The sequence below is a fragment of the Crinia signifera genome, chromosome 4 (genome assembly GCF_055691185.1).
Source record: "Crinia signifera chromosome 4, ASM5569118v1, whole genome shotgun sequence".
Lineage (NCBI taxonomy): Eukaryota > Metazoa > Chordata > Amphibia > Anura > Myobatrachidae > Crinia > Crinia signifera.
Window position 1 is genome coordinate 186,438,165 of NC_139220.1, and position 56,567 is coordinate 186,494,731.

At 44.0% G+C, this 56,567-nt stretch overlaps 3 protein-coding genes across 5 annotated transcripts; 1 reads left to right on the forward strand and 2 right to left on the reverse strand.

The window, feature by feature from the left end:
• Window positions 1-6,858: 6,858 nt before the first annotated feature.
• RABL2B (RAB, member of RAS oncogene family like 2B) lies at window positions 6,859-22,428 on the reverse strand. Of its 2 annotated transcripts, none has more exons than XM_083183206.1 (9): window positions 22,272-22,428; window positions 19,372-19,557; window positions 16,910-16,939; window positions 14,790-14,869; window positions 14,477-14,556; window positions 13,393-13,504; window positions 13,086-13,183; window positions 9,268-9,351; window positions 6,859-7,361 (listed from the first exon to the last, which is right to left on the reverse strand). In XM_083183206.1, exons 2-9 carry the CDS (start codon window positions 19,476-19,478, stop codon window positions 7,281-7,283), a joined length of 672 nt encoding a protein of 223 aa, XP_083039332.1. In that variant the 5' UTR covers window positions 19,479-19,557; window positions 22,272-22,428; the 3' UTR covers window positions 6,859-7,280. The 2 variants fall into 2 exon arrangements, with proteins under 2 accessions (XP_083039332.1, XP_083039333.1); XM_083183207.1 differs by having other exon boundaries at window positions 22,258-22,397.
• A 94-nt stretch (window positions 22,429-22,522) lies between these two features.
• NME6 (NME/NM23 nucleoside diphosphate kinase 6) lies at window positions 22,523-41,537 on the forward strand. 2 transcript variants are annotated; one of them, XM_083183208.1, is made up of 6 exons: window positions 22,523-22,627; window positions 26,113-26,226; window positions 28,665-28,767; window positions 30,967-31,006; window positions 31,491-31,651; window positions 34,423-41,537. In XM_083183208.1, exons 1-6 carry the CDS (start codon window positions 22,598-22,600, stop codon window positions 34,569-34,571), a joined length of 597 nt encoding a protein of 198 aa, XP_083039334.1. In that variant the 5' UTR covers window positions 22,523-22,597; the 3' UTR covers window positions 34,572-41,537. The 2 variants fall into 2 exon arrangements, with proteins under 2 accessions (XP_083039334.1, XP_083039336.1); XM_083183210.1 differs by having other exon boundaries at window positions 22,526-22,696; window positions 34,423-41,536.
• Window positions 35,096-52,174, reverse strand: CIMAP1B (ciliary microtubule associated protein 1B). Its single transcript, XM_083183205.1, has 7 exons — window positions 52,015-52,174; window positions 45,055-45,173; window positions 41,858-42,061; window positions 39,058-39,159; window positions 37,705-37,826; window positions 37,470-37,610; window positions 35,096-37,211 (listed from the first exon to the last, which is right to left on the reverse strand). The coding sequence occupies exons 2-7, from the start codon at window positions 45,161-45,163 to the stop codon at window positions 37,119-37,121; spliced, it is 771 nt and encodes a 256-aa protein (XP_083039331.1). The 5' UTR covers window positions 45,164-45,173; window positions 52,015-52,174; the 3' UTR covers window positions 35,096-37,118.
• Window positions 52,175-56,567: the final 4,393 nt, after the last annotated feature.

The following is a 56,567-nucleotide window of genomic DNA, read 5'->3' on the forward strand; positions in this document are numbered from 1 at the left end:
ATTGGAAATCTGCTGAGGAGATCCGCTGTTCTGAGTGTATGGGTTAGTGCCTCCTAACACCATGCTTGGCAATTCACTTTCCAGTTATTAAATGTATAAAGGGATTTTTGTAAGAACTTACCGTTCGAATCCCTTTCTCTGATATGGTCCTGGTGACACAGCTCAACACTGGGATGTAGGAGGGTCCGAAGGAGCCAGGCACCTATCCTAAAGCTTTAGAGGGTAGGCTCCTCCCCTACTGCATCCCTGGACTCCTCAGTTCAATCTTTCAAAGCCACTGGAATACATTAACTCAGTACAAACGCCTGCACATATTATATGCACATTTTATAACAGAAACTGTTAACTCTTAACCATTTTAACATGAACATCATGAAATTCTGGCATACTTACTGAGCGTAAGGGAGGGATCGCTGTGTCACCAGGACCATATCAGAGAAAGGGATTCGAACGGTAAGTTCTTACAAAAATCCCTTTTTCTCTTTCAATGGTCCTGGTGACACAGCTCAACACTGGGACGTTCCAGAGCCGGTCCTTTGGGAGGGTACGCTCAGGTCTGCAGCTCTCAGCACTGCTCGCCCGAATGATGCGTCCTCCGACGCGAACTCATGGAATCTATAGAATTTGGCAAATGTGTGAACAGATGACCAAGTGGCAGCTCTGCAAACCTGCTCAGCTGTGGCCCCATGTCGGACCGCCCAAGAGGTGGCAACTGACCTGGTGGTATGCGCATTTATTCTGGCCGGTACAGGCCTACCCACTTTGGTGTATGCAAAGGCTATCACAGAACGCAACCACCTAGCAATGGTCTGCTTAGATGCAGGCCAACCAATTTTATGTACGTCATACAGTACCAATAAAGTGTCAGTTTTCCTAACACTCTTCACTCTGTCCACATATATGCGTAAGGCACGCACAACATCCAAAGTCTTCAACTTGTCCCTTTTCTTGGAACCCTCTGGGGGTTGAAACACAGGTAGAACTATCTCCTGATTTAAATGGAAGGCAGAGACTACCTTCGGTAAAAATTGCGGCACTGTTCTCAGAACAGCCCTGTCATCGTGAAAAATTAAGAAGGGAGATTTGCATGACAAGGCTCCCAGCTCTGACACCCTTTTAGCAGATGCTACTGCTAACAAAAACACTAGCTTCCACGTGAGAAACTTAAAGTCAGCCGACCTTAAAGGCTCAAAAGGTGCCTTCTGAAGGCAATCCAAAACCAGTGACAGATCCCAAGGTGCTACTGGTTGCTTGTAAGGGGGTTTCAGTCTGGATACCCCTTGTAAAAAGGTTTGAATCTCCGGTAAAATGGCAATTCTTTTTTGAAAATAGATGGACAAGGCCGAAATCTGCACCTTCAACGACTGAAGGCTTAGGCCCGAAGAAAATCCATCTTGTAGAAAATCCAACATTTTTGATAATTTGAAGTGAGATGTGTGAGCTTTTTGCCTCTCACACCATCTAATATAAGTCTTCCAGACTCTATAATAATTTGCCGAAGAAACAGCTTTTCTGGCTTTTATCATAGTCTGCACTACTGCGTCAGAAAATCCTTTCTTTTTTTTAAAATGGCGGTTTCAATAACCAAGCCGTCAAAATCAATCGATCGGAATCCAGGTGATTGAATGGGCCTTGTCTTAACAGGTCTGGTCTCAGAGGTAGACGCCATGAATCCACTGATGACCTCTGAAGCCTCGAGTACCAAGACCTCCTTGGCCAATCTGGGGCCACAAGGATCACCGGAACCTTCTGGTCCTGTACCCTCTTCAACAGTCTCGCTAACATTGGAATTGGAGGGAATGCATAAAGAAGGTCTCCCTGCCAATGAGTAGTCATGGCATCCACTGCCTCTGCTAGCGGATCTCTCGTTCTGGCATAGAACCTGGGCACCTGATGGTTGAACCTGGATGCCATTAGGTCCAAATCCGGAGTTCCCCACATTGCCGTGATCTGGTGAAACACCTGAGGATGTAGGCTCCATTCTCCTTCCTTGAGCTCCTCCCTGCTCAGGAAGTCTGCTTCTATATTCTCCACTCTTGGAATGAATATAGCCGATATGGCAGGAACATTCTGTTCCGCCCATAGGAAGATTCTGGACACCTCCCACATGGCCAATCTGCTGCGTGTACCTCCCTGGTGATTCAGATACGCCACAGCTGTGGCATTGTCGGTCTGAATCCTCAAGGGGAGGTTCCTTAACCTGTCTTCCGCTAAGGAGATCACTTTCCAGACAGCTCTCAGCTCCAAGATGTTGATTGGTAACACTGATTCGTCTGCCGTCCACAGGCCCTGCAGCCTGAGATCCAGGGCTACTGCCCCCCAGCCCCTGAGACTGGCATCGGTAGTTACTACCAACCAGTCCCAGGTCTGTAATGACCGACCCCATTGAAGGGAATCTACCTCTGTCCACCATTTCAAGGAGTCCCGAGTGTCCGCGGACAGCACTATCAACTCCGTCTTCATGGACAAAGTGTTTCCTGACCAGGCTGACAAAATGTTCCATTGGAATACTCGTGAGTGGAACCTGGCAAATTGAAGCGTTTCGAATGACGCCACCATTTTCCCCAGGAGTTTGAGGCACCTCCATACTGACAAGCTCGGAGCTCTGAGAATCTCCTGAACTAGGGTGACCAAGTCCCTGGCCTTTATCTCCGGGAGAAATACCCGATGGAGATGGGTATCCAGTATGACTCCCAAGAACTGGATCCTCTGTGATGGTACCAACTGAGATTTTTGTAAGTTTAAAATCCAGCCGTGAGCCTGCAAAAAACTGATGGCCTCTTTCAAGTGACTTTGCAGCAGGGTTGCTGACTCCGCCTTGAACAGGAGATCGTCCAAATAGGGTATTACTGTGATTCCCCTGAGCCTCAGCACTGCCGCCATCACAGACATTATTTTTGTAAATACCCTTGGCGCGGTTGCTAGCCCAAAGGGTAACGCCCGGAACTGTAAATGCAGGTCTCCTATGGCAAATCTCAACAGCGTCTGATGTTCCGGGTGAATGGGAACGTGCAGATATGCGTCTTGGACATCCATGGACGCCAGAAATTCTCCCTGGTCCAGACTCAGGAGAACAGACCTCAAAGACTCCATTTTGAAATGGTCTACCCATAGGTGAACATTTAAGGACTTCAAATTTAGTATTGGTCTGAAAGACCCGTCTGGTTTGGGCACCAGGAACAGCGTGGAGTAAAATCCTTTCTTCCACTCTGCCCTGGGAACCGGAATTACCACCCCTTTTTCCAAAAGGGAATGAGCCGCTCTCATCAGAGCTGTGCGCAGGAGCGTCTGCTTTGGTATGGGTGTGGGGATGAACCTCTTCGGAGGGCGCCCTCTGAAAGGGATTTTGTAACCCTGGGTAATAATCTCTAAGACCCAGGTATCCTGGTCTAGAGAAGCCCAAGCGTCCCTGAAGTGTGTGAGACGCCCCCCCACCTTTATCCCTGCCGGGCTTATCCCCAGGCAGTCATGCGGAGGGTTTATCCTCTCCTTTAGAGGCAGGCTTCTTATGGAAAGAGCCAAACTTGGACCTTTGAGATTTGCCCCTGGAGGTCTGAAACCTTCCCCTGAACGACTGTCCCCGAAAGGACGCACCACCTCTAGGGGAGGGCCGAAAGGACGGCCTAAAAGCAGCGAATCTGGATGACTGCTTTGTTGAGGAGGCCGGCAGAAACGTACTCTTGCCGCCTGTGGCTTGTTTTATAATCTCCTCAAGCTCAGAACCAAAAAGTAACTTTCCCCTGAAAGCTAACAATTCTAGGGCCTTTTTGGACTCATTGTCCGCTTCCCAGGCCTTAAGCCAGAGTACTCTCCTGGCATTAATAGAGACTGTGGACACTCTGGTAGCCATTTTAAGAGCTTCCTCCTCTGCTTCCACCACATATTCTGCCGCGGCCTTAATCTTTTCTGCTACCAGCAAAGCACCAGGGTCAGCCTGCAGCATGGTGCATAACTCACCAGCCCACTCTATAATGGCCTTAGAGACCCAGGCTGAAGCAATAAGGGGGCGCAGGGTAAACCCCACCCCTTCAAAAATAGCTTTGAGGTTTCCCTCGAGCTTTTTATCCACAGAATCTTTAAAAGCTGCACCACCCTGTACAGGCAATACCGTAGCTTTTGATAAACGTGCCACAGAAGCATCCACAACAGGCACTTTTTCCCAGAGTTCAGAATGAGACTCCGGCATGGGGTACAGACTAAGGAATCTTTTAGGCATCTGTAGCCTCTTATCTGGGGTTTTCCAAGCCCCTTCCAATAGTTCCTGTAACCCCTCATCTGAGGGAAAAGTAACAGCCTCCTTCCGCTGTCGCTTAAAAACACCCTTAACAGGGGTCTTATCCTCAACAGACAGTTTTAACGCCTGTTTAACAGCTACAATGAGATCCTCTATACCAGCAGCAGAGGTCTCTTCAAAATCATCACCCTGGTCCCAGGGTGTGTCAGTATACTCTCCCTCCTCCTCTTCTAACACATTAGGCATAGCATAAGACCTTTTAGGGGTCCCTGCAACATCATCCATTTTGTCCAGTATTTCACTGAATCTGTTGATCCCTTTAGCAGTATCCTGCATCACTTGAATAAGCGCAGGATCTGCCTGGGTAAGAGGCAAGGAGCCAGACGACTGCTGAGATGATGGCATAGGTCTCTGTGATTCTACCAGCACATCACTCTGCCTGTCCAGAAGCTGCACCAAAGCGTTTACAGACCTGCCTAGGGCACTGGCCCACGCAGGTTCACTCTGCTCTGCCCTATGGTGTTCACTGCCCATGGGTCTCACATCAGCGCAAGTAATGCATAAGCCCCCCTTGGCCATCTGCTCAGGGACAAACTTTTGTGTGCAAACATTGCACGCGCTCAGTGCACTAAGGGCTCCCTCCCCCAAAACCACAGCCTGATGCTCAGACATGATGCAAGTGAAAAATATATATATCTCAATATACACAGTGCAAACAATTGTACAAGCGCTTATACAAAGTCAATGCACCCAGTCACTTAGCTGTCTGTAGGTTTCAACTGCGGGGAAGCGATGCCCAGGAAATCCAAGTCACTCTGCCAGGATCCGTAAGCCAGCTCAGCTCCGCTGCAAGCGTTCTGAAAGGCGCCAAAGTCAGAGTGAAGGAAGAGACCAAAAGTCCCTGCTGCTGCGGGGTCCGTGACCTCTTGGCGCCAACCACCCCCAGCTAGCCGCTCCTTAGGTAGGATTTCCTTGTTCCAGTGTCTCCCCCTCAAATGGGGACCACTTGGAACATGCCTGTCACAGCGCTGCTGTCCTCTCAGTCAGGAGCTCAGCGTGTAAGCTCCGCATAAAATGGCCGCCGCCATCACGGAGCGCCTGTCCCCCATGATCCCCACCTAACTGTGGAGCCGGTTTCAGGCTACTCCGGAGCCCAGGCAGCCTCTTAATAGAGGCTATGAGCGCAGCACAGGGAGACCAGACAGTGTCTACCCTGTGCACAGATAGCTGACAGGACGCGCTTCTGTCAGCTCCTGCTGCGCTAGCAGTGTGAGGATTCACTATGAAAATCCTCACACTGTGCCTACCTAGCTAGGGTAATAGTTAATAAAATAATAAAAATCCCCTAACTACTCTATTTCTTCGGCTGCTCCGCAGCCCTTTAGAATAGCACCCACTCCAGTGGGCACCTAACACGAACTGAGGAGTCCAGGGATGCAGTAGGGGAGGAGCCTACCCTCTAAAGCTTTAGGATAGGTGCCTGGCTCCTTCGGACCCTCCTACATCCCAGTGTTGAGCTGTGTCACCAGGACCATTGAAAGAGAAAATTGGTATTGTTTACGATTGCACTGGCCATCGGCAGTAAATGATTGGAGTATAAGCAGTACTTCATCTTCCTGAAACATTTGCTATGCAAATAGACAGTCTACTCCCACATATCTTATTGCTGGTCACATCCTCTTACAGCAATATTCTGCTAGCTCAGCATCATGGCACATTCTAATATCAATCCGTTATAAGGATTTGCTGCATAGGAAGCTGGAATCACAGCACAGCAAAATCTTCTGAGTACATTCTGGTGATACATGGAAACAGTGCTCACATTGAACTGTGATGTTTCACTATTTAGGATCTTATTGACATCTCAAAATGCTGATATGTGACCATCATCCACCTAGCATCTTTATAAATTAAATGTGCACATCAGAGTACAGTGCCATGACATGCATACAGGCAAGCATGGTGACATAACAGTGACAAACACAAATTTTACTCTTGTCCTATCCCTCCGCTTTCTTCCTCTCTTGCACTTCTCCCTCCCTGTGAGACCAAGACCTCTTCAGTGAGAAAATGCACCCTGGCACCATTAACCACCCTCCCGTCTCCTTGTATGGTGCCCCCCCCCCCGTCATTTTCTTCTAGATCCGCCCGTGAATATTAGTGCAGAACTGCGTAAAACAAAAATACTTTTGTTTTGTTTTTCCCGGTATCCAGGAAAGAAGAAACCTTGAGTATCGAAACGCGTAGGTGTGGACATTTCTAAATGGTACGCGTCTCAATACTCAAAGACCATTTCCTTACATTGTATTATCGTTTTAATTTTTTTCCTTTTTGGGTTAAAATCTATATGGGAATACGTGAATACCTACCTTTGAAAGTGGGAGCCTATTGGTATGGGATCTCCAGGGTATTAATTTTGTTTCTGCTATAAAAAAAAACAAAAAACAACTGTCTAAGGACAGTTGCACCAGAACCTGACTTGTGTGATCTCTCAGCTGCTGCAAAAGGTCAAATAACCCACGAGATGGTACCTGTTCCTCTGTCACTGTTTGTTACAGGATGCAGTTTTAAAGCTATGGGATATCAAAATCCTTCTATAAATGAAGAGATTTAGTAAAATTCAACAATAATTTAATTAGATGTAAAAAAGGTTTTGCAAACTGAGCAATACACGACAGTCACATTTATAGTAATCTGTTACCAACGTCAACAGAGATATTAAATTCAGTTCGGAGTCCACTGAGGAAATAAACAATTCCCAATACACCGAGCATACAGTATGACTACAGCCAGAGGAGGAGGTGGCCAATGGCTTACAGCTTCCACAATGACAAAAAGTGAACATTGCCCAATTGTTTCCAGTAGAGTCCATATAATTCAGAACAGCAATTGTCACCAGCAATCAGTCTCTGGGATTCTATTCCGTCTTTTCCCATATCAAGGTGTTGTCAAGTGTCATCTCTTGAAGACTAGATTCCTAAAATGGACTGCATCCATAGTTGTGTCCATGACTAATGGTCATCATAAACCCTCTGTGACTGGGGTCTCACACAGCGGTTGGCGACTCTCCACTTTCAGATATCTCCTCTTTATCAGATGTGTTATCAGGCTTCTCTAGCTCAAAGTTCTGCACAGACAATGGGGAAATTGATGTTCAGCCAAGGATGAAATTAAAGATGAGGAAATTATTTTCATCAACGAACTCACACACTATTCATTTATCGAATGAATTGAAAATGCAAACTAATATATTGAAAAGTGGAAAAAACATCAACTCTATTTTCAAAAGCATTTGGGTCAATTATTAGGATTATATCAAGAGAGTCTAAGAGTTTAGTCTATTAATAACTTCAACACTTTGGTATCCAGGATTTAGGGGTAAATTTACTATAGCTTCTAAAAATTAAGAGTTGTCGTTGTCCATAGCAACCAATCAGATTCTGTCTTATTTTCTAGGCTGCAATACAGAAATGATAGAAATAATCTGATGGGTTGCTATGGACAACATTACCTCTTTTTAATTTTCAGAAGGTTAGTAAATGTACCCTTAGTGTCTATACAGTATGATATTGCATACAAAGTGGAAACAATCGAGGGGTAAGGTGTGGGTGCAACCAACAGCAGCTGGTAAGAGGGTAATCAGCCCTCCAAATGGTATAAAGTGCTCCTGAGGACACCAACAACCCAGGGAAACACAATGAGCCTTGCCTAACTGCCACTTGGTTCTTATACCCAGGCTGAATATCTGTGACTGGGACACATTATTGGGACCTTGCTCCTTCACACCTTGAGCTCCACTTTGAGGATAAAGACCCATCTTGGGACTACAGCCATTGTTCCTAAAAGCACAACAGGACTTGACTCAAAGGCTGGCCAGCAGGAATTGGTAACAAGTATAGCTGCTTTGCAATTTGGAAAAGGCCCTAGTCCTGGGACATACAAAGTGGAGATTAGCTAGAAAGGAGGCTTTGGTGCTAAAGTCTACAATTTAAGTAATGTGAGTGTTTAGACAGGCTTATTTTTGTTGTGACCCATCAGGCACAGAAAATAAACTTTTTTTTAAATTATTCAACTGCTTACAGGCAACCAGCCACAAGGGTGTACATATTGCCTGTAGAGATTTGCAATAATATGACTTTGATGATTAGAAGGACATTATTTCCCAGGAAAACAATCCAAGCACATACATTTTAAAAAAAAATGTACAGTATGGATCATGGCCAGAAAAAAACCCCCCTCTCTACCCGGAATGGGATCATTGGGTCGACCTAATGATGCTTGACAGTCATTAGGTCAACAGGTGTCTAGGTCGACATGGCACAAGGTCAACAGGTGTCTAGGTCGACATGGCACAAGGTCAACAGGTGTCTAGGTCAGCTGTTATTGAACTACACATCCCAGCATGCACTGCACCAGTTTTAGCATGGTCAAATAGCAAAACTGATGCAGGGCATGCTGGGATGTGTAGTCAACAACATCTGGAGTGTCAAGGTTAGCCATCACTGGTCTAGGTCGGCACAACCGTTAGGTCAACATGGGGTATTTCACTGGTTTTTTTTACATGAATGTCGACACAGTCGACATGGACACGGTTTTAAAATGCACCGTGTCCCCTCCCATGGCTCGCTATGCTCGGCACGCTATTTTATTCTTCCACCATGCCCTAGTGGATGGTAGGGCATGAAATACCACCTGTCGGCACATGTCGGCTAAAAAAAACCCAGTGAAAAACCCCATGTCGACCTTTTGACTGTCGACCTAACCCATGTCGACCTAGACACCTGTCGACCTTCCAGCATGTCAACCCAATGGTGTCTGGACTGTCGACCATCTTTAGGTCGACCAACCGTCCTTATCCCCTCTACCCTATGTATGACGTCTGCCTAGTATGCAGCAATTCAGTTTCAAGGTATTGAATGATATACTGGCTGCTCGAGGGTGAAGAATTGTGCCTCCTTCCAAGTTTTTGTGATTTACAAAGAGCCTACACAGCCATGTCCTATCCAATTGTTTAATACTTTGCCAAGATGTACCTCCAGCTCCTGCATCACTTCATCCAAAAAATCCCTTGAGTTCTGCTTGTACGATACTGCTAGCTTAATGGCATCTGTAAATAACTAAGAGTAAAAAAAGTATATAAAATATACTGTCCATTACAGAATAAAATATGTAAAAATATTCATAAAATATTACAGTTATAATTGGGGCCTACACACATGCCGATATAAAGGCATTTTCTAAGCGACTTTACTTAGTTTGGCAAAGTCTTAGAAAACACCCCCACATTGGTGTGTGTGTAGGGGATAGAGCGACAACAATGCACGTCGCTATCAGAGATTGATGGTCAGTGACCATCAATCTTGCTGGTTGCCAGTGTACGCCACAGGAGAACACTGTTGCTGTCAACTCGCACACATCACTGACAGCTTGCGCTGTGAGGGGGCTGTCAGCACTGTGTGCTGAGCAACAGTATTGCAGCAGAGGCTGACCTAACATAGCTAGGAAGCCCTACACACATCGCTATGTGTGTAGGGCTCATAAGACTTTTGCAGATACATTTTTATAATATAGAAAAAGATGGAAAGAATGTGCTAGAGTAGATCATGTTTCCCAAATTCAATCCTTTAGAACCCTAAAAGTGCATGGGATCATTCCAATTTTGTGCGAGCTGCAAGTTACTACTTTAACAGAAAATTTGCAACGCAAATTTATTTTGCAATCCATTTAAAAAAACTCGCAATAAAGCAGTCAGAGTACATTCACAATTTTCTGTTTGCTACCCGCTGTGGGTGAGAGATGGTAGCAAAAAAACTTTATTACTAATTAGGCATTTGAAAGTTTTCAATTAGCTTAATTGGGTCAACAATTAAACGTAAAAAATGGCCTCAAATTACCCCAAAATTTACCTTTGCATTAGATTATGCACTTCAAATTTAATGAAAACCTTTATTTCAGTAAAAAAACTAATTGATTTGGATTTTTTTTATATATTGGCCAAGTATACTTGCGCATACTAGGAATTTGGTTTGGATTGCTGTGCAACAGCCAGTTAGGTACAGTTAAACAGTGACAGTACAGATATACATAACACATACAGGTATAGGATAGATGTACCCTGGGGGTTAAAGATGCAGGGAACATATATTCACTGAGCTGCACAGCGCCTAGGCAGCAGTCAGCGGTGCCACTGGTCGTTGCAGCAGCCAGGTAGGTAACAATATAAGCAGAGGCAGTACAGTTATCACACAGGGAACACATACCTGCCATGCTGTACAGCACCAAGGCAGCCAATCAGCCGCGCCACTGGTCGCCACAACAGCCAGGTAGGTAACAATACAGCAGGGACAGTGCAGATATACATTGCTGTGCAGTGCACAAGACAGGGGAGACACTGGGGTATATGTGGTTGAGTGCACAGTTCCTAGGCAGCCATTTGCGGCGCCATCTTGCTCATGCTGCTCACAGCAGCAGAAGGGCTCAACAGGCTATCTTCCCTGGAGGCACAGGGAGAGCCAGCGTGGGTGGTGGTGGTGGCAGTGGTGGAGGGGGGGCTGCACTGCTCATATCTGGCCATCCTGCACCAGGGGCTCTCAGAGCTTGCTGCTGAGGGGCCGCAGCGCTGCCTCTGCCCTCTCCCTTACCTCCTGCGCCACTGCCACGCTGCTCCGGAGGCCGGGGATGGTGAAGCTACAAAGATGGGGGAATCAGCGCTCCACAGGCATGCGACCATCCCCGGCCTCCACCGGATGTATGTATAGTCAGTGGATCTTGATCTTTGGCGTTTATTGATACTGTAATGGATTTTGCTGAAGATCATTTCTCTATCATTCCCTTGAATACTTTTATGGTCTCAAACAAGTGCAACAAAAATGCTATTTCCTTCCCAGCAGGGCATTTATTTTCTGTAAATATCTATTCAAGAATACAATTGTTGTTTTTTGTTTTTTTTTTATTACTTTAAAAATTTTAATTTAAATAAAGAAAAAATACAATCGGCCTGATACAAGTAGGTAGTACAGTACTAGCCTACTGCAAAATAAAATTAAGCTGTAGGGATGCATATTATAATATTAGTGTTCCCGTTAGGCTGTTTTAGCCTGATTTTTAAAGGGCAAAATGCGCCCTGCCTCTCTAGCAGTGCCCCGCTAAAAGAGCCAGCTGTCTATCCCAGCCGATGTGCCCGGGGAAGCCCAGCGCCGTTGTAGATGGCGATGCCTGGCGTTTCCCCCGCAGTGAAGGGACCTTGGTGCGGCTGGGCCCGCCCCCTTTAGTGGTGGCGGTGACCAGGCCCGCCCCCTTTAGTGACGTCGCAGACCAGGCATGCCCCTTTCGTGACGTCGGCAGCCTGGAACCGCCCACAATGGTGATGTCGTTGGGCCCGGTCTGCTCCCCTTATGCTGCCCCCATGCAGCAGCGCCCTTCCCTGCTTAGTTCCTAGAAGGAAGACTATAATATATAGCTATTAGGTTAAGTTAATTAATTAGCTAGCTGCATAAACTGACACAATGATTCTCATACAAAAAGAGTTGTTGCGCAGTCGCAGCGCAAGTAATTCTAGGGCCAGAGAGGATGGATACCACTGTATAAAAGACAATATTATGAATTAAAGTATCCCAAAATATCATAAACTCAAAAAATGTGGTGTCCTGACAAAAATGATACAGCATTTTCATTTAGTCAATTTTAGTCATGACAACACAAACAAATATTTAGTCAACATTTTAGTTATTAAAATATACCTATTTTCGTTATCATCACATTTTATAGTGAGTACAGACGGTATGATTTGGCTTCCCATGTTCCCGATATAGGGAACATCGGAAGCCATACCGCATGCAAATCACACGCTTTTTTAGGGCTTGCGAGCCCGATGCGCTGCCGATGCGCACTCCCATGTGAGTGCATATCGGCAGCCAGATAGAGAGGGCAGGCAACACTATATAGTGCAGATCTGCACTATTTAGTCTGAATTGTGCCCCTCTGGCATGCCGTGAGATGCGAGTCCCGATGTGATCTGATCGCGTTGGGACTCACACCTCACGGCAGGATCTGCAGTGTGTACACACCTTGAGTCACAGAAAATAGCTTTAGTCTAAATTTCCGTCGACAAAATTAACACTGTGCACAAGTGTATTCAAAACGGACATTGTATACAGAGTAGATCTATAAAACATGGATTGCGTAATAGGGATGCCAATCCATTTTTATCAATCCCCGGAACTAGGAAATCCTGGACATTTTGGAGCCAAATCCCGGGATTCCGATCCTGGTATTGGTCACCCTACCGGGTAATATAATGAATGATATCACTCATTTTGGCCCTTCTGAGCGATATTGTTCATAATACTGCCCAGTGTGTATGCTGCAAACAAGTAACTTTTTGCCCCCCCCCACAGGGTTGCTATTGACCACCCAACTCCCGCCCATACCCCTGTGCATGCAGCTCAATTTGACAAAATCATCAGCAACTGCATGTCCAGTGGGTCCCAGTGATGTCACTGAACGATTTCATTCAGAGTGTACGCGCTACATCGTACACCCTTCAAGACCGCTGATATAGTGGCCTGAATTGCTCAGTGTGTCAGTGTTATGGTTCCCTGAGGACTGGAATTTGAAAGCGGTGCTACAGATACACATTTCCCACCCCATTACTCCAGAACATGTTTAGCTGTTTAAAAATAATGTACAGGTAAATTATCCCTCATGTTCGCATTGGAGTCTTCAGTAAATGACCAGTTTGGAAGCATTTTCTGCAGGATAGAGCCCTACTCCGTTAATTTAATAGTGAGTTTAGTGCAGCAAATTCAGTCACTATTTATAAACATAAATGACCACATGCAAGTTGTATTACCTTTACAACGTTGGTACCATCAGCAGCTGAAACAAAGTAGAATGGCAGGCTGTGCTTCTTAGAGAAATTAAACCCCTTTTGCGTCACGCGGAGGTCAGCTAAAATGTATGGGAATAAGTGACAGAATTTATAAACAAGCAGCAAGTATGGTACTCAATCTATTGCAAATCAATAACTGATCCAGCTCAGATAGTAGGAGAATAATGGTGCCCATATACTACTACTGCGATGTATCGCAGCAGTGTATGGGCCATCCGACTCCCTTAAACCAACCTTAAGCATCTGATCATGGTAAATATTCACCCACCATCTATCTTATTTGCCACAACAATGCAAGGAATTTCTGGACGGTACTCCCTCAGTTCCTGGTACCAACTGGAAAGGTTTTTATATGTAACCTTGCGCTGCACATCAAATACCTAAAAAAATAAAATAAACCAATAGGTTTACTTGAAATGCAGTAAAGTGACACCGTTAAGCTGCATATTAAAAACAATAAACATGACACCACTGAAAACAAAAGTAGAACTAGTCATTAATTTTACAGTGACCTCTCTCATACTATGTGGGGATCAAGCTACAACAAATTCTACTTCACAAACCTCCTTTTCATAGAGAAGTGGGGCACAGCTCTTACGCTCCGGGGTACTGAGGTAAGCTGGAAGAGTCTATTAAGCGACTACTGCTTGGAAGTCTTATAAGGTGCTGACCCGATGGTATCTTTGTCGTACTGTCCTACATAATCTTTGCCCTACAGTGTCCCCTCTCTGATGGAGGTTTCACGGGGAAGCTAACAGATTGATTCACATATTGAGGGACTGGCCACTCATTGTTCCATTTAGTTAAGGGTTATAGCCTTAGATTCAGAGATTTCTGGTGCCTCTGTTCCAATGGGCCCTGATTTCTGGCATCTATATCACTATAATACACCTATTTCCAGTTCCAAGATATCAGTACTAAAGTATTTTAACAATGCGGCTAGGGCAGCGATTCCAATAGGTTGGTGTTGCTCCAGCCAACACCTTGACTGGTGCCAATATCTTGATTTCTATATTTCTATGGAGAACATATTTATCTTCGCACCTAGTAAATGTTTTATATGTTTAACCTCGATTGACTTTAAGTCATATCCAGGTAAAACAGCATTGGTTCCGATGTCATATTAGTTGCTTTGGGGGTGGACTTCACCTCCATGTTTCCATGGTTCTTTTGTCTCCCTATTGGCATCTTCTATTTTTCCCCATTATTTGCTCATTTTTAATAGGTTTACTGCAAAACGTGCGAATGGTGGTTGATGTTCCTTAATGTGATTATATTACTATGGGCGTGTGACCATATGTATTAAAAATTCTACATCCCATGTAAAAGACCGCAGCATGGCTAGAACATACCATTATACAGGCATGTGCTTTGTGGTAGTACGAAGCATGCATGCTCTGGAACCTCTCTTGTCCAGCTGTATCCCAGAAATCTGTAACACATAAGAGCATACATGGAAGACAGATCTTCGGTGAGTGTTGTAGAAGTAAGTACAGGTACTGTATCAGTCAACACTGTGGACATCAAAGAGCAATCATGTTTCCCCACACTGGGACAGAACAAATTAGTTGTGTGTGATGGGCAGATGAGTGGAGTGTAGTGAGTGGAAAACCAGTCACAGATCTCAGCAGAAATGCATCAGAAGGAATGTTATCTGGTACTTACCAACAAGGACAGTCTTGCCATCCACACATGTGGTGTATTTATATAGTGTCAAAGCAAAGGTTGAAAGCTGCTGGGGACGACTGTGAGGATTTAAGGATTGAAAAAACAATAGAGAGCATAATTATGCCTACACACTTCTGCAGTGGTACCGGTTGTACTAGGCACCATGCAAATACAGTTGACATGCACCTTTTGTAAGAATCGGTTAGACTGCGATCGTTCCTTAACAACTACCTATTTTCTGTTCCCAACCTCATAATTGTAAACGCTGATGGCCCAGTTCTACTGAGGGAATGCAGGGTCTCACTACTTGTGCTGAGGGCCTGCAGTTTCTGCCTCTCATTGGGGCTGTTAGTTCTCGCATTACCTGCACTCTCTTGCGCACACTGATGCTGTGTGCTAGCAGCATCTCTTTCTCAATACTCAACCTGGGGGCTCAAAAAGGGTCCAATTCAGGATTTATTAACCCCGGTGAAGTGATAATGTGGCTAGTACTTTATCACCAGCCTGTCAGCTGGGCGGCGGGTGGCGTATATGGGCTTGCGAGGCAGCAAATGTATGCTGCTTAGGGAGTCATGCTGAATCAGGCCCAAATTCTCAAGCTCTCGTTCTCTCTTACTACCTATGATTATTATCTATCTATGTCTTTACCCACGGTGAGAGCATACAGTCCTTTCTTTCACACATCACTTGTACTAAGGGTCTCACAGTCCTCTTGTCTCCCTTATTACCTGCACTGAGGGACCAGAATCTCTCTACTGTTGCTGAGGATTTGCAGTATTCTCTCTCTGCCAATGCTATGGGTTCACAAAGCCTCACACTCTCTTAGAACCCAACACAGAGGGCTACCATTGTCTCTCTCATTAGCCAAACCGCAGTCCTCTATCATAACCAGTGCTGACAGTGCAGTGGTTCTCTCTTTCTCACGGCTCATGCTGGGGGATCATAGGGTCTTTTTCTCTAATTACTGGCACTCAGGACTTCATTTTTTATTACCTGAGCTAAGGGGTTGCAGTCCTTTCTCTCAGTCATTACCTGCACAGAGGGCCCAGTATCTGTCACACATTACCATGGCTGAGGGCTTGAACTGTCTCCCCTGTCATATTACCTATGCGGAGGGTCTCTTTCACATAAACCACACTATGGGTTCCTAATAGCTGCTGCCCTCCCAACTGCTTTATACCATGCTGCCAATTACAAGGAAGGGAACAAGACTGTCAATAGCAGCCGGGAGTGCAGGTTTACTCAAGTTTTTTGCCAGAAGACAATGGACCTATAGGAGACGGAGTGGAGAAGGGGTAGATTGGTGTGTATTTATTTAGAATGCAAGCTCTCATAAGCAGGGCTCTCTTCTCTCATGTGCTTATCCTTCTCTTATAAATACTATCATTTACTCTCTATGCAATGTTTATAAACCATTTGCTTGTCGGTCATTGTCTGTAAGTCACTGTTTTCTTGTTTTATGTACTTATTGTACTATATGGCACTGTGAAAACCTTGTGGCCTATATAAATGAAGGATAATGTGTGACACCGATGCGGTCGCAACTAAGCAATTATTGACAGACTACGCATCCATCACAGCCGCATTGCTCACTCGTCAAGGTACCTTTGTTATGCCGCTTGTAGTGAGGAATCATTTCCCGAGTGATTGACAGGAAGAGAATATTCAAGGTAGGTAACTGGGAGGGTCTGTGGAAACGCAGGCGTGTAGTGACTGTTTTAGGGGCGTATTTCAGTGACTGCGATCTCATACCCCTAAAACATGGCTCCCGCATTGCAGCTCCCATGGCCATTATGCGCAGCCGTGGAGGCACACAGGGAGTCTATGTTCCTTACATTTGCACTGCGATCACAATAGAGCACACAGTTGCTGAACATGTTGTGACGGCTTCAGTAGGCCTCTGTTCACTTTTTGGTGGCTGCCACACTTGCAGTGCCTTGCAGTTCTGTTACTAAAAAAGACTGATGCTTCATCGGCAGTGTGGCCACATCTGAATAGGGCCCCATAATAATTATACATATAGACAATAGAACACAGGATACACAACTACACCAACGTAGTTTATAAGACTGCTCACAATAAAATAGGACATGATTACAACTATTCATAAAGGATACAATCCGTCCATTAGGAATCGCTCCATCAACCTGAAAATAGAGTGCGTGTAAATTACAACCAAAAAGATCGCTATTAGAGGTCGATTCAATTAGCTGAGAATTACTTGCCACTACAAGTGCTGCTATATGTCACACTTACGGTACCAACAAACTCGTGGATTGTTGTTTGAGGCCCAGGGCTGCTTAAAAAGGTCCACAAGTCTGGCGCAAAAATCAAGCCACAAGCTGCAGCGTGGCTGGCAGCATTTCCATGCCATTACAATAATAACTTTCCAAACCCAAATGTCTAATTGAATCTATCTAATTGATCTGATAGTTGGATCTATCAGATCCAACTGAGAAAAAAAGACCCCACACGGAGACTACTTTTTGTCCACATGAAAGATTTTATGTCACAAAAGTAGGCAGACACTTTCTCCCTACTTCTGCTTGTAAAAACTGAGGGAATGATTGAAAAAAAATAAAAAAAAAATAATAATTTTGCTATTTCCCCCTTCATTTAGTAACCAGCACTGGTGTTTTCAGAGGAAGATACAGTGCAGAGTCACCCCAATTCTCATAATAACTAGTACTGGGCATAACCCTACTACTACAATTTTAATTATATTTGTCATGTTAAAGATATGAAAGAAGTTAGAAGTGCTCCTGGGTGAAACTATCCTATTTTGGCCACTGCGTCAGGTCAGGGTTTTTCCTTATTATTCTTTTCTTTATACAGGTGCCCTTGTAGATTGGACTAATTCAGGACAATGAGATCAGGGAAGTATAAAATAATAGAAATTAAACTAGTATTTATTTTAGTACAGTAAATGTAATTATTTATTTTTGTAAACTGTGTGTGTGTATATGAAATATACACACACAGTTTGTGCTTTTCTTTAGCAAAATACAGGACAAGCTGGCCATGCTGCAACCTGTAGTTTGCCAAAGACAACCTGCATTTTATTTATTTATTAGTTATTAGGGGGGGTACTTCTTTACTAGAACGGCGCCCACTAAGCAATTTGCTTAGTGGGCTATTCTGCATAGGGAAATTGCATCTCATCGCATGGGCCATTTTAGTTCCATGCGATGTGATTTTTCATGTAAATTACTCACTGCTGTGTGTGCCCCAGGGCATCGCCCCTCCCGCAAAATCGCATGCGATTTTATAGGGTATGCAATGCCATTACATTAGGTATACAATAATATGATTGTATGTCCTAAAAAATAGGTTTTACGCACCCCCCCACTATCCACACCACCCCGAAGCGTAGCGAGCGGCGGCGGCGGAACGCGTCCTCCGACTTTTTCATACCCCCACTATCCACGTCGGTGTGGAGTTGATTTTATATAGTGTGGCGAGCGCAGCGAGGCGAGCCCCGCGAGGGGACGTGGAATACATGTAAAGTAATCTGTGTCCACTCGCCACACTATATAAAATCAACTCCACGCTGACGTGGATAATGGGGGTATGAAAAAGTCGGAGGACGCGTTCCACTGCGCTCGCCACGCTTCGGGGTGCCGTGGATAGTGGGGTGGGGGGTGTGTAAAACCTATTTTTAGGATATACAATCATATCATTGCATAGCTAATGTAATGGCATCCCACACCCTATAAAATCGCATGTGATTTTTCGGGAGGTGCCATGCGATATAGTGGGGAACAAAGAGCATTGAAAAAATTACATTAAAAAAATCGCATCACATGCTGCTATAATGGCGATTTCCCTACGGTGCCGTACGTAGAAAATCTGGGCGCCGTTCTAGGAAACAAGTACCTTAGGGGGTACATGGATGAGCTCAGATGGAACTGGAAGCTGGATATACCCAAGTAATGGGGAGGCTCACATACATTTTTGCTATCCCAAACTCCCCTGGAAGAAATTCTATTGGTGCCTATTGGCAGGGAGACTGCTGGAAACATTATGGTGAGAACCCAGGCTAGCAATGGCCAATGCTGGTTACCCTAAAATAAGGGGGCACACCATTCCCCCCCCCCCCTTTATTTTGTGGTAACCACTACTGGACAGAAATGCCAGTGCTGGTTTCAAATTGGGAAGACCCTCACATTTCTATAAATTGATGCAGAAATGCAGAATTCGGTGGACACTTCTGGAAGATCATGGAAAACTTTGCACTTACACTAAAACGACTGTCTTGTACCTCTAGGTGGACTGACCTGAAATAAAGTACACATTGGGACTGCAGCATGTAATACAGCACCAATATTGCTCTATATACCAGCACCGGGCTGAAATGCCAGTGCTGATTTCCAAATTCAGGAACCTTTTGGGACGTTGTCCCCGACTGATACATTCAACAAAGGTGATTGCATTCTGTAATGTGATCCTGGGCACCAATATCAGGACCCCTAATATCCTTTCGATTTCCTGTGTATATGTGGCAACGTGACTAGCAGAAAAGTGGAGTGTGTTACTGCAGTTTAGCATGCAGATCTGGGTCTGAGAGAAAACAACTTACTTTGACTTTCCAACTGCACTGTCTCCAAGACAGATGATTTTGACATTTTCATCTGCATCATATTTTTCTTGATCAACCTCAGTGACTACGTGTCCATCTTCAGCCATGCTGATGACACCTCGTCTCCAATTTTCAACACATCCAAAGTAAAAACAGATGATGGCTTTCCTTCTTGAACTATTTTACCTTTATAAATAAAAGAAAAAATATAAATGACTTACAAGTTACCAAAAAAAATTATCTCAAAACAAATATAAAATGTCATTGATATAAATGGCAGAAAACTGCTTGAATGAGACTGTCTGCAAACCAATCTAGTAATAATGATCACAAAAGAGAAAAGTGCCCATTTATTAAGTAATATTTGCAGGATATTGGGTGGTTTCCAGGGGTTACCTGTAAATATAAAGTAGCCCCTGCACAATTATGTTCAGATAGTGGCCCTTATTCTGATCGGTGCGGCCAGATCCGAATATGTGGCCAGGACCGTGCGTGCGAAACCCCGCCTTCCATACGGATCGCCAACTCCGTCCGTAAGCGGTAAGAAGCTGTCCGAACGGACCGCACGTGTATTTTTCATGGAATACACCTCCTCCATCTCAGGGAACCTCCCCCATCATTCGATGGTCGCAGACCATCGAATGCAGGACCGAGTGGTCCACCAGCTCCCGCAACCTCAGACCACACGGACATTTTTCCGTGCAAAAGCAGGGATCTGGGCGGGCAGCTGACATCCGGCGATGTCATATATCCGCCCCCTACACGTGCATCACGGCCGCATTACCATACGTACGCCCAGCGTTTGCATGGGAACGCCCATGAAACGCGGGGCGTACGCATATGGTAATGAGCCCAAATAGCCCTTCACGCCCCTCTCCACCCCCTGTTCGGAGTGTTCACATTTCATGCGGGATTTGGCCGTACGCCCCGCTCGCACATGCGCAGAGACGCCTCTGCACATGCGCAGACACAAAACATCGGCGGCACGAACGCACGCGGATATTACCGCACCAACCAGAATAAGGGCCTGTGTTAGCCATTGTAGCCTATGGGGTTACCTTTGCAAAGTTTATCAATAGAACCCCCCACCCGCCCGGCACTCTACGTTCACAAATGCCTGCTTAGCAGAACACGCATGTGCAGGGCAGCACTGCAGCCTCGATAGAAATGCAAATGGGTCACATTAGCAATGCCATGGAAGTTAAGTGATTGGACAAATGACCACTTTATATCTTATACTTCACAGGGACAGGCGTTTGTCCCTGCATGTGTTTTTCATTACAATGTCTGATAATTTTTTATTGTGTCAATAAAAAATTATAATTTATGAGGCTAAATTGCAAATATTCATAAATACTTTGCACACTTACCTGTAAAATGTGAAAAGTCCTGTAATGCACCATCACACGATATTAACTATTAACTCTGCACAAGTTACATCTGCCCCAACTGCAGTGCACATGGTTTTGTCCATCTAAGAAGGATTTTGGCAGAAAGCATGAACTAGAATAAGGCCCTAAGTGCTGACCTTCATTCTACCTACTCGCAAAAGCTCTAGCAAGGAGCTACACCACACTGCTGTATTAACACGGCCCCTTGCACTGGTGAACACAGGGGGCAATGTCCGCAAGGATCAACAGTGTGAGTCTAATTTATAGTGCAGTCAGTAAAGTGGCCACCTAATACCTCCAAAGTTGGTTTTGAACATCTGCAGCACGGCATTGAGTGTTATTCATACCAGCCTGGGACAGGTTAACTACCGTTTAAAGATAGTCCCAACTGCAGGGAGAACTTGGTGCAGCTACGCACATGTAATATATATTTATTGGAGGATATGATTTTTTTTCAATCCACCTCTAAGTTAAAAAAAAAAACATTGATGTATGTGATATCATTTATTTTGATATATTCAGATATCTATGATTAACCCCTTCAGTGGCAATCCCGAGAATTTTCCGGGCTGTGCCTCAGTGCCCAGTCTGGCAAGCCCAGAAAATTCTCAGGATTGCCCCTCTGCGGCGCCACCTCCTCCCTTCTCCTCCCCCCGTGTTTTCTATGTTTTCTATGACAAGCCGGCTGCTGGGTACAGGTACGCTGCGCAGGGGGCGCAGGTCCGGGCAGAGCTGATTGACAGTTCAGCGGCGCTGCCCGGACCCAGGGAGGTAGTGGTGTTTTTTTTTTAAGGGAGTGCTCCCCATAAAAAAACCTCGCCCAGTGGTGAGCGCTCCGAAAAAAAAAAAAAAAAAAACCACCACTGAAGGGGTTAAAGGATATTCATATATTTTTATAAGCACAGTGACCCTGCTTCTTAATTATCATTAGCAACATAATTAGCACAAAAACTTCGTATAATACGCAAAGAGAAATAAACCCTGGTGATTTCAAATTAACAGGAGAGTCCTTTACCTTTTTCCATTATGCAATTATCTTATACTTATAAGGGTGACCACGCATGTTCTACCTATAAATGCTCAGCTGCATAAACATCGGCATTGTGCAGAAAACTGAATCAGGCCCTAGGTCGTTTGTAGGCTTAATACCTGTGTCCAAGCATTTTTTATCCTATCAAAGAACATCAAAGGGGCTTTCGAAGTGCGTGCAGGTCCATATGATCTCAGGACATCATGTGGTAGTCGCACAATGGTAGTCTGGCAATGTTTTGGACAGCCAGGATATCTTTATGAAGCACCTTGGGAGCTGCTGGGCACTAGGCGGGCGCCTAGGTTGTCTTGTGGAAAACACACCTCTGGCCAGTGGCCACAAGCATTGTAAATCTTAACCGAGCAGCTATCCGCAGCACTGATAAATAGCCCGAAATCCATTGCAACATAACGGGTGTATAAGGAGACCACGTACACAGCATGCACACACATCACATACACCCACACAGCTATACTCACGCGGGTGAGAGTAGGACAGGATAAGCTCATCCGACGCTGCTGACCCCGATTCAGAAGCCACTTCTCTCTCCTTAGCAACGGATGCTGCAGCTCTGCGCTGGGACACAACCACCACAGAGTACTGCGCATGCGTCAGGCATTTAGCGGCGGCTGTCTGGTTTATACATGTGTAACGCGTTTGTCTCCAGTAACTTGTGGTTAGGGCTATGTCGGCTACCATTTTCTAGAAGCCTTTAGCTGCGCAAATGCTTGGAGTTTGACACCACCAAAATGGCACCGAGATTCTAAGTTGTGGACAGAGGCGAAATGAAACGAAGTAGTGCGTCATGCCATTGCTTGGCAGTGGCACCCTAGATGTGTGTATATCACTTATGTCGGCGTCTGACTGTTACCATAGAGGAGGGTGAGGGCGGAAGGTCAGGCGGGTGAGTAGGTGCCCGCAAACCGGGCGTAACAGGCATTGAAACATCCCGTGTTTTATATAAGAAATTAAACTGAAACGTGCCGGTTACATCGGGAAAACGTGGTCATTATGTGATTCTCTGTGCTGCTTTACACAGGGCTTGATTCATGATTTTTGATCGCAAATGCAAAATCATTTCTCTAATTAGCAAAACCATGTGTACTGCAGGTGGGGTAAATGTAACGTGCAGAGAGAGAGAGAGAGTTAAGGCCCCCATACACTAGTCCAACTTGTCTAAAGGGCAAGTCTGACATGATTTCCCTTGAACTCCCCCATGAAGCTCCACGGTAGGGGGGTATGGGTGAAAACCGGTCCGGGGGGTGTCCTGTCCAGGGGGGCTGCCTGTCACCAGGTAGAGGAGGAGGGGGAGAATAAAGCCTCCCTGTATGGTCCGGGCATGTAGCAAAAACCGGACGGTCCGGACCACACAGGGAGGCTGTAATCACCCCTTCTCAACACCTCATACAACAGGCGCCCTTTACTGCTCTCTAGTAGAGCAGCCTCTCTCTTTTTTTTCCAGGGAAGGGGAACTGCATGGGTTTTCAAATATAGCGGGTGCTAGAATGAACACTACTGTTCTCCACGAAATGTGAACAGTTTGTCAAAGAAGGGTTTCTGCCGTTATCGCATGGGCCATTTTAGTGCCGTATGATGCGTTTTTTTCATGTCATTTATTCACTGATGTGTTAGCCCCGGGGGATCGCATCGCATCGCACCTCCCGCAAAAATCGCATGCGAGTTTATAGGGTGCGATGTCATGCCATTAGCTATATACTTGTATGAGATACAATTAGTTTTTTTTGGGAACCCCCTCACTATCCACGCCACCCCGAAGCATGGAGAGCGCAGCGAGCCCCGCGGAACACGTCCTCCCAACCTTTTCATACCCCCACTATCCACCTCGGCGTGGAGTTGATTTTATATAGTGTGGCGAGCGCAGCGAGCCACCGAGCCCCGCAAAGATTTGCAAAACAAAGAATCGAGAGAGCAGCGCTGGATTTACAGTGAACAGATTGACCAGTTTAAAGTGAAAAAATACTTTATATAGCAGATTAAAATAAACATTTACATACAATTACACATAATAACATGACACAATAAAAATATGTGATAAAAAGAAGGTCTCACTCTTTGATTGGATCGGAATCTGTGGGGGCCAATGCCCAATGGGTATCAGTCCGAATGGAAAGTGCACTTAACCATTGGTATTTCTGCTGTATTGGAGAAACGGGAATCAAAGGGTTGTACTGGGGGCAGTCCACCGGTCCTCTCTATTATTACGGATAGCTGTTAATGCCGCTGGAGGAATCGATGGTGAAATGTCCGTATTACTTAGTTACCCTTCCCTGCCTGGGGTGTCGCTGTCTGTTGTCGTGCTTTTAGCCCAGTGTGCTCTGTATATCAGCACTGATATGCAAACCAGACCTGTGCTAGAAACACCACAACAGACAGTGACACCCCAGGCAGGGAAGAGGAACTGCATGGGTTTTCAAAGCTAGCGGGTGCTAGAATGAACACTAGAACAGCACGTGGAATGTTTTGCCATTCCGTTTTAAGATCAGTGACCAAATGTGACAGTAAGGAAGGTTGAGACTGCCAAAAACACACCCATTGCTCCAATTCCCCCTAGAGGCTATCAATGGGGTTAATGCCGTGGTTCCCAAACTTTTGTGAATCGCAGCACCCTAGAGTATCAGGATTTAAATCACGGCATCCCTTGTCTGAGAGTTTATTATTGAAAAATTCTTAAAAAACACTAACTTAAGTAAATTGGGTTTGTAGGTCACCCATAAGTTCTGTGGTGATGAGCAGTATTCACTTCTGTTTGTCCACATAAATAATTTGTATTGGTCCTGAACTACCAACCCAAGGCATCCCTGCAAGTGCCCCTCCCAGTTTGGGAACCATTGGGTTAACGTATGGACTCTGTGCTGACCAGTCCATCTCGGTTACCAAATTGCCTGTGAAACTGGCTAAAAACCATTTAAATATCCTTGCGAGAAAGTTCTCCCTCGCTGTTGCACCCCCATCCCCCTCCCTCCTGTGGATGTGGTAACAGGTCTCCCAGGGGCATTACACTCCAGTGTCCAGTGAATATAATCCCCTCCCCTGGACTATTTAGCCCAACCTAGAACTATATATATATGTTCACTTCTCAATGCACCCCTCTTCCACACCCCTAGTGCAGTGGAACAGGTCTTGGAGTGTTAAGATGAGCAATAGTACTCACTGGGGATGTTGATGGGGTGTTCTATTGTAGAAAAGAACCCCAAAGCTGTGTTTGCTAAATATGTTTCTGATATACAGTGGCGTTACCTAATGACACTTCTTAGTGGCCATACTCAGACAAATTAATTGACTAACAGCACTTTTAAATATTCATTGCAGTGCTTTGTTATACTAGCACAAAAAAGGAAGCACTTTCACCCTGCTGCTGTTTTGTGTGTGCATTGAGCCTTGATATAAAACAATTGCAAGGACGAGTTTTCTTTCCCTTCTTATGAATTTGTTATAGTATCCTTCTGCAGGATGACTGTGCACGTCACTGCTTACTTGATGCTGCCTGTATTATGAACCTACAGCAATTGGGTCTTGAAATTCTCTTGTTCCATGTTTCGATTCTTCCCATTTGCATAATTAAATCAAGGTTTCATGATAGTTTCTTCTGATTTGAGATAAAAGTGCAGACTGCTGGCCGGTGAGGAGGGCATATTTTAATTTTGAGGGGCAAACTTATTTGTGATGTATCATAGAAACATAAAATTTGACGGCAGATCAGAACCATTTGACCCATCTAGTCTGCCCCTTTTTAATCCTTCAGGTAATCTCAACCCTTTTTGATCCTTATTTCTTTGTAAGGATATCCATATGCCTATCCCAAGCATGTTTAAATTGTTCTACTGTCTTAGCCTCTACCACCTCTGTCGTTGCAGCTGCTACAGATGTAGCGATACTATGCATCAGGTTACATATTCCCTCCTCGGGGATAAGCACCCTGTACTTAGGGCCTTATTCAGATCTGAGCTCAGTGCAAATTTGTTTGAAAAATGGGTAAAACCATGTGCACTACAGGTGGAGCAGATGTAACCTGTGCAGAGAGAGTTACATTTGGGTGGGGTGTGCTGAAACTCAAATCTAAATTGCAGTGTACAAATAATGCAGCCCGTATTTACCCTGCACAGAAACAAAATAACTCACACAAATCAAACTCTCTTTATACATGTTACATCTGCTCCAACTGCAGCGCTCATGGTTTTGCCCATTTTCAGAACAAATCAGATCTGAATAAGGCCCAGAGTGAGCAAATAGAAAATATGCAATTGTATTGTTTATAGATTCTTGTTGTATGTGTGACCTCTATGTTATTTTCCCTGACAGGTTTTGTTTCTGTCCCTGACTTTCATCATGTCCACATTCCGCTGGAGCCGCTCACTGCAGCTTACTCTAGCTGTAATTAAGCCTGATGCTGTGGCCCATCCAATCATATCTGAAGTAAGTGTTTTGTCTTTTGTATTGCAAAGTCCTGGCACCTTCCTTACTTTTATTTTTAGTTAGACTGAAAAGGATTCATTTTGACCGTTTTGGAAAAAAAATTAAAAGGACAGTATATCTCCCTTTTATTTGCGCCTGTCTTGGGTATTTTCCATCGCCTTGGTGGATTTTACTATTTTGTTTCTATCTTGCTTGTCTCAAATGCTGGCTGTCATGTGTATGTAATTATCTCACCTGGCTGCATGAAAGGTCTTATGCGCACTATATACTGGGTTGCCTTTTTTCCATTTTTATTTTAAGTTGACAAATTAAATTGATTTGCTAGTTGTGGAGAGACTGGAAGGGCAATTTTACGTGGTGGTGGTGTAGTTTAAAATCACACTATTTGACTCTTTGGGGGAATTCAATTTTTTATCACCGCCGATCTCCTGTTAAAGTGACAGGCTATGGCAGGGTAGTAGTCAAATGCTGTTTTTGATCGCGCTCATTATGGACTGCATTACACAAGCACTGCAGATAAACCCAATAGAACTAATGGGCACGCTGTAAAAAGTCCCGCTTGGATGCTCAAATGGGTCAGTCTTCGCTTGCCACCCTTGGGAGGGGGAGGTGCAACTAAAATGCGCTGGCAGCTAATCCATACCTCCCAACTTTCATTGGTGGATCAGCAGGACCTTCGCAAGTCTGAAATTTAGAGGGAGTGACCTTGCGGTGAGGGGGCGTGGCCTTCAAATCGCATCACCTGTGCAAGGCCGTTTTGTCGCAGCTGTCGCTCTGCCTTTGGGGAATAGACACTGTGTACATGCACACAGCTTCTATTCACCGCTGCCCATCGGGTGGCAGCGGGGACTCCCAACTGCACCCCCCCCTCCCCCCCCTGCGCGCGGCCGGGACACTGCTGGGACACTGTCAGGACGCGTGGACGTTCCAGAGGAAAACGGGACCGTTGGGAGGTATGGCTAATCACACCTGAACACCTTGATTACAGTTATAACAAGTTGAATGCTTTTTAGGTGAATTCTATGAAATATACTGTATTGTTGGGCAAAATATTTTTGCGATTTTCCAGTTGTTTAGAGAAGCCACACAGCTTTTATGAATAGATCAAAAGATGTGAGACTGGCTGGTACCAATGGAACCAGTCAATTCACGATACCTGGTGCTCTTATTCTACAAAAATATATGAATACACATAAATAGTAAGATTGTATAATTCCACCCGCTGCTGCACGTGCTAAATGAGCTAGCCTGTGCTCATAAAAATAGGGGGGAAAAAAATGGGGGTTTTTAACACATTGCGCTGCTGGGTGAAGAGTATACTCTGAATAATATTCAAGTGACCAAAATAACAATGGACACGCTTTGTAAAAGAGATAATTTTTATGTATAAAAAGAAAAACATACAATTTTATAAAACACAAAATGGGTAGCACGACTAAAAGCACCTTTCTAATTAATACAAGCACAGAATGGCTCTATAATCAGGTGATTACGTCTCCAAGAAGTAATTTAGCTCTCCATTGAACAAACAGCTTTCACAATCTGGTCGGTTTTTTCAAAAATAGCGGACCAAATCAATAATATGTGGGCAATGATCCTCCAAGGAATCTGGGTATCATTCAAGTACAATATTTAAAGACCACAGGAACTCAGTAAGCCAATGATAATTTGCAGTGCCAATTTAGCATGTAAGCAGAAAATGCACCAGTTGTAATGCTGGCAGTTCATCCAAAGGCAACAATAATAGCAAAGTGGTAGCTCAATAGTAGCAATATAGTTTCTCACCCACAGATGATTCAGTAACAGGGAGCTTACTTTGTTGCGGCTCAACCCGATAGTATGTAGAAGCTGTGGCAATATTCAAATGGAGCTCCGGCGCTCCAGCAGGACGGATGTTAAATCCACAGTTGCCGCTGTTAGTATGAAAGTCGGTAACTGGCAGGCAAACAGTTGCGATTTTAGTGGCTGTATATGCGGCTAAAGGATAGCAAGCCGGCTGGTTCAGAGTAGGTTCGTCGGGACCTTAGAGACGCTCCGGAAGCAAAGGTGTGACGTCATCGCGTTTCGTTCCCGCGGTGTTTTATGAACCAAGCTTTTATAAACCAAGGCTACAGAAATACCTTGCCAATTGCCCCTCACATGTAACAGCTCAGTATTCAGATACTGTGGTGAATTAATATTAGTGGACAGTGGCAGGTCACGGTAGTTTAATACCCACGATGTAAGATATGTAGCCATGGAACCGCAAATAGTCTTCTTTGATGATGGTCAGGGGCAATATTCATCCTCTAGGACTAATTCTTCTTCAATAAACAAAATAATAGGTTGGTGTTCACTGATGGATACTCTGATCCAACCCTTGTCATACCCATAGCACTATCTCATATCAGTAATAGCACTGGAATTCTGATAATTCACCTGATTGTTCTTTATTATAGGCTGTACATGAGAAGATCCTAAACAACAACTTTGTTATAGTAAAAAGTAAGGAGCTGCAATGGCGAGCAACAGATTCTCAGAATTTCTACAGTGAACATACAGGTAAGTAAGAACCGGATTTGGGGCTGCTTCTCATAAAATAGACCAGTGGTCACCAACCTTAACTGGGGTGTGAGCTACTCAAGAAAAATGAAACCTCCTGAAGAGCTATTAAAATATAAAATCTGATAGGTATGCAATGCAGACCACTTGAGAATCTATCTGACCGACTTCCAGCCCGCGGCCCACCACGTTGATCTAACCACCGCCTGCAACGTGGAGGCTCTTCTGTGGATCCCCTCCATAGTGACTCCAATTTACCTTATATAGGTTAGTCCAGTGGTAGCCAACTCCAGTCCTCGAGAGCTACCAACAGTTAATGTTTTCAATATCTCCTCACAGAATCACAAGTGAAGCAATAATCTCCACCTGTGGATCTTTTAAATGTGTCAGTGAGTAATGAGTGCAGCTGTGCAGCAGCTAGGTTGTCTTGAAAATGTGACCTGTTGGTAGCTCTCGAGGACTGGAGTTGGCTACCACTGGGTTAGTCCCTGTCTAATAGTAGGCTAGGCTTTTTGTTTTAAATTGTGCCTGCATACAAAGGGGAAAAAAAATAATAAATGCCCCCCGCCTGCACTGCTAGGTGCGAACAGGATGCAGATGCTGAACATCGCTCCCCTGCGCGTACACGCAGGGGAGCGTATAATTCAAAATCACCCCCCATAACTCCAGGAGCAGATACAAGGACTCCAAAACTTTCTTTTCACAAAAGTAATTGATTTTCAGAAGATAAGGCGGAGCTAGTAATTGTGCTTTATTATAAGTTTTTAAATATTTGTAGGATTTGTTGTTCTTTTCCAGACATGCATTTACAGCTAGTCCAACAATCCTACAAAAGTATGTGCAGATTAGTGTTTTGTACAGGTTGTGAACAATCTGAATTACCATTGTTTATTTATAGTGTGCCATTTAATTTTATAGCTCAATTATTAAAAATGGCAAGGACTTACTTACAAATGACAAAACACACAGCAAACTTCAGAACATTTATGAAACATACATTCAAAAGTAGCAAACAATGAAACATAATATTGTACAAGTTTGATATCTACCAAACAGTGGGCCTTATTCAGACTTGTATGCTAACTTAATGGTTGTTATTATTATTATTTTATTTATAAGGCGCCACAAGTGTTTTGCAGTGCCGTACAAAGGAACAGTACAGGGAGACAAAACTTGGCATTACATTGAATAAATAACAAAAATAGAGTACAAATAAAGAGCGCCACAGTTCAATACACAATTATCATACAACTAGAGGCTTGAGGCCAATGATGGAGATGAGTATGCAGACGAAGATGGTCACTGAGTGTTTGAGTATAGGAGAGCTGTGAGTGAAATGTGAAGAGAAGAGGTGCTTTGACAACAGGAGGGAAGAGGGCCCTGCTCGGAGGAGCTTACAATCTAGTAGGAAGGGGAGACAGACAGATTACAAGAGGTGCAAGCAAAGTGGGTGGTGGCTAGATAGCAGGATGCAAACAGGCAAGGGGTCGGAGAACCAGCTAGTTTATGCAGGACTAGTTTATGCAGTTAGCATACAAGTACGATGGTGGGGATACCACACATGTGCAAGACCAATTTTGTGCATGTACAGAATAGGTCCTGCATCCTTGCATGCATTTTGTATGAGTGCTGAAGTCTATGTCAGGCAATGCAGATTTAATGACTTCAGCTGTGGAACAGCAGATCCCGGGAGCAGTCTGCTGCATTAGCATATAGCTGTGCGGTACTGTACAGCTAGTTTGTTGCGGCTGTGCAATAGTGTACAACTCAGAACAAGGCCCAATGTACAGAGCATGCAAGAGGCAGATACTAGAATGTACAGGTTGACAATATGGGAGCAGATGAGAAGACTAGAGGTGATAGGGCTCTGCTCTTTTGCTCACAATCTAAAGAATGTGTGAGTGGGTCTATAAGGTAAAACTATAAAAGTTTATAGTTATTTATAAATTCGCAAACATACTTAAATGGTATCATGTTATTGTATTGTTTGCTGAAATCAGAACCCTATATAAAGAGAAAGTAAATCATTATCCGTTATTTCATCCTATTATTTACCTAATCTTTTGGGGATCCTTGGTTTACTATGGGAATTAGTATTGTCCATGACAATTGGGGCTTATTATGCAGACATTGCTCATTGATGACATTTTATTTTTTCTTTCCCTCTTACTAAATTGTACTTTACTGTCTTTGCCGTAGGACGTTTCTTTTACCAACGGTTGGTTGAGTTCATGTCAAGGTAAAATTCTCAGACAATGTTTTGACATGTTTTTTAGCTGAGAATTGATATATTGCTCTTCCCATTTTTTTAAATTTGAATTAAAGTAACATTGTTTCATTCTGCTAACAGTTGCTCTAGCATTGGGGCGATTCAGACCCGATCACTCCCCCTACTGATGGTTTAGGTTTGCGCATGGCAAATCTGACTAGATCTAGACCCCAGAACATTTCTGGATACACAGTGATAAAGTCACTAATATTTCTAGAGCAAGCAGCATTCAAAGAATATGTAGAATGCTATGCATGGCGATCTGTAAGTAGGGCTGAGAGTTTTCATGGTTCTTAGCTAGCATACATGAACCAGCACAGCCAGTGGCAGCTGAGGTTATAAATGTGACATACGCAATATCGTTTCGTGGCTCATCATTTGGGAAATTTCTTAGTAGAGGTCATTATGATACTTGAAATGGTTTCTTTTTTTTTCTCCTGGGTTTTACGTGAAGTGGTCCAATGCGAGCATATATCCTGGCACATGAGGATGCTATCCAGCTGTGGAGGAGCCTGATGGGTCCTACAAAAGTGTTCCGTGCCCGTATTGTCGCACAAGACACTATCCGTGGTAATTTAGGATTGACTGATACCCGTAACACAACACACGGGTCAGGTGAGGCTCTTCCATCCCTCTTGTATTTCTGGATCAATCAGTTCCATTGAAAGGAATCATCTAATTTGTATACTGCTCTATCACAGTATTTGAAACACCTGCTAAAATAGGTTTAGGCAACCTGTGGCACTCCAGCTGCTGTTGAACATATATCCCAGTATGTCTGGCCACAGTTTTGCTTACCACTGTGTTATAAGCAATAGCACTTACAATCTTTGCACGTAAACTCAGTACTCCAGCTGCAGGAGGATTCAATAAGATTTACACCAGTTAGGTTTAGGTATATCTATTTTATAATAATACTCTAAAGATATTTTGTCTATTTTCCACATAATGTGTTCAAAAGTTTTAACGTATTTCCCTCCCCCCCCCCGCCCCTCATTCAGAGCCTGAACTAGGCTATGTGCACCTATTGTATATAATCATCAATCACCACAGCTAGCTCATTAGAAGCTATCAAGTTGCTAATGATAATTCTCACAAAGTTATAGTAAAAGCTGCTTGAAAGATCTTTTGCCCAAAGTTGGCATACCGTGCCCCAGTTGTATGGAAGCAGTAAAAGTGTGTACGGATGACCAAGTAGCTGCCCTGCATAGCTGCTCTGCCGAGGCACCATGCCACACAACCCAAGAATTCGACCGCATGAGTCAAGTGGGCCCAAATTGATGCCAACACCGTCACATTCGAAGACAAATATAATTGCCGAATGGGGACAGTTACCCATCTAATGATGGATCCTTTAGAAGCAGGCCAGCGTCTTTTTGGTCAGACTGGGTGCCGATGGCAACTGTCTATCGGAATGGGTACCGAGGGCTTCTGGCTGTCGGACTGGGTACTGATGGCAATGGGTTATCAGGCTGGGTACTTGTGTAGTATCTATCCACGTCTGCATGGAGTTGATTTTATATAGTGTGGCGAGCGCAGCGAGCCACTGAGCCCGAAGCGTGGCGAGGGGACGCGTATACCTGTGAAGTAATGTGCGTCCCCTCGTGGGGCTCGCCACGCTTCGGGCTCGGTGGCTCACTGCGCTCGCCACACTATATAAAATCAACTCCACGCCAACGTGGATAGTGGGGGTATGAAAAGGTCGGAGGACACGTACCGCCGCCCCTCACGGGCTCGCTGCGCTCGCCACACTTCGGGTTCACATTCATACTGGGGGTGGCGTGGGGGTGCATTTAACATTGTAAACACCCATTAGGGGGCTTATACAATTTATAATCGCATCACATCGCATTGTATGGCATTGTATGCCATATACAATGCCATACAATTTTAACATTGTATGACATCGGTGGACATTGCGGAACATCGCATCGCATACCATCGCATGCCTTATGGTCTGCGATGCGATGGGCGCCGTGATAATACACAAGTACCTCAGGCTGTTCTGCTGGATCCCAGACTAAGCACAGAGACTCAGATGTAGCGAAGGTGGACAACCGCAGGAGTCTGTCTGGAAGCAAGAAAGTTACCAGGAACAATTGCAGCAGAATCATTATAGGGGTGTAGGAAGCAGCCTGGAGCCTTGGGAGAACTCTGGAACAAACACAGGAAGGAACAAGTTGTTCAAGGCGCTGGAGGCTGCTTATATCTCTCTTGATGCTTGGTGATTGGCTGCTGGCTGCAGCAGAAATTTGCAGAGAACCAGGAAACGCCTGCACCTGAGTTTACCTCTGTCACATGACCGAACCTGGGCTTACTGGAGGTATTGGATAGGTGAGTACAGGTCACCTGATCGGTGGTGTCATGGCTGCACCCAATGTCAAGGATGGTTTGGGCAAGACGCCGAGTGCCATGTCAACACGTGGGAATCTGATACACAGGAATCTGATACACAGACAACAGCTGCTCTGCGGCACAGCATGCACCATCGGGACGGTATTATTGCAACAAAGTTTCAAACCTTACCACCTTTGACTGTGGCTTCCTTAAATGTGTATGTGGCTGGAGGAGAGACCCAGGGACCTGTGTAATTTTGTGATTCTCGCAGAGGCCGTCATTAGAGTGGGATACAGGGTTCATACAAACTACTACCTACCTAACTTACACTCTATTGGTGCTTGTTGAGACTACCACCAAAATTTTAAAGGAACAAAAAGAAATACAAACCTAACTAAAAAGTTTGGACCTAGCTAGTGCCTTCTCCAAAGCACTAAAAGCAAGACTGAGGTTATAGTGGATGGGGTGGGGTTATATAGGGGTGGGGCCCAGTCAGGGTGGATGCAGCACTCTAGATGACTGATAAAACAACTGTTATGCATACATGAAGTGGGCATTAATGTGGCTTTTTCTTCAGGCTGACAAAACTTCTACTTTAAATGGCACTGAAATTTTACCCACTTCATGCATGTATAAGAGTTGTTCATTTAGCCTCCTGGAGTGCGGTTCTAGTGGATGGACAGAGTTTTTGGAACTATCTATATATGCAGTGCATGAATGAAATAAAAATAAAATGTTTTTATTCCCAAACACCAGACAAACAGGTTAGAGATCCCCTACCAAGTTTAGCGGTATGAACACTGCAGTACAATCAGCATAAATCAGGTGGAGATCACCATAACCACGGAGCAGCTTCCCATCACTGTCTAAGCTGCTCCGTGGTTATGGTGATATACACCTGATTTATGCTAATTGTACTGCAGTGTTCATACTGCTAAACTTGGTAGGGGATCTCAAACCTGTTTGTTATATAATTAACCCCCCCCTTCCCCCAGAGATATTTTTTTTTTCATGGTTTCTGGAACTCTCTTCATTTTGTCTATATGTAGATTCAGTAGAGTCGGCACACCGTGAGATCTCTTTCTTCTTTCCGGAGTTCAATGTGAGTTGCTGGTATGAGGAGCAAGAGCCTCTGTATAGGGCTGGTCCATTATGCTATGACATGGAAAGACTAGAACATCGACTTTTAGAAAAGTGAAAGGAAGAGAAGGCTGCATTGGACAGTTTGTGGTCTACTAATGGCATTTTCATATGAGGACAATGAGGTGCTTCTATATACAACACAAAAAGCATCAGAAGCCTCACCCAAGCAGAAGAAGAGGAATATTCTAGTTATACTAACAATTATGTACATGGCACCTAGGTTCTATAAGATTTATTTTAGTAAGGCTTGGGGAACTCAAGTCCTGATTGTAATGCACTGTGAAATACCATGAATTAAGGCTTCTCACTACTAGGTTGATACTTGTTCAATGTATGTACAGTATGTAGAAGTCAAAATATTTAACACGTAAGAATAAGATAACAATTGTTATCAGAGCTTAAAAAGACCAGAGTTCCACAATTTCTCATGTTTTTTTTTTTATTGTAACTTGGATACATTTTCACAATAAACAGGTCCGACATAAGCAAAGATCATATGGTTTATGTTGTTGGCACATTGATTAAGAAAAACAACAAGTAGACCGTACATGACAAACCGTGAGAAATCATTTGGAACCCATGGGACCAGACCGGGCTGGGCAACGGATCCGGAGATTGAACCTCCTGCACATAAGATAAATCTGAATTGCAGGAGTCAGTGCACATCGTGGCTTTATACAATTTATTGCATCCGATTTCCCTTGAACTTCCCTGGGACTCCTTCCATGTTATTTTTACATGTGAAAAATCACCTGTGAAAATGGCACATTAAAGTGCCATATTGGATGGAAGGACTCCCAGGCGGCTACCGGGGGAGTTTAAGGAAAATCGGATGGCGACTTGCCCTTCAGACAAGTTGCACTAATATATGGGGCCTTAAGAGATACCATGTTGGGATAACTGCTAGAGCTGCAGGCAGAATAGGCCTGGTAAGAATTGCATTGCTTAAAGAAATGCTACTTAATGTGTCCATGTACTAGTGTGATTTTGGCACTCTTCATCCAATTTCAACGCGCCAGGCAGATAAATCAGATATAAAGTGTCAAATTGCATGTGTTTTATCTCCGATCTGATGCGTGGTCCTGTGATACATCATATGCAAAATTACCACATACAGGTGTCTCAAGGGGTATCGCTTGCAATCTCTCCCCTCTGAGAAGTTGCAGTAGTGTATGGGCAAATTAAGTTATACTACTACTTTGTATTCCTAGATATTTGTATAGACAATCTACAGTGAATGAGAAGTGTACAAAAAAATAAAAACAACATAAAGATAATTGCAGAACAATGTGAAAGTTGATCGATGTGGTTTTTCTTTATATCAATGTTGAGGATAGGTTGCAGTTAAGAATCATTTCCTTGTCAAAGAAAAACCACAGTCAATATGCCAGTGAGTGGGACGGATAGCCCTTATAGAGAGACTTCCAATTCCTCCCTGGGCTCCCCTTGTCTTTAAGATTCAACCAATGAAACCTATTTTATTTACTAACAGTTTCTTATATAGCGCAGCATATTTCGTTGCGCTTTGCAATAGGAATTACAATAGGCTATTACATTTGAAGACCGCTACCAATACTCTAGCCATGCAAATGCTGGGTTTAGAAGGGTAATCTGTAAGTGAATTACTCTATTTGTTTAATTGATGCATGGGAGAGGTGTGATTACAATTGAGTATGTGGCCAATTATTTTCCATCCATTAGGATAACATAAGTAAATGCAAACAAACTTCTATGCTGCCCCAAAAACATAAATACAGCCTTATCTGTTGTAATACTGGATTGGATTAAACAATGAATGAAAATGTATTAATGAATATTACTGGTTATGTACCTTGGTTGATTTTAAAACTATTTATTTACTTGGCAGGTCTAAGAAGAAGGTTTATAAAAGCTTTGTGAGAGATAAAGTTTAGAGAAATAAAGCACTAATCAGTCACCACATAACTGTACAATTAGTTAGGGTTGTATATCTCTATATTTTCTCCCACTTCTTGCTTTGATTATGGTGGAATGCCAATGCCAGAATCCCTACTGACATCAGAACACCAGCGCTGGAACTTCGAAATGGATCAGTATGCTAATGCTGGAATCCAGACATCCGGCACCTAAATGCCAGGGTGGATTAGGGTAAAGGTGGGGGTGTTGGGGTTTGGCATTAGTATGGAGGGTTAGGGTCAGGCTGTGGGGGAATGTGTGTGTGTGTGTGTGTGTGTGTTAGACTGCAAGCAGGGATGGGGGAGAGGTTAAGTCACTTTCGGAGCCCCTGTCAGGATTCTCTGTATCGGGATGCCAGGGTCAGTTTGCTGGGATATTGTATATTTCCCCCTCTATCATTGGAAATCATGAAAAGATTAATGGTAAAGCATTTCATAGAAAATGGGAGAAGTAGGAATAGACTCATGTTACTGTATATTACATTCTTTGTAGTGACTGATAAGGCTTCCTGTAACAAAATATAACTACCAAACACATTATATTCACGTTTACCCAATTACCTTCCCAAGGACTACAAAACATCTTGCTGTCAGATTGATATTTATTTTCAGTATATTTGATGGTTAGCAGGAAAAGGTGACATGTTGATTTAATTTTTATCCATTTGTTAATCCTCCACATCCACAATCAAGGGAGCAACATAATCGGAGTGCCGGATTCCAAAAGAAAAGTTAGGTGCATGAGGACGACTCACTACCACCTAGAGTATAAGGACAAATAAATGTAGCAATTACTACAATGTGAGAACAAGTATCTTCTGCCAAATCACAGCGGCACCGAAGATTAATATTACTAAACAATTGCCCATTGTGTTTATTGCAGCAATTTCTATTCATGTTTTTCATTTCACTGTCATTATAGCTGGCTGTCACATTCACATCTTATTTACAGTGCCTTAAAGTCCTTGCCATATTAGTCATATTAGACTGTTGTCATCTGAATATTAGTAAGGATTTACCTTCTCAGGGCTGTAGGCTCCTGGCCCTGGTTTCTGTGTGGTATCTCCAGGCAGAGAGTGTCTGGCGGTCATGCTGTACTGAGGTGGTCTGTATTTGCATGTTGTTGGTTCAACAACCCTATATGTTCCTGGACCAGGTGTCTAAAAGCAGGCAAGTACAAATATAAAGTAATGAAGGTCAATTAACTAAGGATTGCAGAGAGAGATAGATCTACCAGTACAAAAGTATGCTCACTTTCTGCAGATCTTCATGGAAGCTACCAATCTTGCTCCGTCCAGTCATGGAGTAGTTTGGTGCCGATGATCTGTTTACAACCTTAGGTCCCAGTACAGAGGGAAGTGCGTATGCTGCAGGGCCTAAGAAAATGGAACACTTGTCACCTGTACATATCAAAATGTAGCTATGCATAAATAAAAGCTAATAATAATAAAAATCCCTTTACATATTTTATTTATCAAAAAGTAAGATATTCACTAGATCAGTGGTTGAGAAATTCAGGTCCTGATTTCAGTAAGGCTTGTAAGCAGTGAAGATTCGCTTAGCATGCCCTCTAATGCCGTCTACTGTGTGAGTGAATGGCCATCCCCTGCTGCCGTGCGAACATCCCTGCTGCAATGCGAATAGATGTTTAGCATAAACATTCATTCGCACAGGAGCGTACAGTGCAAAAATTAATTTGATGGTCGCTGATGGCTCAGAGAACATGGCGGGAGGCTGATGTCCTGTGACATCAGCCACCCTCCCCCGGCCTGCCCGGTCCCTGGAGCCAATACCCTGGGACCCAATCGTTAGACAACCAGGCCCTCAGGACAACAAAAACCAGCTCACATTATCCATGTAAACTAGCAGGTCGTCATTACTTCCTGACACATTTTAAAGATTCAATGGAGCTAATTTTTTTCACTTGAGTGCGTGGGAAACATACACTGGTTGGGATCCTGAGGCCTTAGGGCCTGATTTAAAGTTGATCCAGAGGTGTAGCTAGGTGCCTGGAGCAAGGGCATGTTTCATGACATCCTCTCCAAGAGCAGGGAAACCCGCCAGACAGGACCCCTGCGATGCCGACTGACATACCGGGGGCAAGCCCAGCACCCAGGAAAGCTGCTGGGCTGCCCCCAGCTTAGTTCTGTGAGGTGAATGGAACGGAGGATGCTGTACGTGGCCCCTGCCCAACCTCTGGGCTGATCGCAGGATGCTGAGGTCTGGAGGGATGGGCTCCCCTATTGGTGGAAATGGGCCCCTGGGTTGGATGACCCGGGTTACCCATTTACATGGCCCCTGACTCCAGGCATGCCCCGTATCGAACCCTGGTCATTTGCAGGGTCGGACACCCAGGGAACAGGACCTGGGTTATTTTTTTAACCCATTTACAACAAGCCCCGGCCCGGACTGGAGCAGCAATAACCCAGGCTCTAATGTAAAAGGGTTAAAAGCTGCAAACCATCTTATGCTTTCTTTGTATATAATGACTTTATGCTACAGATACAAGTAGGACCTTTTGAAAACTCAATGGGTATGCCTGGAGGACTCTTGCACTGTATGTTAGTAAAAGATGTGTACAAGTATATTGGTGTATGAAATAATTACCAGGCGTCTGGTCATTACTGAATGTTTTCGTTCTTGCTCCCAGGGAATAATTTGGAGCTGATCGATAGGCCGATTTTCCTGCACGTTCAGGAGAATAACTACCTGTAATAAGAAATGTTCCTAAGCATTATGTATGTAAACAGAAAAGAAAAAACTGATTCTGTGCATTATAAATGCACCAATTTACATGTTTTATTCAATTGGATATCCAAATACACACAACAGTGACAAACCCATTAAAATACTCTATACTTTAGAATCCAGATGACATAATAATTCTTCCTTTTGATTTATGCTTATTAGCAAGAGAACATGAAAAAATATAAAATGAGTAGTATAGTTTGAATGAATATATATAATCCCTTGTGTTATTTCAAGGGTGAAATATAGTGGGTCCACTAAGGATGGGATGTGAACCTTGGAAACAGTCCTTAATGACCCTCACTCTCCAGCACCAACACGTTTCCATCTGTTAGGATCTTTAAGATTCTTAATAATGATCTGGTGTTGGAACTCATCCTCACCAAATCATTGGTGGGCTACCCAGAATGGGTTCACCACATTTCTCTATTAATAAAATAACATGATTTGTAATATATATTTATATTAATGCAAACTATATTACACATTGTATATTTTTATATATTTTTTCCATGTTCTACTGCTAATAAGAGGAGAATAATTGGAAAGAAACCGCCTTTAAGTTATCTAATTATAAAGCAGCGGTACCCAACCTTTTTTCTCTCAGTACTTACGAGTGGAGTGGATGTGAGCAGTATACATATCTTATTAATGTCCTTATATTTAGGAGTAGTGTGCGGTCAAGAATCGGGTCCCTCTGTGTCTGGCCGCTGGCTTTGTACTGTCAGACGGAACCAGAAGTGACGCAACAAGGTTTGTCTCCATGGCAATGGGAGACTTCTGCCATTACCAATATTAATTTCAAGTACCCCCAACCGGTCTGCAGGTTACCCCCTGGTTGGGAATCGATTTTGTGAAACAGGGGTCCTCAAACTGTTTTGCTTTAGGACCCCATCAGCCAATAAAAATAATTACGGGACTGCAGCAAGTTACTGCAGAAGGTCATCACATTGCATGTGTAGGCAGCAGACAGCACATACACGGCAGCATTGTGGAGGCACAAAATTATGGGCCTTATTCTGGTCTGTGCGGCCGGAGCCAAATATGCGGCCAGGACCGTGCGTCCTAAACCCCGCCTTTCGTACGGATCGCTTACTCCGTCCGAATGCGGTAAGAAGCTGTCCGAACGGACCACAAGTGTTTTTCTCATGAATACACCTTCTCCATCTCAGGGAACCTCCCCCATCATTCGATGGTCGCAGACCATCGAATGCAGGACCGAGTGGTCAGGCAGCTCACGCAACCTCAGACCACACGGGCATTTCTCCGTGCAAAAGCAGGGATCTGGGCGGGCAGCTGACATCCGGCAATGTCATATGTCCGCCCCCTACACGTGCGTCACGACCGCATTACCATACATACGCCCAGCGTTTTCATGGGAACGCCCATGAAACGCGGGGTGTAAACATATGGTAATGAGCTCAAACAGCCCTTCACGCCCCTCTCCACCCCCTGTTCGTAGTGTACACATTTCATGCGGAATTTGGACGTGCGTCCCGTTCGCACATGCGCAGAGACGCCTCTGCACATGCGCAGACACAAAACATCGGCGGACCGACCGCACGCGGACATTACCGCACCAACCAGAATTAAGGGCCTATGTGAGGAGACTAAAATAACAGAGTATTCAACAGATGTTTCAGACTCCTTGAATCACTGATTGGGATTAGAAAAGTCATCAGCCTGATGGCCAGCAACATGGAGTCATGACCCCATCCTGAGAAGGTCAGGACCCACAGTTTGAGAACCGCTGTTCTAAAGTATATCTTTTTGGATTTGTCACTGTATTTTTCATTGTTTTGTGTTCTATTGGCACCATTAATTTGCGTGATCGTTGCTTGCATATTTGTATATTCAAATATCCCCCTTTCAATATGTTGCTTCATTGACTACGTAACTCCATAAATTAGGGTAACATTCTTTTACAACATATATTGGGTTATACATATTAATAATTATATTATGTTTAGCAGTTATATTTGCTGATTGCTTTCTGGGGTTTTGGTAGAAGCCCTTGCTCTCTTCCATATAATGCTGCCCTTCCTGACTTTTCCTACCCCACTGTCACTATTGCCATGATGTGGCAAGATCCATCCATATCCATCCATCATTTTGGAAATGCCTATTTGTTTATAAGAGACAACATCTTTCTGTGCTGGGAGTGAAAAGGCATTAATAGCAGAGTTACAGAAACATTAACACTGGAACATCTTCATAAATGGCCCAGTACTTTCACCATCCAGTCACATGCAGACACTACTGGGAATTGACTGAGTCTGTCATTTAGGGCCTTATTTTGGTTCATTCTTTCTGACAAAATCCTTCTTAGATGGGCAAAACCATGTGCACTGCAGGTGGGGCAGATGTAACATGTGCAGAGAGAATTAGATTTGGGTAGGGTTTTACTTCAAAGTGAGATCTATATTGCAGTGCAAAAATAAAGCAGTCAGTATTTTCCCTGCACAGAAACAAAATTCCTCACCCAAATCTAATTCTCTCTGCACATGTTACATCTGCCCCCCCTGCAGTGCACATGGTTTTGTCCATCTAAGAAGGATTTTGTCAGAAAGAATGAACCAAAATAAGGCCCTTAATCTGAATGTTGCACATCATACTATTGTGAATCTCCATAAACTTGCACTATTTCCCTCATCTGCACCTGGTCCTGGAGTCCTAAAGGTGTTGAGATCCCTGGGTCTTCCATAGACAGAATATGCCGGTGTGCCATCTTTGCCTCTAATGGTGATGTTAGCTGGCACCAAGTAGCCTGGTCCTGGGGAACAGTCTTCTACCAACTTGAAATGCCGACTACCAAAGCTATATGCAGGTGCTCGATATGTACGTGGGTCATGCTGCACATAACCTGTATGAGGAAAAAGATACCATTGGAAATTAAAACAAATAGGATTTGAGGAAAGGTTCAATGAGAAAAGAGGTCACCTAAACACTGAAGCTGCAACATAAGATATGGGTCCCAGCATCAAAATAGTGCTAAGATGACCACCAACAATATGTATATTTGGGAGCAGTTCCTCGTGTTCCCATGCTGCACCTCCTGACCCTCTGCTCCTTCTCCATCTGGACATCTGCTTGTCCCCGCTTCCCACACATAACCGTTAACATACATTTATTCCCCCTCACTCCCCAATTAAAGCTGCTATTAGTTTGTATTTTTTTGTTTCCATTTACCCTTTGGGACCTCTCACCACCTACTTTCTGTTGGCTGTCAATCAAATATGACGTGTAGGATCCTAAGCATGGCAGGTCAGCATTATTGATTGTAATGATTTTTGCCCTACAGGGGCGACCAGCAGTAATATTTCATGACTTTTGTCACTCAAGTCTTCCCCATGTACACTGCACAAAGATTATGGCCCCCATAATACCTATACTAATAAAAATAATTGAATCACTTAAAAAAATGTTTAATCTCTAAATAAAACTTTTTTTAATCTACAGGTCTTCAAATATTTTACATTTGTTTAAATTTGTTTTATTAACTTTTTTATTATTATATTGATAATGCTGTTTCTGCCCATATGCTGCGCTCACTGTGCTAAGCTCCTCCTTGCTATGTCCTACTTTCTGCAAAGTGTATGTCTCCATGCCCCCCTTCAAACTAGTGTTTACAGTATATCTCTGAGCCCCTCCCTCCCAGTGTATGTGTATCACCATCTCCTCCCCCAGGTAAAAAATGTATCACTATGTCACACAAGAAAGAATGATACCATGTCATCCCACCAGGCTCCACTGTGTGTCACTATGCTGCCCTTCTATGCAACAGTGTATGTCCCCATGTTGTCCCCAGACTTCAAAGTGTTTGTCTCCGTGGGCCCAATTCAGACCTGCTCACTGTGCTGCGGGTGTCCAGGAGCCAAGCAAACAGGTAGCCGCCACCCAACCAAGTGCAATCCCCCCACATGGTCCCTGCCCCTGTGCACGGCTATGAATGCGTACGCCAGGGATGGGGAACCTTTGGCCCTACAGCTGTTTTTGAACTACACATCCCAGCATGCCCTGCTACAGTTTTGCTATTTGGCAATGCTAAAACTGTTGCAGGGCATGCTGGGATGTGTAGTTCAATAACATATGGAGAGCCAAAGGTTCCCCATCCCTTGTGCACGCAGCCGAGCCCACAAGGAAAATCATTCACCACAAAATTATTTTTCCCTGCTCGCAGCGCTGAGTGAGCCAGGGCTTAGCACTATGGAGGCTGTGGGGAGAAGGAAGCCGCTGATGATGTCAGCGTCCCTCCCAACAGCTGGGGAACGTCTTCAATTTCTTGGGACACCCAGAAAACGCAGTCAGAACGCCCCAAAATTCCTGCAGGGTTTAAATCACCCTGCAAGCAACTAGCGAAGGCTAGCCTTCGCTTTCTGCCTTCAGGCGGATGGTTCACGCACATGTGTACATGCACAGTCGTTTGATAATCAGCGAGCAGGCCTGTATGACCCCTCATGTCTCCTCTTTAACCCAATATGTATTTATGTCCCCACAGACCCAACTGTGTATGTCTCCCTAGGCACCAGTATCAATCAGGTCACCATGTCACCAGGCCACTGTGTGTGTGTGTGTGTTACCATGTCCCCAGGAGCCCTTGTGTGGAATTGTTAGGAGCGATGGGGGTGGCGAGCTGAAAAAGGCAAAAATTGCCCCATCTCAGCGCTCATATGGTACTTTTTGAGCCATGCTTACTAGCGTGAAACCTGACCATATTGAGCGCAATCTCCACCATTAATTGAATATCACCCACTATCTCCCATTGCATTAGACAGTAGGTGGCATTAGCAACTGAATTTTCCCCAGCATGTATGTCTCGATGTCCCCTCCAATCCACAATATTTCTGTATCTATGGGCCTTATTCTAGTTCACTCTTTCTTTTCTTAGATGGACAAAACCATGTGCACTGCAGGTGGGGCAGATGTAACTTGTGCAGAGAGTATATGATTTGGGTTGGGTTTTACTTCAAAGTGAGATCTATATTGCAGTGTAAAAATAAAGCAGCCAGTATTTACCCTGCACAGAAACAAAATAACTCGCCCAAATCTAATTCTCTCTGCACATTTTACATCTGCCCACCTGCAGTGCACATGGTTTTGTCCATCTAAGAAGGATTTTGTCAGAAAGAGTGAACTAGAATAAGGCTCTATGTCCCTGTGTTTGTGGTAGGGGAGAGGGATCTTACCTCCAGGAGCCTAGGATAGTTATGCCAATGCATGAACTGTTTTGTTTCCTGCAAACACTTTACAAACCTATAAAAGCAGATATAACCCCCATACGCGCACATTTTCTTCCCAAATCCGATGTTGATACATGGGTAGCATCGCATCCCCCATAGTAACCTATGGGGGGAGAGGCTGCGAGCAGGGCAGGAGAACGGAGAATCCTGCTATAGTCCCTCCTACATACTGTGTTTCCCCGATAATAAGCCCTACCCCGAAAATAAGCCCTACCCTTGCTTTTGGAAACTAGTCCAAAATAAGCCCTACCTTGAAAATAAGCCCTAGCGGAAAGCCTGAAAAACTGGAAAGAGCTGTAGGTAAGGACCAGGACTAGGGGCATGGTGTCTGTAAAAGCAGGACTGGGGCATGGTGTCTGTAAAAGCAGGACTGGGGATGGTGTCAATGTTAATTAAAATAAGCCCTACCCCAAAAATAAGCCCTATGGTGTTTTTTCTTGAAAAAAAAAGACAGTGTCTTATTGACACTGCAGAGTGATACTGTCAATCACTCTGCAGATACATCCTGCAACAGTCATTGCAAGACCATAATGGCCCAAGTGCAGTGTGACCTACAGACATGTGCTGTAGCAAAATGTGTGTATGTATATCTATACATATATATAATCTAATTTACCTGTATTTCCTGGTAGGGCATATTTAGGACCTGGGCTGCTATACAATGCTGCAATAGGGCCCCGAGGTCTGTGGGGTTTCCAGGTTCCGATTTGAACTTCAGTGGCCATGGTGCACTAGCTGCGGATGAGCAGAAACCATATATAAGCACTGTGTACGTCTAACAAAATGGAGAGATTATGCATTTATTTCATGTACACATAAATATGGTAAGTAATGGGTTATTTTATAGGTGCATACATATGAAACAATTAATAGATGAAAGGTAAAAAAGATAGATGCATAGAAAGCTTGTATTCCTTCTTTTCTTGGTTCTTGGTTTACTGTCCCACAGGAATATAGTGCTGACTTAAAATACATAAATAAAAACACAAAAAACAATGCACAATTACATTATGTCATTCCTGATATCGCCTTCTGTTTTGATACCACCATGAGGTATGCCTTACCACCAAACAGGTACACCATCACCCCAACAGGGAGTGGTTTGTCCAGGTCCGTCTTATTATATAATGTCTGCTTATGTGAAATATTTGCAGGATGTTTTATTAAAATAGATAATGACCATAAAACTTTCGCTACACATGTAACGATATGCTTATGAGCGTTCTGAGCTATGCAAGAACGCTCAGCATACAGAGATGTGTCAGTGCGGTGTGCTGAGCGATCTGTCAGGGCCAGTGTTCTCCAGTTAGAACACTGGCCCGGCCCCTGACTGATTAATATCCAGCATGCAGGATATTAATCGTTGGGCGATAGCGACGTGCTTGGGCGCTCTTCGCTATGCTATGGCCCCTAGATCCAGAGCGATGTAGGGCCAATTTTAGGAGTAATGTACAGTAGTTAAATTTAGTAATATCACTCAGAAAATGGGCTGACATCGCTATGTGTGTAGGCCCTATAACTTACCAAAAATGTAAATTGATCATTTTATCTCAATCAATGAAACAAGTGTTGGTACTTATATGTTAGTTGGGCGCACCACTATAGTTGCTACGCTCATACCCCCACTGTACTAGTCGGCATGGAGTAGATTTCATACAGTGTGGTGAGCGCAGCGAGCCGGCGTGTGGCGAGCATACGCACAAAACTAAGCAAATAGCTTAGTGGCGCCCAACTAACATATAAGTACCTTTAAGGAAAACTAGTTGCATATTATAAATGGAGCTCCAGCCAATCAGTTCATAGCTGACAAGAGTTTACAAAAATGATAGTAAGGAGCTGATTGGCTGGAGCAACATGCATCATATGAAGCAAGTTTAAAATAGCTAAAACTCATTGATAAATTGGCTCCTAAAAGGGCATACACACAGGGCAATCTTAGCCTTGTTTGTAAGCGATCTGTGTATGTCGTGTGTATGCCCCTGAGCGATGGCGATGTGCGGTCCCGCGTTTCGCCATCGCCTGCTCAGATCTTGACCACATGTAGTCAAAATCTAGTCACATTGCCTATACAGTATGTGCATTAAGAATGTTAGTTAGCACAGATCGCTCAGCACACATCGCTATGTGTGCTGGCTGGTCTAGCCAGCAATGGGTGCTGAACAATTAGTGCTAACTATACCGCTCATCAGTACACCATCGCCCCGTGTACGGGCCTTAAGGGCCTGATTCTTGTTCACTTGCAAAAGCAAATTCTCTCTCTAATGGACAAAACCATATGCACAGATATTAGGTGCAGAGAGAGTTAGATTTGGGTGGGATTTGTTCTTCAAATTGAGATCTATATTGCAGTGTAAAAAAAAAGCCGTATTTACTCTGCACAGAATCAAAATAACACCCAAATCTAACTCTCTCTGCACATGTTACATCTGCCCCAACTGCAGTGCACATGGTTTTGTTAATGAGAGAGAATTTACTTTGAAATTGAACCAGAATCAGGCTCTAAGGGGGTTATTCTATTTCATTCTTTCTGACAAAATCCTTCTTAGATGGACAAAACCATGTGCACTGCGGGTGGGGCAGATGTAACTTGTGCAGAGAGAATTAGATTTGGGTGGGGTTTTTCTTCAAAGTGAGATCTATATTGCAGTGTAAAATCATGCAGTCAGTATTTTCCCTGCACAGAAACAAAAAAACTCACCCAAATCTAATTATCTATGCACGTTACATCTGCCCCCCTGCAGTGCACATGGTTTTGTCCATCTAAGAAGGATTTTGTCAGAAAGAATGAACTAGAATAAACCCCTAAGTGTGATGTACCCTGCAGTCCAAGTAAAAGTCTGCAAATATGCATAGCAGGATAGAAGCCCAGTGTCTTTATATGATAATATATTCACCAAATCAATGTGTTCCAGGTTACTAGGAAATCTGTGAGGTTGTTACTAAACAAACCATTCACCACATTCAGTCTGAGAAGTTAATAGATGCATAGCAACACCACACAACACAAAGAGAGAATAACATCACACAAGCACCAGACATCAGCACAAATGCATTCTGGGACTTGCAGTGTAGCAAGTATGTATTACTTCTCTATGAGCTTAGCATATATATATATAGTTATGCTTACAGCTATAAAGAAACATAAGGCTATACAGTTGTTTAAATCTTATGTTTTCTCAAGGTTGTGATATTTCCCACCTAAGGTTTTTGTTATTTTTTTTTTTGCTTTTACTGTTCATACTTAGTTTTCAGACCTTTGCCAATTATATATTGTGCCTCATGCAGACAAGTACTTTTTATCAATAACTGCTTCTTATATACTTATTATATTAATATTCTTAATTTGCGTAACAGATCTGGAGCAGCAATTGCACACAGTTCTTCAGTCCATAACTACAATATACATGTACAGTACAGTATATTATATTGTATACATGTAGAGTATAGTATATTATATACAGGTTCTGCATCTCTCTTTTGCACAGATCACTAGATCCCATTCACTTTTACAGGACTTTCATCGGGCTGCTCCCATCCTATGGAATGCCCTTCCACGCACAGTAAGACTCTCCACTAGCCTCCAAACTTTTAAGTGTTCCCTGAAAACTCACCTCTTCAGGCAAGCCTATCATATTTAAGTTCTACACGCATAACCCTCTGAAGCACTTATGTATTATATAGCTTCCCTTCTGGACTTGGTGGGACTGCTATGCTATTACTGATGCCTGTCCTTGTGTTTCCCTCCTATATCCCTATAGACTGTAAGCTTGCAGCAGGGCCCTCCTACCTCCAAGTCTGTCTATTGTTACCCAGTTTGTTTTATCACTGTCTACAATTGTAAAGCACAACGGAATCTGCTGCGCTATATAAGAAACTGTAAATAAATAAATAAATAAAAATAAATACAGTATATGTCTTGTAGAATTCTATACTGGGTATTCTATTGAATGTTGTGTAACAATGCATGGGTAAAGGGAGAATGGTGAATATTAATTTAACCTATGTCACTATTGGAGTATATAGTGCAGCCTGAACATATACACACTTTAACCATCATAAAAGGTGCAAGTTTTACCACAGGTACGTGCGGTGATGTAAATGACTGAGGAGTCCCTGGCAAGTGCCAGAGCTAGATTTTCACACAATTTATGAGCCATGGGGTACATGTGGGCATTATGTACAGGTGCAGCTGTATACACTGTTGGAGATTTGCTGAGTTTTAATAAGAGTTATGCAGAAAAAAAGGTAGCCATATGTGAGTCTTGACTATCAAAATGATTCAAATAATAAGAATAAGATTTATTTTTGACATGCATTATAAACTCAAACTCCATCATATACATCAGTATGACAGGAAAGGCTCTGTCTCACCTGCCTCACCCCACCGCACGTCACCGTACCACAACTATGCATTAATAAAACACTTTCACATTATAATGTACTGTATCCACACAAGGAGCAGGCCAGAAGTATGAAAGGTAGGAGCGGTGCTAGGGAGTAGACTTATGCCTGGTACACACCAGGACGACTAGGGCCCGATCCCCTCAATCTAGATCCAATTCCGACCAATTGGATGTAGATTGTGTGGTGATTTGGCCCTTTTCTGTCCTGGTGTGGACCGATACCGATCTGATGCGCGGTCCCGCGGGTCGGTCGGTCGTTATTCAGATCTTACCTGCTGCAGGTAGGATCTGAATAACGACCATACTGCCGGGTCGCCATCGGATCGGACCCGCTCACGGTGCACATCGTGAGCGGGTCGTGCCCCCCCGCATCATCGTGAGCGGGTCTGAAGAAACACTGACGACCCACTCACAATATGCATCGTGAGCGGGTCGTCGTGGTGTGTACCCCACATTAAAGCAGGTTAAAGGAGCAGTGATGGTGGCGTCAGGGGAGGTCAACAGAGGAACCTTAATGTGTTGCATAATGTGTAAGGGACATTGTTATGTATGGAACATAAAATGGTGTCAGTGGCATTATGGTGTGTGGCATAATGTGTAATGGGCATTACGTGTATGGCATAATGTGTTACAAGCATTAAGGTGTGTATCATAATGCATAATGTGCATTAGGTGTGTGGCATAATATGTTATGGGCATTACAGTTTGCAATAATGTGTAATAGGCATTACGGTGTGTGTGTGTGTGTGTGTGTCATATTTTGTAATACTCATTCCGGTGTGCAACATAATGTGTAATGGGCATTACGAAGTGTGGCATAATGTTTGGGCATTATGGTGTTTGGCATATTGTGTACAGAGTATTACAGTATGCAGCATAATGTGTAATGGGCATTATGGTGTGTGGGATAATGTGAAAGGGGTATTACGGTGTGTGGCATAATGTGTAAGGGGCATTGTGGTGTGTAGCATGTGGCCACGCCCCTATTTTCATGTAGCCACACCCACTAGTTTTGTGTATCCACACACCTCATGCCACATGACCACACCCACTATAAAAAAAAGAAATTCTGCTTGCACCACTGGGCGATATATATGTATATTGTACTATGATGAAAAACTGGATTCTGATTATTACAATAACATACAGTATGTACAGTATAGTTCTTAAATGCACAACATGAATTGTAAAAGCTTTAAATATAAATGAACACATGATATACTTTGCTGCTAAACCTGTTCCATACAGGTAAAGCTAAGCTCTGATCTGTATATTTCCCAGTGACCGTTGAGAAACACAAAAAATGTATATATGTGAGGGGAGACACATGAAGAATGTAAGTATGGTATGTACGTATATGTCCAGTATATGTGAAAGTCACGCAGAGGCAATTTATATAAATGCAGGAAGTCACACAGATAAGGTATATAAGCAATGAGAGATAGATAAAGTTACATTGAATCATCAGCACCATTTCCCAGCAAGTATAGTATCTCTCACTAACTGCTTTGGGGCTCATCTACATTTGGATATACTGTAAGTCATTTAAAAGATTCCTTTCAGATGATGCAGGACACACCCACGCTTCTAGGTGCCATGTTCACAATCTCTTTTCACAATCTCTCCATATATGGAACTAGACATGCTCTTTGGGTTGAGCATGACACACCCTCTCAATGGGGCACTGTGCAAAATTCTTCTACCAACTATAATCTCCCTGAAACTAGTTTTCAAAAGTAGGCAAGTATTGACGGGACACCCCCTGGACCAGACACTATAAGCTCCAGACTGCAGATTTTGATGTTCGGTCCGGCAGTCTGGGGTCTTGTCTGGGTCCGGTTTTTACATAGTCCTAAAAAAAAGCATTGTACAGTAGTCTGCAGGTGGGTGTGAAACCCCTTCCACAGGCCCAGGCTTTGCCCAATGGGTGAGAGAAGGCGTGGCCGCTCACTCGCTTCATGCCGCGGCCGCATCCCATCACATTATCCCCCCGCGGCCGACGCACGGGGGGGGGGGGGGATGATGCGATGCGGTTGCTACATAGGGGGTGGTAGAGGAGGCTTGGGTAGGATTGCCACCTGACGTGATGCGCCGCTGTAAGGCGCCACGCGGTGGAGAGGAGTGACAGCTACTCACCTCAATCCAGCGGGGTCCTGGCTCCCAACTACCGCCCTCCAGTGGCCGGCGCCCTAGGCAAATGCCTAGAGCTGCCTAGTGGTGGCGCCGGCCCTGGGTGGTGGTACAGGTCGAGTATCCCGTATCCGAATATCCGTTATCCGAATTATTCCGAAATACGGACATTCCAGAAAGTGAAAAAAAAATATTTTTTTGCTAAAAACTCACTGGGGACATTTGTAACAGCATCACTGGGGACATGATATGTAACTGGCACTATATATGTGCAAGACAATGATTGCTTGGCATTCAAATTCAGTGCTGAGATAGTACACACATTTTGTTTCACGTTTTGAAACCTTGTTTTTTGAACAATTAAAATATGTTTGTGTGTATTTTATGTGGTAATAAAATATATTTGTGTGTATATTATGTGTTTATACAGCATAAATGCAAGATACTTCAAAATACATCATTGAAATATTAAAATATTCCGAAATACGGAATAATCCGTTATCCAAAATTCTCCTGGTCCCGAGCATTTTGGATACGGGATACTCAACCTGTAATGAGTTCCCAACTTTCCACACCTCTCCAGGGTCACTTTAAGTCCTGGTCAAGACAATCCCTGCCATGCCTGCTCCCATTCACCCTGGCCGAGTGCAGGTTAGGAGGGGTCTTTGACATCTCCCTGCACCATTTGCTGTGTACAGACCGGCACAGCTCTCTACAGGGAGACTGTCCGGCATTCCGGAGACCGGACCGTTCCAGCTTTCACCCAATCCAAAATCACATCCATCCAGTCTGTCTCAGAAGAACCAGATAATCCAGACACCAACATGTTGTAACCATGCTATCAGCCTCGCTTTTCCTCCAAGTCCCCTGTGCCATGAATCATGGCACATGATCTGTCATTTATATGTATGGGTAGAACTACATGTCCCAGCATGTACCCGGCCGACGGGTATTATATGTGCGCCAGCCAGGCAACATTCCGAGCTCAGCATAGGGCAGTGTCAGTGTGATGTGCGAGTTACTGCTGTGCGCCTCAGTCTCACCTTCTCCCAGCTGCGTCGTCCTCTGCTCCCGGCTGGTACACTGCCCGGGTCACCAGTCTCGCCTGTGATTTAGCTGTTTGCCGTTTCCTAGTTAGCGGTGACTTAGCAACTGCTGCTATGGACACGACGCCGCGCTCTCCTCCTGGCACTGCACGGGCGCCGCAGGCCCTGTGGCTGCTCTGGAGACAGCTATGCCATCAAATCAGACTAGTGGGGCGCTACGAGGCTGAAGTTGGCTTCTTATTCGGCCAGCTTCTTATTCGAGCTCCAGCTTCTTATTCGAGCTCCAGCTTCTTATTCAGAACAATCACTTTTACAAGGGTTAATGAATCATGGACCACAAATTTCACTGCAGAAATCAACACAGGGGGGTCACGTACATATGACCCACTTGCAATCTCTTTTGACCAACAATGATTTGGGCAGAAAATGGGCACAAAAATGGGCATGGGTCCCAGATATCATTTTGAATAAGTAGCTGGTGTCCTGCAAGGGTTAAACAGCGTTGGTCAAAAAATATTACACTGGAAACCCGCACAGGGGGGTCACTTACATATGACCCACTTGCCAATTCTTTTGACCAACAAGGATTTGGGCAGAAATAGGGCAGTAAAGTGGGCATAGGTCCCATATGTCATCATTTTGAATAAGTAGCTGGTGTCCTGCAAGGGTTAAACAGCGTTGGTCAAAAATGTTACACTTGGAATCCACACAGGGGGGTCAGATACATATGACCCACTTGCCATTTCTTTTGACCAACAAGGATTTGGGCAGTAATAGGGCAGTAAAGTGGGCATGGGTCACAGATGTCATTATTTTGAATAAGTAGCTGGTGTCCTGCAAGGGTTAAACAGCGTTGGTCAAAACATATTACACTTGAAACCCACACAGGGGGGTTGCCTACATATGACCCACTTGCAATTTCTTTTGACCAACAATGATTTGGGCAGAAAATGGGCACAAAAATGGGCATGGGTCCCAGAATCATCATTTTGAATAAGTAGCTGGTGTTCTGAAAGGGTTAAACAGCGTTGGTCAACAAATATTACACTGGAAACCCGCACAGGGGGGTCACTTACATATCACCCACTTGCCATTTCTTTTGACCAACAAGGATTTGGGCAGAAATAGGGCAGTAAAGTGGGCATAGGTCCCAGATGTCATCATTTTGAATAAGTAGCTGGTGTCCTGCAAGGGTTAAACAGCGTTGGTCAAAAAATGTTACACTTGGAATCCACACAGGGGGGTCAGATACATATGACCCACTTGCCATTTCTTTTGACCAACAAGGATTTGGTCAGTAATAGGGCAGTAAAGTGGGCATGGGTCACAGATGTCATTATTTTGAATAAGTAGCTGGTGTCCTGCAAGGGTTAAACAGTGTTGGTCAAAACATATTACACTTGAAACCCACACAGGGGGGTTGCCTACATATGACCCACTTGCCATTTCTTTTGACCAACAAGGATTTGGGCAGAAATAGGGCACTAAAGTGGGCATGGGTCCCAGAATCATCATTTTGAATAAGTAGCTGGTGTTCTGCAAGGGTTATATAGCGTTGGTCAACAAATATTACTCTGGAAACCCGCACAGGGCGGTCACTTACATATGACCCACTTGCCATTTCTTTTGACCAACAAGAATTTGGGCAGTATTAGGGCAGTAAAGTGGGCATGGGTCCCAGAATCATCATTTTGAATAAGTAGCTGGTGTCCTGCAAGGGTTAAACAGCCTTGGTCAAAAAATATTACACTGGAAACCCGCACAGGGAGATCACTTACATATGAACCACTTGCCATTTCTTTTGACCAACAAGGATTTGGGCAGAAATAGGGCAGTAAAGTGGGCATAGGTCCCAGATGTCATCATTTTGAATAAGTAGCTGGTGTCCTGCAAGGGTTAAACAGCGTTGGTCAAAACATATTACACTTGAAACCCACACAGGGGGGTTGCCTACATATGACCCACTTGCAATTTCTTTTGACCAACAATTATTTGGGCAGAAAATGGGCACTAAAGTGGGCATAGGTCCCAGATGTCATCATTTTGAATAAGTAAGTGGGGTCCTGCAAGGGTTAAACAGCTTTGGTCAAAAAATGTTACACTTGGAATCCATACAGGGGGGTCACTTACATATGACCAACTTGCAATTTCTTTTGACCAACAAGGATTTTGGCAGTAATAGGGCAGTAAAGTGGGCATGGGTCACAGATTTCATCATTTTGAATAAGTAGCTGGTGTCCTGCAAGGGTTAAACAGTGTTGCTCAAAAGAAATGGCAAGTGGGTCATATGTAAGTGACCCCCCTGTGCGGGTTTCCTGTGTAATATGTTTTGACCAACGCTGTTTAACCCTTGCAGGACACCAGCTACTTATTCAAAATGATATCTGGGACCCATGCCCATTTTTGTGCCCATTTTCTGCCCAAATCATTGTTGGTTAAAAGAAATTGCAAGTGGGTCATATGTAGGCAACCCCCCTGTGTGGGTTTCAAGTGTAAAATTTTTTGACCAACGCTGTTCAACCCTTGCAGGATACCAGCTACTTATTCAAAATGATGACATCTGGGACCTATGCCCACTTTACGGCCCTATTTCTGCCCAAATCCTTGTTGGTCAAAAGAAATGGCAAGTGGGTGATATGTAAGTGACCCCCTAGTGCGGGTTTTCAGTGTAAAATTTGTTGACCAACGCTGTTTAACCCTTGCAGAAAACCAGCTACTTATTCAAAATGATGATTCTGGGACCCATGCCCACTTTAGTGCCCTATTTCTGCCCAAATCCTTTTTGGTCAAAAGAAATGGCAAGTGGGTCATATGTAAGTGACCCCCCTGTGCGGGTTTCCAGTGTAATATTTGTTGACCAACGCTGTTTAACCCTTGCAGAACACCAGCTACTTATTCAAAATGATGATTCTGGGACCCATGCCCATTTTTGTGCCCATTTTCTGCCCAAATCATTGTTGGTCAAAAGAAATTGCAAGTGGGTCATATGTAGGCAACCTCCCTGTGTGGGTTTCAAGTGTAATATGTTTTGACCAACGCTGTTTAACCCTTGCAGGACACCAGCTACTTATTCAAAATGATGACATCTGTGACCCATGCCCACTTTACTGCCCTATTACTGCCCAAATCCTTGTTGGTCAAAAGAAATGGCAAGTGGGTCATATGTAAGTGACCCCCCTGTGTGGGTTTCCAGTGCAATATTTTTTGACCAACGCTGTTTAACCCTTGCAGGACACCAGCTACTTATTCAAAATCATGATTCTGGGACCCATGCCCACTTTACTGCCCTATTTCTGCCCAAATCCTTGTTGGTCAAAAGAAATGGCAAGTGGGTCATATGTAAGTTACCCCCCTGTGCGGGTTTCCAGTGTAACATTTTTTGACCAACGCTGTTTAACCCTTGCAGAACACCAGCTACTTATTCAAAATGATGATTCTGGGACCCATGCCCATTTTTGTGCCCATTTTCTGCCCAAATCATTGATGGTCAAAAGAAATTGCAAGTGGGTCTTATGTAGGCAACCCCCCTGTGTGGGTTTCAAGTGTAATATGTTTTGACCAACACTGTTTAACCCTTGCAGGACACCAGCTACTTATTCAAAATTATGATTCTGGGACCCATGCCCACTTTACTGCCCTATTTCTGCCCAAATCCTTGTTGGTCAAAAGAAATGGCAAGTGGGTGATATGTAAGTGATCCCCTAGTGCGGGTTTTCAGTGTAATATTTGTTGACCAACGCTGTTTAACCCTTGCAGAACACCAGCTACTTATTCAAAATGATGATTCTGGGACCCATGCCCATTTTTGTGCCCATTTTCTGCCCAAATCATTGTTGGTCAAAAGAAATTGCAAGTGGGTCTTATGTAGGCAACCTCCCTGTGTGGGTTTCAAGTGTAATATGTTTTGACCAACACTGTTTAACCCTTGCAGGACACCAGCTACTTATTCAAAATTATGATTCTGGGACCCATGCCCACTTTACTGCCCTATTTCTGCCCAAATCCTTGTTGGTCAAAAGAAATGGCAAGTGGGTGATATGTAATTGACCCCCTAGTGCGGGTTTTCAGTGTAATATTTGTTGACCAACGCTGTTTAACCCTTGCAGAACACCAGCTACTTATTCAAAATGATGATTCTGGGACCCATGCCCATTTTTGTGCCCATTTTCTGCCCAAATCATTGTTGGTCAAAAGAAATTGCAAGTGGGTCATATGTAGGCAACCCCCCTGTGTGGGTTTCATGTGTAATATGTTTTGACCAACACTGTTTAACCCTTGCAGGATACCAGCTACTTATTCAAAATGATGATTCTGGGACCCATGCCCATTTTTGTGCCCATTTTCTGCCCAAATCATTGTTGGTCAAAAGAAATTGCAAGTGGGTCATATGTAGGCAACCTCCCTGTGTGGGTTTCAAGTGTAATATGTTTTGACCAACGCTGTTTAACCCTTGCAGGACACCAGCTACTTATTCAAAATGATGACATCTGTGACCCATGCCCACTAAACTGCCCTATTACTGCCCAAATCCTTGTTGGTCAAAAGAAATG

What these genes read in the sequence shown, in the direction of transcription:
- NME6 (XM_083183208.1), top strand. Translation starts at nt 22,598, where the DNA reads ATGCCATTGCTTGGCAGTGGCACCCTAGAT. An exon ending in CCCATCCAATCATATCTGAA is followed by an intron (nt 26,227 to 28,664) that starts GTAAGTGTTTTG and finishes TCTTTATTATAG; the next exon opens with GCTGTACATGAGAAGATCCT. An exon ending in TAACACAACACACGGGTCAG is followed by an intron (nt 31,652 to 34,422) that starts GTGAGGCTCTTC and finishes GTCTATATGTAG; the next exon opens with ATTCAGTAGAGTCGGCACAC.
- RABL2B (XM_083183206.1), bottom strand. Translation starts at nt 19,478, where the DNA reads ATGGCTGAAGATGGACACGTAGTCACTGAGGTTGATCAAGAAAAATAT. An exon ending in TGGCAAGACTGTCCTTGTTG is followed by an intron (nt 14,557 to 14,789) that starts GTAAGTACCAGA and finishes TATGTGTTACAG; the next exon opens with ATTTCTGGGATACAGCTGGA. An exon ending in ATGGTACCAACGTTGTAAAG is followed by an intron (nt 9,352 to 13,085) that starts GTAATACAACTT and finishes TTTTACTCTTAG; the next exon opens with TTATTTACAGATGCCATTAA.
- CIMAP1B (XM_083183205.1), bottom strand. Translation starts at nt 45,163, where the DNA reads ATGGCCACTGAAGTTCAAATCGGAACCTGGAAACCCCACAGACCTCGG. An exon ending in TGCCCTACCAGGAAATACAG is followed by an intron (nt 42,062 to 45,054) that starts GTAAATTAGATT and finishes TTCCTCATACAG; the next exon opens with GTTATGTGCAGCATGACCCA. An exon ending in CAGTAATGACCAGACGCCTG is followed by an intron (nt 37,827 to 39,057) that starts GTAATTATTTCA and finishes CCATTTTCTTAG; the next exon opens with GCCCTGCAGCATACGCACTT.